The sequence below is a fragment of the Myxocyprinus asiaticus genome, chromosome 16 (genome assembly GCF_019703515.2).
Source record: "Myxocyprinus asiaticus isolate MX2 ecotype Aquarium Trade chromosome 16, UBuf_Myxa_2, whole genome shotgun sequence".
Taxonomy (NCBI): domain Eukaryota; kingdom Metazoa; phylum Chordata; class Actinopteri; order Cypriniformes; family Catostomidae; genus Myxocyprinus; species Myxocyprinus asiaticus.
Window position 1 is genome coordinate 43,864,672 of NC_059359.1, and position 72,089 is coordinate 43,936,760.

Genomic DNA, 72,089 nt, shown 5'->3' on the forward strand with positions numbered 1-72,089 from the left:
GAGCTACCCAGGCCCCCAGGAAGGTCTCTTTTTCAATATAAACAGCACTCGTAGAAAACTCTTATCTGAAGTCCAATCTGAGACACAAATAACATCCAGGAAAACATAAGACGAAGAGTCCTTCCATGAGTGCATAGAGAGTAAGTATTACAACATTCAAGCCCAGACAAAAACTGATTGTCACTGCAGTGTATTTAAAGCACACCAAACGCTCCACTAACGAGCATCTGGTGTGGCTCTTTAATGCTCTGGGAAGCGCGAGCAGGCAAACGAGGTAGATGGCAGAGCAAAGTCCTGAGTGCACATGTGACACAGGTAATGTCGGTGGAAGAATAAATGTTAATGCATAACTTTTCCACCTAGAACAGACCAAAGTGGTCTGTCTGGTTTTGTCTGTGCTTGCCTTCCTGTCTTGGTTGCAGTTGACAGCCGATGGCTGTCTTTCAGCCAAGAGAGCACAAACAATTTTGGGTCAAACTGCTCTACTGGAGGGCCATTGACGTCTAGAAACAGGACAGATGAAAGGCTTTTGGCCCTCAGGCAATTTCTCCTCTTGTTAGCAGTATCACTCATGGCTGAAAAGCCACGTTCACATTCAGCTGAGGTGGCCAGGTAGGTTTTGCTAGCAGTAATCAGCCTCTTGATTGTCTTCCCAGGACAATCACCTTCAAGTTTCCACAACCTATACTCCTCAACAGCAGCTCTGGTGGGTACTCCCAGATGCTTAGCAAGGTCATGAATTTCCTTTTCACTGTACAGGGCAAGGGAATTATGGTCTTTGGGCCAACAAGAAGGTTCGAGTGATGTCAGAAGCTCAGTAATCTCTGAGTCAGGGAGACGTACAGAGAGATTATCAATGACAGCCTGAAGGAACTGCCCCTTGTTGATATTCTCCTTGGTGGCTTCTAGTGTGATGCCTTTGAACATGCATGATGTTATCATCACTTCTGCCTTTGCTAGTGACTTTCCTGGTGTTGTTTTCATGGCCTCCAGGACCTCCATAGTCAAAAGAGTCCACCGACTTGCATCTGTGAGAGATGTGTTTCGATTTTGCAGTTTCAGGGAGAGGCTTTGTAACTCCGCAGCACATCTTTCATCAGTGCAAGGTCTTTAACAAAACCTGTGCTGCTGAGTTTCCTCAATATTCCACTGCATTTTCACCGATCCAAATCAGTGCGGGAAACATCCACAGAAGCATTCTGCATTTGTGTGGCAAGTGCTGGAAAGTCCTGCCAAACAGCTCTGACAGTGCTGAAACTGCTGGCAACCCAGCGAATGTAGAAAATCTGCCCAATCTTCAGCAGTGAGATGTTAACATGAGTGGCAGCATCATAGAGCAGTCTGGCATTTTTTGGAGATTGGTGGTAATACGTATACAACTTTGAAATAAAGATTTCAAAGTGGTTAGATCCAGTTACAGACTTGCATGCATCATGCACTGCCAACTCTAGCTTGTGTGCAAGACAATGAATGCTCTTCAATGAAGGGAAGTCTTTTCTCAAATTTGCAATCAGTTCACTCTCTCTTCCTGTCATGACTGATGCTCCATCTGTGGCAATGCTGATCAGGTGTGATTTTAAATATTCATTGTCCAAACCTGCTGTCAAAAGGGTCTTCTTAAGAGCTTGATACAATGCCTCTGCTGTTGTTCCCTTATCTTGCTCTACAAGATCAAGGAAAATGTTTTCAATATCCTCTCTGCCTGTCACATCAGCTCTCAAGTAAATTATTAAATAGCTTTCATCAGCTGTCAAACTCACAAAAGAATCATTGGACTTTGATGCAGATATCATTGACTTTTCATTTTAGTGGCAATGTGTTCAATCATGGCGATACAAGTATGATCTGATCAGTCTGCTCATTTTAATGAATGCTAATCTCTCTTTTGCCACAAAGTAGGCTGTTCTTAGACTGTTGGCTGTTTCTCTGACAAGAGCATCGTTAACCTTCTCTGTTAGTATGGGGAGGATCTCTTTTACTTTCTGGGCTTCAATTTCTAGAATTCTCTGATAAGCCAGACTGTCCCGGTGTTTGTATATTTTTTTTTCCTCATGGCAGGTACATTCATTGATTGGACCCTCCCTAAAGCCCACTCCTCTGCCACTTGAACACCTTTTTTGTTTATACACATTTGTTTTACATTTCTACATGCAATACATCCAATTTGGTTTTCATTGATATACAGCCATGGGGAGTATTGTTTCCTCCATACTTCTAACTGATTTCTCCAGGTATCAACTTCCTTGGAGAAGCTGCTGACTTGCTCTGTGCTTTTGTTGGTGCTAACACATTCAGAGCTGTTGGTGGGGCTGATCTTTGCTGAGCTGCTGTTGGTACAGACCCATACAAAGCTGTTATCACTGGATTTGCCCTCTTCTGAGATCTTTTCACTGCTGACCTGTGCTGAGATCTCGCCACTGCCCTCTGCTAAACTGGAATGGACTGTGCTTGCCTTAGTGCAAGTCCTCTTTATCTGCTGCACTCTAGACAATGCAACATTTTGGTTTCAATATTTTTTAAAATAAATATACATAATAAAATGAAATATACACAACCGTTCAAAAGTTTAGATCGGTAAGATTTTTTAATGTTTTTAAAAAAAGTCTCTTCTGCTCACCAAAGCTGCATTGATTTGATCCAAAATACAGTAAAAACAGCAATATTGTGAAATATTATTAGAATTTAAAATAGCTGTTTTCTATGTGAATATATAGTCAAATGTAATCAATGTGATCAAAGCTGAATTTTCAGCATCATTACTGCAGTCTTCAGTGTCACATGATCCTTCAGAAATCATTCTAATATGCTGATTTGCTGCTCAAGAAACATTTCTGATTATTATCAATGTTGAAAACAGTTGTGTTAATTTTTTTTTTCAGGATTCTTTGATGAATAGAAAGTTCAAAAGAACAACACTTATCTGAAATAGAATCTTTTGTAACATTATAAATGTATTTTCTGTCACTTTTGATCAATTTAATGCATCCTTGCTGAATAAAAGTATTAATTTCTTTAATTTTTTTCCCCCAAAATAAATAAATTCTTACTAACCCCAAACTTTTGAACAGTAGTGTATAATGTTACAAAAGATTTCTATTTCAGATAAGTGTTGTTCTTTTGAACTTTCTATTCATCAAAGAATCCTGAAAATTTTTTTTACACAACTGTTTTCAATATTGATAATAATCAGAAATGTTTCTTGAGCAGCAAATCAGCATATTAGAATGATATCTGAAGGATCATGTGACACTGAAGACTGGAGTAATGATGCTGAAAATTCAGCTTTGATCACAGGAATAAATTACATTTTACTATTGTATTATTATTATTATTTTAAATTGTAATAATATTTCACAATATTACTGTTTTTACTGTATTTTTGATCAAATCAATGCAGGCTTGGTGAGCAGAAGAGATTTTTGAACTTTTGAACAGTAGTGTACGTTCAACAGAATAATTCTAGCATTATTTACCAATGTAGTATTTACTACCCTAAAAACAACTGGATGATTGATGTGACACTTTGTGATAATAATGTTTGTTCCAAAAGACTTGTTTAAATGCATGAAACTAGTTTAATATATTAAAAATATATATTGTGACAAGACATGCTGTCAGTCTGTGTGTTAGTGTTGGTGGGGATTTTTCAATGATTTCAGTGCAGTTACATGTTACGTCAGTAGGTGGCGGCAAGGGACTGTTATGAGTGAGTCAGTCAGCAGACTATTCAACCATTTCAGTCAAAAAGGCTGCTTTATTCAGGAACAAACAATGCTATGGTTATCAATATGTCAGTCATTGCTATTTCAAGAGTGAATCCCGCATTTATATGCGGATGTAATTCCCGAAACTTTGCAGCGTGTACGTGGCCGTTGGTCCTCCTATTAGCAGCATGATAAACAAGTTTTATACAAATTCTGAATGGATTATATATAGCATAGAAAGCGCACAACGAGCACTCCCTTTATAATCACTAAACAGCTGTCACTAATCGCTAAATTTCTGTGTAAGAAGCTACTTTTTGCCTTAAGATTTGTTGTGAATACAGGCCCAGATCGTATAGATTAGCATCAAAGCTAGATGGACTAAAAGCCACAAAACAGAACTTTGTGATTTCATAGGGTCTTTAAAAATATGAATTATCATCCACTCAGCCCTAGAGTAACTCTTTTGAAATACAGTAAGTTAGATGCATTGCTCTTTCTAGTTTTATCAGTCACCCCCTCTGTTCTTCTGCATCTCTCACCATCTCGCTCTCTCTTGCTGTAGGACAGTATGAGGAGGTGTATGAGCACCACCTATCTTTGGCCAGGTTCTTCACTGAGCCACAGGACATCTGGTTGGAGCATAATTTCTTTCAGCTGGCCCTACATTCAGCTTGCAAATTCAGAATGAACTCTGGCAAACTCTGAACTCTGGGCCAGGTTTATTTAGAGAAGGGTAACACACATACACCTATAATATCCTTTAATATCACATATTATCACGTATAACACTGTACAGATGTTTAATGTAGAATGAGGTTTATTTATATTTTTTACTATATTCTAATAGTTTGTCATAGAGTGTCATCCTCCAGTTTCTTTACTGTTTTTATCTGTAATGAAGGAATTTGCTCAGAAACCCACCAGAACTGAAATATCCAAAGAGCGAAGCATTTGATTTAAAGGTGCACTCAGTAATTTTTCCTCATTAAAAAAGTTTAACTCCTAAAGACATGAATTGTAATTTTGCAATATACGTAGGAAATCATGTTACATTACAATGAAGACTCCAGTCATATCAGTTACCTTATAAAAGCTGTTTCATTCTACATGGAGAGGGTCCGCACATGGGGGCTGCCATGTTAGAATCACATGACCAGCCGAATACTACTCGCTTAATCTCCGTAACCGTCCTGTTATTTGACACTTTCACTCATTGATTAAAGTAATCATGTCTGACTGTGAATACTACATTTCTAAAATGGCATCTGAAACTGAAAAATATTGATTTTAAATTATGCTGCATCCAAGCCACTAGGTGTCAGTGTAAGTCCAAGATGACACAGAGACAAAAGTTACTGAGTGCCGCTTTAACCCAGTGTAATTGCTAAAACCTGTCATGAACATATCTGGGGCATGCTTCACCCTAAACTCAAAAGAAAGAAATAAGACAATACATTTTGCTTTAAAAATATATTTATTTGCATTACGAATTTTTTCCTGACAATTAATCACACTTCCCCTCAGTTCTCATTACTGATATGTGGGGGAAAAATCATTTTCATTATTGCAATGCATATATACACTCACTGAGCACTTACTAGGAACATTTGTACATCTACTTATTCATGCGATTATCTAATCAGCCAATCGTGTGGCAGCAGTTCAATGCATAATACAGATACAGGTCAGGAGCTTCAGTTAATGTTCACATCAACCATCAGAATAGGGAAAAATGTGGGTAACAATTTCTATTAAGCCAATATTTATAATGCATTAGTAATTCTAATAATACACCTTATAATATGTTATAACTTCTCATAAATAATTGTAACCACAATTATAATACATTATAATACTTACCTATTCATAGTTAATGCATTATAACACAAGAAACATCACATTTTATCTGCAGAAGTTATGTATCATGTATATGTAATATATTTCATAGGTCTGCTTTAAGTAAAGTGACAAAAGCAATGTCTTATAAACATCCATAAAATATTTTAAGTGGTTATAAGACATTACAAGTCATGCTGGAAGTTACTGTATATACATTACACATCCACAAAATACAAAATAAAGCATATTCAATGTAAATTTTGAGATATTATGAAAAACACTTGTAAAGCTACATGGTTAAAATATATCAGAAGCTCTCTCTGTTGATCACACATGTAAACACACCCAAGAATAAAAATAACAAAAATAACAAAAGATCTGATTCTATACTGGACTTTATTCAATAAACTTTAAAGTTTGTGCATCTTATATGGAGACTTATTTTATAAATAACTCCCACTATATAAGTTTTATTTGTAATGTATTGTATGTTACAAGTTTATGTTATGGCTGTTTATAAGAAGATATTGCTTTTGTAACTTAAAGCAGACAAAGACCACTTATAAAGATCACGTCATAAATCCTTTTGACTGTTTACACTATACAGCACTTATACAATTAACTTTATTAACATCTGCTGTGTTAAAATTGGATGTGGTTTATGTTATAATGCATTATATACTAAATTATAACTTTGAATTGGGGAAGTCTTATAATGTATTATAATTGTAGTTATATTATTAATGAGAATTTATAACTTATTATAAGGTGTATTATGAGACATTATGAATTCAGTACAATGCATTTATAATGCCTTTACAAAGCATTATAAATATGGGATTCATAGAAAGTGTTACAAAAATGTGATCTCAGTGATTTCAACCATGGCATGATTGTTGGTGCCAGACGGGCTGGTTTGAGTATTTCTGTAACTGCTGATCTCCTGGGATTTTCACGCAAAACAGTCTCTAGAATTTACTCTGAATGGTGCCAAAAAAAAATAAAAACATCCAGCGAGCAGCAGTTCTGCAGATGGAAACGCCATGTTGATGAGAGAGGTCAATGGAGAAAGTCCTGGAAAGTGATTTGGTGCCTCTTTTTGTTGGTACAACAAGGTGTCACTCATTAGCCGACCACAAGCTTCTGGTGGGTACGTAGCACTGCAGAAATGATTTTAGGTAAGCTGGAGCAGACCAAGTGACTGTTCTGTATGCCAGCATCAGAGCCTTGAATTTGATACGTACATCAACCGGCAGCCAGTGAAGAGAGGCAAGGAGTGGTGTAACATGCGCTGTCTTTGGTTCATTAAAGACCAGACGTGCTGCTGCAATCTGGATCATTTGAAGGGGCCTAATTGCGTATGCATGGAGGCCTGCAATGAGAGCGTTACAGTAGTCCAGTCTATTTAGGACAAGTGACTGAACAAGAAGTTGTGTGGCATGTTCAGAGACGAAGGGTCTTATTTTCCTGATACTATAGAGTGTAAATCTACATGATCGTGCTGTCTTTGAGATGTGGTCTGTAAAATTGAGTTGGTTATCGATGGTTACCCCTAGATTTCTGAGCGTTTTGCAAGGCGTTATTGTAGTTGAACCCAAATGAACGGTGATGTTGTGTTCAACAGCAGAGCTGGCTGGAAAGACAAGGAGCTCAGTCTTTGCTGGGTTAAGTTGCAGGTGGTGTTCCTTCATCCAGGCCGAGATATCTGCCAAACAAGCCAAGATTCGAGCAGTCACTATGGTGTCGTTGGGCTGGAAAGACAAGTAGAGTTGTGTGTTATCGGAATAGCAGTGTTAAGAGAACCCATGTACTTGAATGATGGGTTCCAGTGATGGTATAGAGAAGAGAAGTGGCCCAAGCACTGAGCCTTGAGGTACCCCAGTAAGAAGCTGATGTGACTTGGACACCTCACCTCTCCAGGCTACCTTGAAGGACCTACCTGAGAGATAGGACTTAAACCAGCCAAGCACAGTTCCTGTGACACCCAGAATAGAGGGAGTGGACAGTAGGATCTGATGGTTGACTGTGTCAGAGGCTGCCGAATGGTCCAGTAGAATCAGGACAGATGATCTGGATCCTGCTCTCGCCTGTCTCAGTGACAGACAGCAAGACAGTCTTGGTGGAACACCCACATTTGAGGCCCGACTGATTGTCATCCAGCAGCTTGTTCTGCGAGAGATAGGCAGAGAGCTGATTGAAAACAACCCTTTCAAGTGTTTTCGCCATGAAAGGGATGAGAGAGACTGGTCTGTATTGTTCTATTTGTGTGGGGTTAAGTGCAGGTTTTTGAAGCAGCAGGGTTACTCCAGCCTGCTTAAATGTGGTGATTTATATGTAATATCTAATTTGTGCTGATTTTTGTAATGTGATATTATTGTTCTCATTCTTCTCATTACAATAATACACTCATATTTTCATTTGAATTTACTTTGTAATTCTTGTTATTTTAAGTTGTGCTTTCTATGACTGTAATAAACGTTTTTACTGAAGAGTGATAAGAAATACTATTATGCAATGTTAAAAATGTTAATGTTTAAATCAGCATTAAAGGTGATATCATGATGTATATAAGTACTTTAAAATTAAAATAATAGATATCACAATGCAAGACTATATAATGGTTCTAAAATAGGCTTAATTTTCTTTATGAAAAATACAACCCTTCTTTTGATTTTGGGGTGAAATATGACCTCAACCTGAAAGCTTTAGAAAGGAGATGCACCATTGCTGGTTCAGGTAGTTGAAAGTGAAGTGTGTAATTTTATTTTTATTTTATTTTTATTTTTTTGGGATGTTAAAATACTTTCTCTTATCTCAGCTTAATATGCAGGGTCAATGATAATGAAGCAATTTGTAGGCTGATTCCCCCAAAAAAAGTGTAAACATTGTGGCTCTCTGGCACTTTCAAAACATTGCTCTGTTTGTTTGAGCAAGTCAAGTCATTTTTATTTGTATAGCGCTTTTCAAAACACACATAATTTCAATAAAAGCTTTACAGAAAATCATGCTTTCACAGAAAATGAAACTGTAATATCTATAAAGTCTTAATCACTGCACCCTTAACAGCCAGACACAAAAACATTAGCTTAACCAATGGTGTGAGTTTGGGGCAAGACTATCTGTTTGTCCACAAAGGTCGGGGAGTAAGACCTGAAGTAGCTGTAACAGTAATTTTCTGTTTTGTGACGCTAGTGGTGCAGAAATTACACACTTCACCACTAAAAGGGACTGACAATTATTGATTGTGTGAATGTTTGAATACACAAACTATGAGTGTGTTTGTGTGTGTGTGTGTGTGTGTGTGTGTGTGTGTGTTGCAGGTCAGCTCGAGCAAGCACACAAGCATTTTGAGGTGTTTTATCACATGACTATAGGCTGTGTATGGCAGGACACCAGCGGCCACACGCATCACTCATGCTCATGTTAGGAGCTTTGGAGGGTATACACACTGCTGCAGACAGACTGCTTCAGGACCAAGACTATACGCAAGCTATTAAGATGTTCACCAAGGCCTACAAAAGGGCAAAAGAATGTACGTATGCCCACCCACACACACTGACAGCTACTGACAGCAATATACTGTAGTGACCAAAGTCATTTATTTTCAATGAAAGTTGCTGATCTTAGGTGACATGAGCAACTTTTCTGATGTAAACGTGTCCAGCGATGCAACAAAGTTTAGTAAAGTTTAACTTTATGCAAATGAGCAGCAAGTCTTGTCAACAAAATGACTAATGAAAATGTTCACTGATGAAGGGTTTTTTGATTTTGTCAACAATAATGAAGATGAGATGAAAAAGACGCGTCACGACGATAATCAAACGGTTTTAACGGGATAATCTAAAACATACTGTTGAGGAAAATATGATGAGGAAAAAGATATGAACCATTTGTGATCACATTTTCAAAAGCTATGGCCATTTTAGCAGCCTACCAATAATGTTGGGGCATTCAGCAGTTGGAACGCCCTCTATGACCAGCAATAAAGCCACTCTGTGACCTTCAGTTATAAAATTACTGTTCATGTGAACAAGGCATTACAAGTCCCTTCAGTCATGGTTTACTCACTCTCACCTTCTCTTTTGCTTCCTGTAATTGGTTGAATCTGTCCATCTGTCTTAAAGCTGGAGATCGAGGGCCAGAAGGAGAGGTGGCTTATAGATTGGGCCTGGCTTAGCAGAGAATCAGAGACCAAACCACTGCTTAACAGGTCCGTTTTAAACACAAAATTGATTTTTACATTCTACAATTACCTACTTTTAGTAGTTCACACAGGGACGGTTTGTGTTGGTTTGTGTGACAGTTTCCCAATGTGTATATGGAGATCTCCACAGCACTTGAAGATACAAACAGCCTGAGGAGAGCGTATGAAGCCATTGCCAAATCCCTGGAAAGGTAAATGCACACACATTAGAGGTCTGCTAACCATAGGGTTTTGGGATGGGTTAGGGTCAGTTTTTCCAAGTATAACTTTAGATTCAGGTCAGGTTCTGGTTAGTAAATATTTAAAAAAGACCCACAAACAGATGAGATAGTGGCTGGTCACACCGAACGTGTTTTTGCGTGAGTGTGTGCTGTTTTTCATTGTTTTTCTGTGTAAACACACTGGATGGATGTCTTTGACCGCTGAACCACAGATTGTCCTTCCCCCAGCAAATTTCAGTGCTTGATAAACAGCCAATATTTTTTTCCTTCTGCTTTGGTGTGCTAAGGGGCCGCCATGCCTTGTTAAAACTGTGTATGTTTACTAATACTATATTGTTAAGAATATTGCCTACGATGCTGCAACAAAATACAGAATAGTACAACAAATTTACTTGCATGTAGAAGAAATTAGAGAGTGAGTATAGAGAGTGAGCGATTTCAGGATGGGTTGGGCTCAGCCTTAAAATGTGACCGTACCAGGTGTGCGTTTCCCAAAAGCATTGTTAGCCAACTATGGTCGCAAGTTCCAACATTACCAACATAGTTCAACAATTTGGTGTTTCCCAAAACAACAGCTCTTCATCTGTGGTTAGAAGTATAGTTTCTTCTTCTGCTGTGTGGACGTAGTTTCACTTGCTGAGGCTTCTATATCATCATTCCATATATATCTTTCATTCTGTAAAGATTTTACCCAATTAAGGGGCAGTGGTGGCTCAGCAGTTAAGGCTCTGGGTTACTGATCAGAAGGTTGGGGGTTCAAGGCCCAGCACTGCCAAGATGCCACTGTTGGGCCCTTGAGCAAGGCTCTTGACCCTATCTGCTCCAGGGGCACCATATCATGGCTGACCCTGCACTCTGACCCCAGGATATGTGAGAAAAAGAATTTTTCATGGTATATGTGCAAAATGTATAATGTGTGATAAATAAAATTAATTATAAAAAATCACATGGACTTAAGAAAACACCAGAAAGCAGATTTCTGCAACTTAATGTAAACACGAATTAAGCCGTTTAAGGGATTAAAGGCTGTTAAGAGAAAGCAACACACACTCTATCAGGGAACACGGCATGTGTCTAGGTTAACCTATAAGTGTAGTTCTTATATGTTTTTGAAGAGTGTGCATGTGCATATGTGCTCAAGTGCGTCAGCGAATCCCGAAGTCTGATGTAAAGGGAAACCCACTATTGCAGCGCAATGTACAGTATCTGTCGCATTTACTTGGTGCACGCAGTTTTCGTGTCTTCAGCAGTTTTCTTATAGTAAACAGCTTTCTGGTGGTACATGTAAATGAGCTATAATAATTTTATATCCACAGATGTCATTACTCCACCCCGTGCATAATGTCATTACGACAGCTCTATATTGTTGAACCAACGTGGTTTAAATGATGAATATGCGACTGGAAGTTACTATTGTATCGAGAAACAGTCATCACTAGCTAGTTAATTTCTCCAACGGTGCATCATACTATGGTGGTTAAGTAGTATGTTACGTTATTGAACGGGAAATGCACCCTGGACGGATAATGCGGTACAAGCTGGGTTCAGGCTTTAATTTGAGGCCCATGCAGACTTCTAGATGGTCAACTGCTTCTCAGGGAATAAAACATGCATGCATTCGACTGTTGGTGGCACTAAAGAGCAAAAAAAAATATATAAATAAATAAATAAAATTGTATTTTACATCATATAACATTTTTTGGAGAAACCAACAATTGCAACTATTTCTTAAATTTTCATCTGATTGGAATGCAACCAGTGAAGGAAGATTCCCTGGAGTCACATTTCAATAATAATACTTAAAATGTATATAACACATGAGAAAAATGGCAGATTTTCACCAAACTTATGTAAGGCTCTGTATACAAATGTAAGGCATGAACTTTAGTAGGTATGCACAGTTTGATGCCATTTAGCCAAAAGGTGGCGCCATAACAGTGACAAACATAAAATGCTTGTAAATATATTTTAATTTTATTAGCTTGTAAGCAAAAAACATTAAAAGTCCAACAGTTATTGTTTTATTATGATGCTTGGACCCCAATAATTGCTGCAAATATTTTGTTGTTTGAAGTCATGTTTATATCTACTCATGGAGTTAATTAACAGAGTTTTGGGAGGAGCATGTTAATTTTAATCTGACAAATCACAGCCCACGAGCAGGAGTATGTAAGCTGCTGCTTACTTGCTTCCTGTGACAACTCTCCTGACATGAGAGTCTTTCCGGCATTCAGCCCCGCCCATTTCCCCACAAACAGACCCAGGCAGACGGATCATCGGATGCAATTTCCCTGCAAAGCATTTGGCTCCACCAGAACAGCTCTTCCATCCAAACAGTCTCATTATTTAACAGAAGCTGCCACAGCAGCTCTTTGTTTTTTAACAGTATTGATGGCTACCACGTTGTGTATGTGTGTGTGTGTGTGTATATATATATATATATATATATATATATATATATATATATAATTTGTTTTTTTTTGTTTTTTTTACCCTGTCTTTCGATGCTCCATTTGATGAAGCAGTTTATAGCGTGAATTTGCTGCCACAAACTGGCTGCTCCTGCACTTTAATAAATGTGAAACAGCTTTCTACGACTGTTCATCTCTTATCTAAACTTTCCACTCGGAAAGCAGTGCCAGCTGCCTCTGCGAATGGGCGCCGTTCCGGCTTCATGCCATTAGAATTAAATTTAATTTGAAAGCGAAAGAAACAAAGATTAACTATTCAATCCAACCTCCATTTCAACCCCCAGCATTTTTAATCAGGTTCTGCCGCACAGGTGATGCCTGTCAGCCTCATTACCACGCCACAGCTTTTTTAGGGGCCGTGCTTTATTCAGCAATTGTTCCTCATCTTCTAACATGAATATCACGATTGTTTCTCCCTCCAAAGTGCCCTTTGGAGCGTGAATTATTTCATTCTGAACACAGGGGCATCATGCAACACAGAACTCCCTTCAATCGACTGATAATCTAATGACAAATTATTTTCAAACCAACGCAGACATTTTAACGCAAGCTCGCAGCACTGGCTCTGACCATTCCACAGCACACTGCAGATATACACGGACTCTATCCGAACAGACACGAGCCGAATTCGGCTCCGCAAGAGGTGGATCATGCGGCGTGTTCCAACTCATTCATAATCGTTCTGCAACGTGTCTCGCTGCCTCTCAGCATTATTGACATATATTGACATATATTGTACAGCAGGGGACAGTCATACTCCTAAGGAGTAAATGACCACAATTGTATCCTTCAGTAATGATTGCAAGTCCATTTCTCCTGCATATCTGCATGCAGTACAGAGCCAAAGCTCTTATTTCTTAGATCATTTTATGCTGTTTTTTCACATGATTATTAAGATGTACTGTATTTCCCAGCACATATCTCATGCATTTCTGTATGCAGTGCAGAGCTGCAACTCAGTGCATTCCTAGATAATTCACACCTATTGCTATGCGATGCATTTCCTATGCAAGAAGTATATTGTACTACAGGTGACAGTTATTCTCCTAAAGAGCGAATGGCCTAAAGTGAATCCTACAATGATGATTGCAAGTCCATGCATATCTGTATGCAGTACAGAGCCAAAGCTCTTATTTCTTAGATCATTTTTTCACATTGTTTATGAAGATGTATTGTATTCCCTAGCACATTTTTTGTCTCTTCTACAGCAACGCCTGAAATTGTGCCTTCCGCAGGGTCTCACCAATATTACTTCCAGCAGGTCTCTGCCAGTGCCCATTTAAATTCCTGTCACTGGATTGTACGCAGGTTTACCACTCACTTTCTCTATCTAGGTGTCTTTCCAAGACTTCACCATTACCTACTGAGGAGCCAAAGATGGCAACCATTTTAGTAAAAGCACAACTGCAGTGCTTCTGCCTTCGGCTCAAAACATCCCTAAGCAGCACGAATGTGCTGTCCACGTGCCACCACTGCAGTGTCTTTTGGGTCATGCAACCCCCACAACACCACAAAGCAGCGCAAACATGCTGTACAGGTGTTCCTTCGGACCATGCGACAAACTCCCACCACACCGCAAAGCAGCACAAACATGCTGTACAGGTGCCGCAACTGCAGTGTCCTTCACACCATGCGACAAACTTCCACCACACCGAAAAGCAGTGCAAATGTGTTTTTTCCAGGTGCCGCAACTGCGGAACCTTTCAGGCCCTGCCACTAAATCTCCCACAACACCGCAATCATGTTTCCTCTTAAGACTCGAGGGGCACAGCTCATAAATGTATACCCATCAAACCGCTATTCAGCAAGGCTCTTTACTGTACGCCACCCACCATTCGAATGCAGTGTGGGCCTTCCCGTTCGAACGCTTTGCAGGCTTTCCACTCGACCTGCAGTGTGGGCTCTCCCGTTCGAATGCAGTGTGAACCTCAGCGCATTGGTCGCAGGCTCTCCCGTTCGAATCGCAGTGTGGGCCCTCCCGTTCGACTGCAATGCAGGCTCTCCTGTTCAAATCACAGGGTGGGCTCTCCCATTCTAATGCAGTGTGAGATTTCACGTCATTCATTCCGTGGGCTCTCCCATCCGAAACGCAGTATGAGCTCTCCTGTTCGAGTGTAGTGGTGGTGCAGTATTCTTAAGAGCCTTTTAGCTTTTCCCATTAACCGTGGTTTTGGCATTTCCTTTGTTCATGGTCTAAATGAGCCCGACACACAATAAGGTGTGCCTAAATGTGATAAACTATGTGTGCCCTATTTGATACTGCAGCCACAGTGCCCCACCAGATAATGTGCTGCAGCGCCTGCCCACGCTAGATACTGCCGCAGCATTGCCCGCATACTCTCAATTATGCCACAGCATCACCCCTTTCGCATTTTGATACTGCCGCAGCAGTGCCCTGCCATGACAAATGTAATAAAGTTGTATTCTTAACTAAATTTTTGCTTTCCTCAAAGCTGCATATGAACGTAATTGACACGTTTTCCATAACTAACATTTTGCTTCCTTACAGACATATATAAAGGTAATAAATTTACATATTCATAACTAACCATTTGCTCCACTACAGGCAAGTACAAACTAACCTTTGCTTCCATTACAGGTGTTAATAAATCTAATGAAGTCTTTTGTGCCCTACTCGATACCACAGCAACAGTGCCCCACCCATACCAATTGTGTGTACACAGTTGTTAATATTTTCTCCGCAGGCGCTTTCAATGTCTAAGCTCCATACTTTCATAGAAGTGCATCTACAGCAATGGAAACATAGCAGCACTCCCACAGGAGCTCCTTCACTATGCCCCCAAATACTCAATCCACTGCCGCCGCAGTGCTGTAAACTCCGCTCCCACAGAAGGCCCACTTTACTCTACTGCCACATCAGCTTTTTTACCATGCTTCCACCGAAGCCTTTTTTTCGTCGCTTCTCAGCAGCTGCAGGTAGCATTACAGGAGATAATGCTACCTGCATTATCTCCTGTAATGCGGTCACCACCTCCTCTTCTCATAGCACCATATTTCCCTATCTATGGGTAGTCTATTGAGTGAGGCTACCCCGCAAACAAGCCCTGTTCCTCTCGTTCTCATTTTCCCCATTCGATTGCTTGCTGGGCTTACCCGTTCGAATGCCATGAGCGCTCTCTCTCTCTATGGAGCAGTCTCCCATTCGAATTGCAGTATGAGCCCTCCCTTTTGAACACAACATGAGCCAACTCTCATTCTTCCCGTTCGACTGCTTGCCGGGCTTACCCGTTCGAATGCCGTGAGCGCTCTCTCTCTATGGAGCAGTCTCCCATTCGAATCGCAGTGTGAGCCCTCCCTTTTGAACACAGCGCAAGCCTTCTCCCCGTTTGATTGCTTGCTGGGCTTACCCGTTCGAATGCCGTGAGCGCTCTCTCTCTATGGAGCAGTCTCCCGTTTGAATCACAGTGTGAGCCCTCCCTTTCGAACGCAGCACAAACCAACTCTCGTTCTCATTCTCCCCATTTGACTGCTTGCTGGGCTTACCCGTTCGAATGCCGTGAGCGCTCTCTCTCTATGGAGCAGTGTCCTGTTCGAATCGTAGTGTGAGCCCTCCCTTTCGAATGCAACACGACCAACTAATGCTCACTTTCCCTGTTCGACTGCTTGCTGAGCTTACCCGTTCGAATGCCGTGAGCGCTCTCTTTCTCTATAGAGCAGTCTCCCATTCGAATTGCAGTGTGAGCCCTCCCTTTCGAACACAGCGTGAGCCTTCTCCCCATTCGAATGCCGTGAGCGCTCTCTCTCTATGGAGCTGTCTCCCGTTCGAATCGCAGTGTGAGCCCTCCCTTTCGAATGCGGTGCGAGCCAACTCTCATTCTCAGCTTCCCCGTTCGACTGCTTGCTGGGTTTACCTGTTCAAATGCCATGAGCTAAACCTCTCTCTCTTAGAACAGTCTCCCATTTGAATCACAGTGTGAGCCCTCCCTTTCGAACGCAGCACGAGCCAACTCTGATTTTCACCTTCCCCGTTTGCATACCATGAACCCACCCACTTCTACAATGAGTGGTGATCTCTCGTTAGAATCGAAGCTTAGCCCTCTCGACCAGCAATTGTACAAGAACGCACCTTCAAACAAATGCTTAAAGCACTCCCTCTGTTCAAATTCTTTTGGGGAAAACAATTTAGAAGCATCCGCCAAGCCAATTTGCCAAATAGAATTGTTGCTGGCTTGCTGGCCTAAATACTTCCTGCCATAGTCATGGTACTGTTCTTTCATCTTAACGCCTTTTTGGGGGTAATCAGGAGTCGAGTCTCGAGCTCCGAGCCCTCCAGTATATGGACAGCAAGCCAAATACGTTTACTGCTTCAACACAAGATTACATTAACATACGAACTACTGAAATGGAGTTAATTAACAGAGGTTCGGGAGGAGCATGTTAATTTTAATCTGACAAATCACAGCCCACGAGCAGGAGTATATAAGCCGCTGCTTACCTGCTTCCTGAAAAGCTGTTCCAAAAGGCAGACAGCAACATTATGCTACCTTCTAAGATACCTCATTGTGGCAGCATCTATTTTAACCAATATTTGTGTGTGCTATATATTTTATTCATTGTTAGCTTAGCAACATAATAACGGCAAACTCCATTGGTATCAGTTGTGAGTCGAGTCTCCTGTGCCCTTCACTTCATTAGCTGCCTACTGTATGTAGAGCATTCCAAATCGGTCACTTATAAGGTTCCATTTCATTTATGATGCTGTATTAGATGTAGGGAGCAGAGAGCTAGGAAACTCACTAGATTTTGGAACCACATTGTCATTTGTTTCTACTGTACATTGTAGATGTACAAGATCTTTGTGCACATTCTGAAAGTTTGACTAAACATTTGTATAGAGGCAGTGTGATGAGGCTTGTGTATATTTTGAGTGAGCATATGAGGTTCATGTTATCTGGCATCGGTGCACAGGCTGCAGAAGGCTCAGGTGTGTATGGGCAGTACTCGAGCACTCCGCATGCTGCAGGCGTATCACAAACACATAGATAACATCCAGAGAATCATCAGCTGGAAGGAGAAAAGAGAGGACACCTTCACTGAAACACCATGTAAGTGGGTGGGCAAACTGAAGAATTCAGCTCATTCTCAATAGACTTTTTGGTAACAAAAACAGTAAATAATAACAGTAACGGTGATCATCCTTTTTCTTTTTCTTTTTTTTTTCTTTTTTTTTTTTTTTTGTAGGTTCCGTATGTATTTTTCATATTCATTTTCTCCTTAGGGATTTTCAATAATTCTTTAATAAAGAGTTTTAAGACATGAACCAAAACCAGCCAGATCACAACAATATAAACTTTGATTCAAATCCAAATAGTATTTGAAAATGTGGTGAAAAGACAAAGATACAATACTCTCTGTTTGGTGGATCTGTCTTGAGGATTATGGGTAGTGTAGTTCTTATTTATTTATTTATTTTTATTATTTTTTTTCTCCCCAATGCACTCTAAGTCCTCGTGACTTACCTCAATCCGGGTGGTGGAGGACGAATCTCAGTTGCCTCCACATCTGAGACCGTCAATCTGAGCATCTTATCATGAGGCTTGTTGAGCGCGTTACTGCGGAGAAGTAGCGCATGTGAAGGCTTCACGCTATTCTCCGCGGCATCCACGCACAACTCATCACACGCCCCACCGAGAGCGAGAACCACATATTAGCAACCACAAGGAGGTTACCCCATGTGATTCTACCCTCCCTAGCAACCGGGCTTATTTGGTTGCTTAGGAGACCTGGCTGGAGTCACTCAGCACGCCCTGATTCGAACTCGTGACTCCAGGGGTGGTAGTCAATACTTGCTGAGCTACCCAGGCCCCCCATTTTTTATTTTTTTAATTGTTGAAATCACACTGACTTGGGGCCTTTTACAGAAGCATAATCATCACTTTACAACCTTTGAGCTTATGGTAGGTCTATGTTGTAGTGTTAAAAATACATTTCTTAATGGAGAAAATAAATGGGATTTTTACTTCTGGAACCCAAATTTTGCACTCTGTTGCTTTCATATTTCAGATAATGCTCAAACTCACACTCTCCTTTTCTTAACAGAGAGCAAGAAATGAAGAGATGAACGATAGACAAAGGAGAAGCAGTGAGGGAAAAGGTTTATTTTAAGGCTGAATTAAAGTCTTATTCTCAAAACCTAATCCTCTTGTATTAAATCTCTTTTAAATCTCTCTTTTAAAGGTTTAGTTCCCCGCTAAAATGTACTGTACGTATATCGCAACCTAGTCTCATAGAATGAAAGTTACTTTAACAAAGATTTAGGAAAATTACTTTTACGTGCCATGCTCTGTTTTGTTGTGAAATGAACACTAGAGGGGCTACAACAACTGTCACATTTAATTTGCATTTAATTCACTTTCACATAAATCACGAATACAACATCAAACACTTATTTTTCTGTTGTGATAGCAAAACACTTTAACTTCTGGAAATAACTTCTGTTGTAGCTCACCTAAACGAGGCCAGCCAAACATGCAAGCCGACACGTCAGACGCAAGTGTCGTAGAAGCGACATGAAATTATGTGGTTGCTTTAGAAAATGTGCTTTTCATGTCGCACTTGCTTTTGCAACACTATTAGTTAGGTTTAGGTTAAAGTTTTTGTTTAGGGAGGTAGGTTTTACTCATTAAAACCTCCATCTAACTTTCACCTTAAAAACCTCATTTGAATACGACACCATTTCACTCGCTTTTGGCACCCTGTACTGGACATTTCACTGGGATGTTGCAGCCAAACTTGTAATGAAGCACATAATTTTGTTTTACAAATATGTTGCCACTGTCACGTAATGTTCATGAGATCATGCTGGAATGTTCTGTCATCATTTACTCATTTACTGTTGGTCCAAACCCAGACCAAGAACAACATGTGTTGACCTAAATAAATACTTTTCTTGGTGTAATCTAATATGATGATCACTTCGCGAGGGATCCTTTTTCTAAAATATAGTAAAACAACCGTATATTTTCATGTAAAAAGACCCCTTTATTCTAAGTGAGAAAAAAGTGTGACATTATTAACAAAACATGTTGTAAGACAAATTAATAACTGTCTTTTATATTGTCATTGTGCTAATTTCTTTTGGATTTTTTATAATATAATAATATACATTTTTTGCACTCCATTGTAGCCCGCTGGGGGTCCCTGAACTTCCATTTGAAAACCACTGACCTAATAAATTCAGGTTGATTCAGTTGATATGAAGTTCTGTTTTTGAATCAGATAAAACCAGTTAATTTGGATGTTTCCACATGAAGCTAATTTCTAGGTTACCTGATCAAATATATTTTATAGTTTAGGGTGAAATGTAAACTTCCACGAATAAAGATTTAATATATATAAAATCTATAATATATAGCACTAAAAAAGACAACAGTAGTTGTTAAATTAAGCAATCCTTTAGCAAAGGGAGCTTTTATGCAGTGGCAAGTGAACTCTAGTGACATAGCAGCACAAATATTATACCTGACAACATGGGGAAAAAAAAGAGGGCGTAACAGTTACATGATAAGGGGGTTGCGGTTACAATCTTGAACATAACTGAACTTACAATTAATTACCTCTTGTTATCTAGTTTGAGCAGATATAAAACCTAGTTTGCAGTAGTATAATATAAAGTGATAAAGATCAGCACCTCCTCTAATGAAACTACTTTGAACTCAGGGCCATGTGATGCCAACTGCCCATTTGTATGGTTGATTATTTTAACGTGTTAGATTTTTACTGTTTTCTATTTTGTGAGTTTCTATAAGAATTCGAAAATAAAGCTGGGAGTTTGGAGACAAGAAACACTTAAAAGATGCAAAGATACTTCTATACCCAAGCTTCACTTCTCCATTGTTATATTATCATAAGAGACATGCAGGAGATTACTCTGAACAGTTTGGTTCACACAGAACACAGTTTCCCCCCATCATTAATAAAGATATGGCCTAAGAAATGCAAAACATAATCAATGTTTCCACAAGGTCATTTATATTTCAGGACACGTGAGAGAAGTGTTAGCAAACATAATGTAACAACACACATATAATACAGTGGCTAGAAAAGGCATGCAAACCCTTTGGAATTACCTGCATTTATGTATACATTTGTCTTAAAATCTGGTTTGATCTTCATTTAAGTTACAATAATGAACAAACACAATCTACTTTAACTAATAACAGACAAATGATTGTATAGTTCTTGTACATACTGAATACATAATTCAAACATTCACAGTGTAGGTTGGAAAAAGAATGTGAACCCTAAGCAAATTACGTCAGTAAAAGCTAATTATAGTCAGGAGTTGGCAAACCTGGCATCCAATTAATGAAATGAGATTGGAGGTGTGGGTTAGAGCTACTTTGTCTTATAAAAAGCACTCAAACATTTTGAGTTTGCTATTCACAAGAAGCATCTGCTGATGTGGACCATGCCTCACAAAAAAACAGATTTTAGAAGACCTACGATAAAGAATCGTTGCTTTGCATTAAGCTGAAAAGGGTTACAAAGTTATCTACAAGAGCTTAGATATTCATCTGTCCACAGTTAGACAAATTTTCCATAAATGGAGACAATTTAGTACTGTGGCTAGTCTCCCTAGAAGTGACCATCCAGCCAAGATGACTCAAAGGGCACACCACAGAATGCTCAATGAGGTAAAAAAGAATCCTAGAGTGACCACTACAGACTTGAAGGAATCATTGGAACTGGTTAAAATCTCTGTTCATGAGTCTACTATACGAAAAACATTAAACAGGCATGGTGTCCATGGCAGGACACTACGAATGAAGCCTCTGCTTTCCAACAAAAACATTGCTGCACACCTGAAGTTTTCCAAAGACCAACTTGACACTCCACAGTGCTACTGGGAAAATGTTTTGTGGACTGATGAAAGTTTGATTTGTTTAGGAAGAACACGCAGCACTACAGATGGCGTAAAAAGGGCACCGCATACCAACTTGAAAACCTCGTCCCAATGGTGAAGTACAGTTGAGGGAGCAGCATTATTTGGGGCTGCCTTGCTGCTTCGGGGCCTGGACCACTTGCCATCATCAAGGGAAAAAATTATTCCCAAGTTTATCAAGATATCCTACAGGATAATGTCAGGGTGGCTGTGCGCCAGCTGACGCTCAGTAGAAGTTGGGTGATGCAGCAGTACAATGACCCTAAACATCGAAGTAAATCAACTACAGAATGGCTTCAAAACAAGACAATTCACCTTGTGTAGAGGCCCAGTCAGAGCCCAGACCTTAACCCAATAGAGATGCTGTGGAATGACATCAACAGAGCCATTCACACCAGACATCCTAAGAATATGGCTGAGCTGAAGCAGTTCTGTAAGGACGAATGGTCCAGAATTCCTTCTGAACGTTGTGCAGGTCTAATCTGCAGCTACCGGAAATGCTTGGTTGAAGTTATTGCTGCCAAAGGAGGATCGACCGGTTAAATCCATACTTTTTCCACAGCAGTGTGAATGTTTAATGGGATGTGTTCAATATAAACATGAAAGATTATTATTCTTTTTGTGTTGTTAGCTTAGGCACATTGTGTTTGTCTGTACTTGTGACTTTGATGAAGATGAGATCACATTTTATGACCAATTAATGCAGAAAACCAGCTAATTCCAAAGGGTTCACATAATTTTTCTTGCCACTGTACTTTAATGGATTATATATGTGGATGTTATAATGGATGTTGTTGTGGTATTTTATGGGAACTGGAACCAATATTTAATTGTGAGTAAAGAAATGATTATTCATCTTTCTCCAAAGCCCATGAATCTGTGGTTCTACTCAGTTGAAAGTGGAAAATATGTGGCCTAATCCAACATTTTGAGTCACTTTACCCAGAAATACATTTTGAGTTTAAAGCATTTAAATGATTATTTATATCAGCCAACATTTAAATGATTACATCTCAACGATTTGGAGCTGAAACATAATTTAGAAAGCTTTACAAATTTATTTTTAATTTTGGTGCATAAAACTCAAATTGTGGATGATCAAGATTATGGAGCAAGTCACATATACACCTATAAAAAATATAGACTATAACCACTGTACATTATACATTTATGTTTTATTTAAATCAGCATAAAATAAAAGCAGTACAACAAAAACAATGATGTATAAATACTTTACAATTTAAAAAGTATAATTTTTTGGAGTGTGTTTTCAGTATTTTTCACATATGCTGCATTATAATACTGAGAAGAGAGTGGAATAGATTTTTTTATTGTATTTAATCATTTATTTATTTGCATTATGTGAGCTGTATGTACTTATAATTTTCATGAAAACAATGCCACAAATATAAGCAAACTTTTCTATAATCTGTATACTGAGTTTTTAATTTTTTTTATTTTGGGAAGAAATCAAGAGCGTAGAATTGGCTTGAACATTATTTTGATTATTGAGGGGTTACCTCCCAACCCCATCCCCCCTGGAATCTACGCCCTGGGTGAAATGACCCAATCATTCTTGACAGGTTTTGGGAGATTCGCCCATTATAGCCTATAATGTTTGTTGATGACGTTAATAATTAATGAAACTGTGTAACCTTTGTTTTTGTTTGTCCTTAGACTCAAGTTTAAGTGCACTATCAATGTGTTTCTAATTCTACACTATGTGGGATTTAGAACAAGAAACATAAAAAGAGCATAAAGTAAAAAAAATTATATATATATATATATATATATATATATATATATATATATATTTTTTTTTTTCTTTCTTTTTTTCTTTTCTTTTTTTTTTTTTTTTTTTTTTTTTTTTTTAATTATGCCCAGCACTCAGCAGAAAGTTCGCCCCTCTCTCTCACTCGAGCACTTCCTATTTGCTCCAACACGAACCGAAGCGGCTAGCTGTTGACATGGATCTCTACGAATCTCTCCGACGCATAACGCCGTTTTATTCGGAAACATTGTGCGTGTGCCATATGTTCGCACTCGCATTTGTCCTGTATGTTTTGTTAGCAGTTGTTAAATTAATGATAAAGAGGAGGAGAGGGATGCGAAAACTGCAGCCGTTTCCAGGACCACCTGCACACTGGCTCTTGGGACATGTTAAAGAGGTACAATGATGAAACCATTTGTAGAAGGTAGTGTCTGGGGCTTTAGCTCCAGTCCACGGTTTTGTTTTGTTTTGTTTTATCGAATAATGCACTAAATAATCGTCAGGAGTGGTTTATCGCTATTTTTCAAGTTATTTGTTTCATATATTGCCATTAAATGTAGTACTTTCAGTGGAGCAAAAAGTGTGACAACTTGCCCAGGAGCGGACTTAGCACTAGGCAAAAGTGGGCAACTGCTGAGGGCCCCCTAAAATTACAAATTATTATTATTAATGTAAAATAACATATGCTGAAATTTAAACTGCTGCTGTTAAAACACCGATATGATTAATATTGTTGTTATTTTCAGCAACGTCAATGCAAGATCAGTCCTTAATGGAATATTCCAAGGTTTGACACAACTACGCAAGTTCGTGGAGGTAACAGGCAGGGAAATCTCGAGGACTCTTAACTTTAGCGCATGGCCATGGACGCGTTTTCAGGATTGAGTTAATGTCACACATCCGCGCTCTAGATCCGCGAAACACGACTTTATGTACTGCATGTAAAAAAGAGCGGCAGAAACTGAGAGGTGATCACTTAAAATGTGAGCCATTATTCATTTCTGAAAGTCTATGAATGTCAAGATGCTTTACTTCTAGAGGATGAGTTTAGTAGTGGTAGCTTGTGATTTGGAAACACTGGATTCAGCCAGAGAAACACCACCATACGAGTTCCTCTAATAGCCTATTCAGATAAGTGGTCTATTTATAAAGCACCACAATGAATATATTAATAAAAACATTATTTTTTTTTTTTTTTTTTTTTTTAATTATTATTATTATTACAAATCTGGGAGTAAGAAACCAATAAGAAATTGATTATTTATTATGCTCTCCCATAAAAGTTGACAGAAAATCCATTCTGATTGGCTGGCTGCTATTTGCAACTCTTGTGAGACAGACTCATCTGGTAGTTTGGTTCATCTGGTAACGGATAACAAAGTTTTGTTTAAAATATACCAGGCTGCTACAATGTGCACCTCTGAGAAAGAACTAGTCTAAAACTTTTTTATTAGATTTGCCAAAGCTTGCAAAGTTTATGGCATTAAAAGAAATTAAAGATCGTCGTTGAAGCAAATTGTGTGATTAAGTGATTATTTGAATGAGCTACCACTTATTTTCATGACTTTCCATGGTAAATAATTAAATAATAATAATCATTAAAAAAAATAATAACAATGAAGAGGGCCCATTCCTGTATTTTGCAAATCACTAAATTCACCCCTGAACTTGCCCTGGTTACACCATGACGTAGCCTACAGTACAGGGCAGGTTTTTGTTACTTAATGCATTGTGCAAAACCAAACATTGATTGCTCATGGGTATTCAGGGTTGGGGAGTAACGGAATACATGTGACGGGATTACGTATTTAAAATACAAAATATAAGTAACTGTATTCCACTACAGTTACAATTTAAATCACTGGTAATTAGAATACAGTTACATTCAAAAAGTATTTTGATTACTGAAGAGATTACTTTGCATTTTATTGTCATTTGTTTCATTTAATATTTAGTCCTTTCAGATGGAAAACATTTATACATATAAATGATGTGATCCAAAGTGCATTTGAACAGCAGTGAAACACTTTCTTATGATGTGTTACATTCATACGAGCAGACAGAGAAGTAAGTTTGAAGTAAGTTTGGAGCAGAAGAAATACAAATAAACCTTGTGTAAATTGTCAGCTTTACGCTAAGCTAAAATGCTATTTCTAGCCATTTTACATGCACGTTACCAGGCACGATCCTTTGATATTAGGGCAAAAATCATATTCTTGATAATTTTTATATTATTTTCCTGTAAAAATATCTAAAAATCCTTGAAACAAGATCAGTTTGATTGATCTTGTTTTAGAAACAACACTGCTTAAGGTATTTAGGTTTGTCAGAGAATGTATTTTTAACATGTGTATTTTGTCTTACTGTACTGGCAGAGTTTTTATAGTCAAAACAAGTGAAAAAATCTGCCAGTGCTGAAGAAGTAATCCAAAGTATTTAGAATACGTTACTGACCTTGAGTAATTTAACGGAATACGTTACAAATTACATTTTACAGCATGTATTCTGTAATCTGTAGTGGAATACATTTCAAAAGTAACCCTCCCAACCCTGTTGGTATGTATGTTCAATGCAGATTCCATCATTCTAAAAGAAGCTCAAATGCAAAGTTAAAAACATTTTGAAAGTCTAAAGTTTGACCTCATGTCAAGCTGAATGTGCATTACCTAATTAATGTAATATACCTACATAGGAAGTCAAAGTGAGTCGGTTCGTTCGGACGGTTCATGTAAATGAACCGGTGATAAACGATTCAACATTTGAATTAAATGTTGTAATGGAAAGTCCAAAACATTGCAGTAAATCTGTTTGTTCGGACAGTTGTAATGAATCAGTTCAAATAAACGATTCACCAATTCACTTCAGCCCATGCGTAGAAGTCACTGCATCTTCTTTTTTGAAGCGAAATAATGTTTAATTTAGTATAGGTTTTAGTGTGAATTTAGGCTATTTGGTTCATTTAATGTCGCCACCCATTTAATGTCACACGAATTGAGATCGTGTTTTTGTGCCAGATCATAAGTTGTGTAGAATTTATAGTAGGAATAGAATTAAATAATGCAATTTAAAAGTTAAATAATTTGTAGCTGTAATGTTGTCTTTAGGTCAGTACAGGCCATGTTAGTCAAATCACAAAATAAAATGTGACCTGTTTTAATAAAGTAGGCTATTTTAAAGACCTATAGCTAATAGTAAACATTGGTCAGTTATACAAATGTCATTTCATGATTATTTATTAATTTATTTAAAAAATAAATAAATTGTGAAGTGGAGGGTAGTTTATGTCTGATCTCGGTAAGGACACCACCACCACTGTTAGTACTATACAATGTATGAATGTATGTATCTCTTTAACCTCATGCCTGAGCTGTTGTCTATTCACTTCAACTATACAATTACATCATTATATTGTTAGACAAAAAAACAGAACAGCTTTGCATTAGGCTCACATTCTTCAGCAGAGATAATGGAACTGGAAGGAATCACGTGAAGTTAATTTAATCAGAGTGCAATTTGCAATTATTCATGTAGCCTTTTTCTTGAGATACGTTTTGTTGTCGATAACAGTTGCACATTTCATATTTATAGTTTCACCAGGATGGAACAGATTTGGCAAAGATTGTCAGGTGGGGTGAGCAGTATCCCATTGCCTTTCCACTGTGGTTTGGCCCGTCAGTCTGCTTTCTGAATATCCATCACCCATCTTATGTGAAGACCCTTCTGGCATCAACAGGTGCTGATCTGAATTGAATTACAAATGATTTATATTCTATTTCTATCTCAAACCATAATGAACAAAAGAAACATTTCTAAAATGACTTTATTTTGCCTTATTGTATGGCAGAACCAAAAGATGACGTCTCATATACCTTTCTCGTCCCTTGGATAGGTAAGATCACAAAAAAATTAAAATAAATATTGTGGTATTGCATGGGATTTTCTTTTTATCTGAACACAGTTTTAAAGTTTAAGTGTGTCATTTCTGTGGAACTATAGTGTTACCAAAGAGAAGTGCAAATTAAATGTGCACTCAGTAAAGACATGAATTGTAATTTTGCAATATATGTAGGAAATCATGAGCACTCACATTAAAATGAAGATTCCAGTCATATCAGTTACCTTATAAAAGCTGTTTCATTCTACATGGAGAGGGTCCACACATGGGGGCTGCCATGTTAGAATCACATGACCGGCTGAACACTACTTTCTTAATCTCAGAAACCGTACTGTTATTTGACACTTTCACTCATTGATTAAAGTAATCATGTCTGACTGTGAATACTACATTTCTAAAATGGCATCTAAAACTGAAAACTATAGATTTTAAATGATGCTGCATCCAAGCCACTAGGTGTCAGTGTAAGTCCAAGATGACATAAAGACAAAACTTACTGAGTGCACCTTAATGACTGGTTTCGACAGGTTTCCTGAATGCTCCCCCCGCCATTGGTAGGATTGGTTTTCTATGTTGCTGTGGTGGGATGTTGGGAAGCTTAAACAAACCCTTTAGTTAGGGCCACAGAGTTATACTTTTCAGGGGAATTAAACAAATGGTTTATAATATATTATATTATAGTATTATAAACTTATAGTAGAGTCAGCTGGGATAAGAGAAAGTTTTTAACAAAATTGCACACATTACCTTTAAGGATGGTTGATTATTTTACAATTTGAGTGGTTGTCACTGCAGATAACTGTTGTCTCCTCAGGGGAGGGCTTACTTGTGTCCGTTGGACAGAAATGGTTTCGTCATAGAAGACTCCTCACTCCTGGTTTCCATTATGATGTTTTGAAGCCTTATGTGAATCTTATTGCTGATTCAACCAAAATTATGCTTGTAAGTACTAAACAATAGTCATTATTTACTTACTGTCAAGTTATTCCAAACAAGCCTATGAAGATTAATTAATGACAAAAAAATTTGCAAGCACAGAGTTTTTTTAACCATTTAAACGAGAAAGTGTAAATCAAATTGCTAGTGTTAAAAAAATTGCATGTGCAGAGTAAGTTTTGTAAAGGTTCCTTTTTTAAATCTAAAACTTAAATATTAAATTACACCATTTATTACATCACATTAATTACATTTGTCCAAAACATTTAAATTAGTGCTGTCAATCAATTACATTTTTTTATTGAATTAATAACATGGTATGCCGATTAATTAATCAGATTAATCGCATACATAAATATTTGCTTAGAAAGCCCCTCAAATAACAATAATTCAATATATAATGATTTAACTAATTCTAAATAGTTATATTTAAATTATATATATATTAGTGCCGTCGAAGTTAACACATTAACGCAAAATTTTACGCCACAAATTTTTTTAACGCCATTAACGCGTAATATGACCCTTTGAATAAACCGTAGTTCATGAGAAGCGAGTCAGTTTGCGCAAACGCCGCTGTCACATGCATTGGCCATCAGGAAAACAGATGGTGGGAGACATTATGCTGAGACCTGTGCAATGCATTTTATCAATGTAGCACAGCAGTAGATCATGCCCGTAAAGCACAGATAGAGCTCCTAATATTGTAACATGATTGTAGCGGCAAGACAGCTGCCATTTGAACACCAGCCTTGCACTGCGAGGCACGTTACGAAAGTTGCGAGGCGAAACTTGTGAGGCAAAAGTTGCGAGGCACAGTGCGAGCGCGAAGTGAAAATAAAAGTGCGAGGCTATCATCTGTGTTCCGCTACTGCTACCCTTGAATAACATATAAGGGCAACCGGTGGAGTTTCTGGTGCCCCCCTAGTGAGTTGGTGCCCTATGCAGACTGCGTAATATGCATACAAGGAGCAGCGGTACTGATTACCGGCTAACGGAAACCCTGCTGCTGTCTCCAAGGTTCTGTCACAGTGTTTCTGTTTGATAGTGCACTAGCCAATGCAGAAGCTGGAGATATCGCTGGAACCCTGCAGGTAATCTACACAGTCATTAACCCATTTAATCCCACCGGTTACAATTGTGACCAGGGCCTAAAAGGAGTTTTCATTTGTAAATGACAGTGCAGACTTTTTTGCATGTCTGTCAAAATTCCATAAAAAGAAGCAAATATATAATAATATATTAATAAACTTAATAATAAACTTACAACTACATATTTTGAATTGAGTTGTGCTGTTCATTTTCTGTTGTTCAACTCTGTTGGTGGGGTAGGTTTTGTGTGGATGACTGCAAAATACATCTGGATGAAGCATATTTTGTCCACTCACGTTTATAAAGATATTGCGATTAATCACGATTAACTACAAAAAAAAAAATGTATGTGATTAATCGCATTTGACAGTCTTATATATACATATATATATATATATATATATATATATATATATATATAATACAAAATAATAATACAGAAAATTTAAATGAATTACAATGTTTTGGACCACAAGTGAAGCATTAAAAAAGACAATACAAAAAGTGGCTTTACAATGCAATATATTGTATATTTCCATATTACTGAACATAAGTCAATCTCTGGCCTAAAGTTCACAGCAATCTATTTTGCAACTGAGTTTGTCAATCAGTCCGAAATTTATCATAAGGGCTTGTTTAAGGACGAGTTAATGTACACCTGCATCAGACGGATGCTTTTGGACCGTCACGGTTGCGTTGCATCATAAACATACCATTTTTAAGTTGCTGTGTCAAGTTAAACGAAGTTTGAAACTTAGAAAAACATGTCTTGAGATCCCTGCCTTCGGATTTGTGCTCCGTCAAGCTGTGTTTGAACACGAGAACATATTCTCATCTTGTCTTGTGTTGTCTGTTGCCGGTAAGTGTGGTTTGTTCTTATGAGCTGCGCGTTGCCTATTCAGCGAGTTTTGCTTACTGCCCCCTGGAGAAAACAGGTGTCACTTGGGAATTTCTCAGATATAAGGAATATTCCTAATTACAGTCCAGGGACATGATTAATTGCATTAATTTTTTTAATGCATTATTTTTTGTATAATTAATTGCAATGAATTAACGCATTAAATCGACAACCCTAATTAAAATGCTGCAAATATTTTTTTCTTAAGCTTGCAACTTGATTTGCACCTTTACAGATCTTACTCTGCACTTGCAAATCTTTTTATCATTAAGTTTTCTTCATAATAAGCACCATAAAAGTAGTATATATACTTGTGCCATATTCATATGAAGTCAAAGAATGGCCAAACACCATTGCTACAAAACCTATTTGATACTGTATCAAATGTATAATTACTTAAAACACTTATCTTTTAATAAATAATCTTTTTTTTTTGTCATTTATTTTTCTGTCTCTTTCAGGATAAGTGGGAAGTTCATGCTAAATCAAAGGAGTCATTTGAATTGTTTCATTATGTAAGTCTCATGACTCTGGACAGCATCATGAAATGTGCATTCAGCTGTAACAGTAACTGCCAGATGGAGAGGTCAGTTAGTACTCTTTTACAACATGATTTTTTATTTTTATTTTTATTTTTTTTACATCTTTCCATCACATAATCTGTGGTTCCCACTGTCATGGAAAACCTGGAAAAAAAAAATTACATTGCGATTCCTAGAAAAAGTCATGGAAATCTCTATAGAGATTTTTTTTTTTTTATTCAATAATTACAAATAGTGGTGAAAATCACGGAATATCCATGGAAATTCATTGGTTAAAAAATGTGGGAACCCTGATAATCGAACTGATCTCATTGCAGTGGAAGCAACCCATACATTAAGGCAGTGTATGAGCTGTGTCACCTGGTGAACCTCAGGTTCCGCGTCTTTCCGTATCACAGCAAGACCATATTTCATCTCAGTCCACATGGATACAGATTCAGGAAGGCATCCAAAATAGCACACAGTCATACAGGTATCCATTGATACAGTAACTTTAACACAGTCATGCATTTCATGGGCAGGCCCACGTGAAATCTTTTTTTTTTAATAATAATTATTTTTTTAATTAAAACAACAAATTATACAAACAAGAGTGCATATAACAATATAAAGACCGTTAGCTCAATAGAAACAACACAGGGGTATACATCCAATATAGTCTCATGACAACTGTAGAAAGGTTCTAAGTTCGTGGGCAATGGAGGAGTCAGGAGACAACGAAGCAGGTTCAAGGTCAGTCTTTTTTTTTCTTTTTTTTTTCTCCCAATTTGGAATGCCCAATTCCCAATGTGCTTTTAAGTCCTCGTGGTGGCGTAGTGATTCGCCTCAGTCCAGGTGGCGGAGGACAAATCCCAGTTGCCTCTGCATCTGAGATCGTCAACCCATGCATCTTATCACGTGGCTTGTTGAGCGCGTTGCCACGGAGACATAGCGCATGTGGAGGCAACCACGCTCAACTCACCACGCACCCCACCGGGAACGAACCACATTATAGCGATCACGAGGAGGTTACCCCATGTGACTCTACCCTCCCTAGCAACCGGGCCAATTTGGTTGCTTAGGAGACCTGGCTGGAGTCACTCAGCACGCCCTGGGATTCGAACATAGTTGTAGGGTTTGGGCTTAGTATAGCCTCACACCATATCACATTACATGGTAGCACATCCTGATATATATTATCTGCCTGACAAGATGGCTACCTAGGTTTATAACACTTTTCAAGCTTTTGTAGTACATACCGACAGGTCCTCCCATGACTCCTGACTAGTGCTACCCATGTTTTAACTTTACATATCACTGTTTTTAATGCTGGTAGTACATCCTGAGCAGGTAGCACAGATTGTCAGAACACCGCCATTAGTAAACAAGTTTAATCTATAACATGAAGACACAGACTGCGTCCAAAAACTGGAAAATGCTGCCTACGGGGCTGTATAAGGAGGTAGAATGAAATAAGGTGCTTTTTAAACTGTTCAGAAATCAGCATCCTTTAAAGTTCCGTTCATCCAAAAATGCTGTCGTTTAAACCATTAACTGATTAGGCAGCTGCCTACATTTTCGGATGCAGCCAAAGCTCATGTAAAACAGCCGTAACAAAAGTGTAACTCTGATCCCGGTGTCCTCCGTCGGTGTTGTTGATTTCGGTGTTGTTTATATTGAATCGTGCGTTCCAACCCTGTTAGAAGAAAAATGGTAGATACTTGATGATGTCACTACGGTAGTAATGGACTGTAGTACAGGACTGTAGGTGGGAAAGGGCGTCATTTATTTCAAATTTAATACAACATTTGCTTCTTTTGGATATACATTTTCAAATGACGCCAATGCTTGTGTTTTAGGACAAGCCCAAAATAAATATTTAATATTCTCAGGGTGTGGTGGACTGAGTCATCATTCACAAATTCCATATATCCCCCATACTGTGTGGGTTCATTTATTAAATATTTTATCTTATGTTTTATGTTTTCAGTTTATTCCTATATTAACTATAGTGTAGTTCTTTCAGCTCCATTTGGCACATTTTACTTGTTTAAATCCATTCCAAGTGATTGTTCCTCGAAATCAGATCAGAACATGTTAAAAAAGTACACAAGTTCTCAGTCTGGGCCTGCCACAAGTTATTACATTGTAACTGCTTTATCTCTTGGGTAAACTAGAATATGGGTCTGTAACAAGAGAAACTATCCTGTCATTCTAATATCTTAATATGTTTTAGAGGAAGTTATCAGAAAGAGGAAGGAAGTCTTGAAGATTGAGAGAGAACAGAGCATCGTTAAAAACAAACGATATTTGGACTTTTTGGATATTCTTCTGTCTGCCAGAGTATGACATTCCTATGCACTTACACATTTTCAAGTTTATGCTCAGTGAAGAATAATTAAAATCCTGCATACATTTGCTCACTGGGTATTTGGACACTTAAGCCTCACTTAAAGGGATTGTTCACCTAAAAATGAAAATTCTCTTATCATTTACTCATGCCATCCCAGATGTGTATGATTTTCTGTCTTCTGCAGAACACAAACAAAGATTTTAAGAAGAATATTTCAGCTCTGTAGGTCCATACAATGCAAGTGGATGGTGATTGGCACTTTAAAGCTCCACAAAGCGCAGACAGTTGTTGTAAAAGTAATCCATACGACTCCAGTGGTTAAATTTATGTCTTCTAAAGCAAGTGATTGCTCATTTCTGGTCGCTCTCCGATGCCTGTCCATAATGGAAATCAGTTCCCTCAGCCTCTCGCGTGACGTAAGCATGTTGGCGTTCATGTGAGAGCCTGAGGGAACTGACTTCCATTATGGACAGGCAATTTGAAACAATTCAAATGACTCCTCTGATTTAGCATGAACTTCCCACTTATCCTGAAAGAGACAGAAAAATAAATGTTAAATGAATTTTCTTTATTAAAAGTTAAGTGTTTTAAGTAATTATAATTATAGTGAAAAGGACTTAAAGGATTAGTTCACCCACAAATGAAAATTAAATCATTGTTTACTCACCCCTGTGTTGTTATAACCCTATATGACTTTCTTTTTCTTAACACAAAGGGAGAAATTGTGAAATAATTTGTGCTCAGTGATGTCATTCAATTGCAGTTTATGGTGACTACCACTTCAAGCTTCAAAAGAACACAAAAGTATCATTCAAAAGTCTAATAAATTATTCCATGAGACTCATGATTGTTATGAAATCATACGATAAGGTTTGGTGAGAAACAAACCCAAAATCTAATGTATTATTTAGTGAAAATGTTCACTGACCATTGATCTCTTGTGCAAGTTAATGATAGGGCATGAGAGCAACAGTTCACGCAGCCTCCTCGTGACATTGGGGCATTCAAGCGAAAACTTGATTGTTTATCTAAAAACAAGTCCGCCACAGCGATAGCTGAACACAACAGAACACAACACAGCTGTACACAAAACAGAACGAATGTTGGTGTACAGATGTAACAAAGCTGAAGAAGATGTGCTGTCCTAATTTAGAGGCGCTCTTCATAAACTGTAAGCCTTTCTACTCGCCACAGGAGTTTTCCTTGCATATTCTTGTTTGTGTTTATATTCCTACTCATGCGTGTGTGAGCACAGTGCTGCAACAGCTGGCTGATCAGATCAGAGACACAGAACAACAATACCCAGACTCACTTATTATTATTATTGGGGATTTTAACAAGGCAAATCTCACATGTGAACTGCCCAAATACAGACAGCATATTACATGCTCCACCAGAGACAGAAATATACTGTATCATTGCTACACAACAATAAAGGATGCATATCGCTCCGTCCCTCAAACAGCTTTGGAACTCTCTGATCACTGTCTGGTTCATCTTCTTCCGAGCTACAGGCAGAATCTAAAATCAGCTAAACCTGTAGTAAGTACTGTAAAGAGATGGACCAATGAAGCAGAGCTGGAACTATAAACCTGCTTTGAATGCACTGATTGGAGTGTTTTTGAGGCTGCAGCCACAGACCTGGACAAGTTCACAAATACTGTGACATCATGTGATCATGTGTGTATACTGTGAAGGGGCAGTGGTAACTCAGCAGTTTAAGGCTCTGGGTTACTGACCAGAAGGTCAGGGGTTCAAGCCCCAACACCGCCAAGATGCCACTGTTGGGCCCTTGAGCAAGGCCCTTGACCCTATCTGCTCCAGGGGCTCCATATCATGGCTGACCCTGCACCCTGACCCCAGCTTAGCTGGGATATGCGAAAACAAAGAAATTTCACTGTATATATGAAAAATGTATAATGTGTGACAATAATAAAGGCTTTCATTTTTCATTCATTCATCATATATCAGTTTCTGTGAGGATATGTGCATTCCTACTAGTACTTATTTAACATACAACAACGACAAACCATGGTTTACAGGAAAACTCAGGCAGTTTTGTCAGGCCAAAGAGGATGCTTACAGAAGTGGGGATAAAATCTTATATAATCAGGACAAAAACAGATTGACAAATGAGATCAAAGTGGCTAAAAGAAGCTATTCTGAAAAGATGAAAAACCAGTTTTCAGCTAATGACCCTGCATCAGTGTGGAGAGGGCTGAAAGACTTTACCAACTACAAGACACCATCCCCCAACATTGTAGGGAATCAACAATTGGCTGACGACCTCAATGTGTTTTACTGTAGATTTGAAAAGCCCAGTCTCACACCCCATACCCACTCTGACCTTCACAGCACACAAACATTTACACCTCCTGCATCCCCCCTGCTCACCTCTCCTGCTACTCTACCTGCACTTAAGATCTGTGAAGAGGATGTGTGCTGGGTCTTCCAGAAACAGAAGACAAGAAAAGCACAGGGCCCAGACGGTGTTTCACACACTTGTCTAAAATCCTTTGCTGACCAGCTGGCCCCCATCTTCACACAGATCTTCAACAGATCACTGGAGCAGTATGAAGTTCTCTGCTGCTTTAAATGCTCCTCTATCATCCCGGTCCCAAATAAACCTAAGATCAAAGACTTAATGACTACAAACCCATCGCCCTGACGTCTGTGGTCATGAAGTAATTTGAGAGACTGGTGTTGGCCCACCTAAAGGACATAACTGAACCCTTTTTGGATCCCCTGCTGTTTGTCTATCGAGCAAACAGGTCTGTGGATGATGCAGTCAATATGGGACTGCATTACATACTTCAACATCTAGACAGACCAGGGACTTGTGCAAGGATACTATTTGTTGACTTCAGTTTGGCTTGTAACCATCAACCCCACTCTCCTATGGACTAAATTAACCCAGCTCTCTGTTCCTGCCTCTATCTGTCTGTGGATCACCAGCTTTCTGACAGACAGGCAGCAGCTAGTGAAAATGGGGAAACTCACTTCCAGCACATGTACAATCAGCACTGGTGCCCCCCAGAGATATGTACACTTCCCACTAGTCTTCTCCCTGTACACAAATGACTGCACTGCCAAGGACCCCTCTGTTAAGCTCCTGAAGTTTGCAGATGACACTACTGTCATCGGCCTCATCCAGAGTGACGAAAATGGCTGGTAAAATCACTCTTGACCTCATTCACCCAGCACACTTCCTTTTCGAACTGTTGCCCTCTGGCCAGCGCTACAGAGCACTGAGCACCAGAACAGCCAGGCACAGGAACAGTTTTTTACCTTGGGTCATCCACCTCATGAACAGTTAAAACTGCCCCCAAATACTTTCCTTTTGTCAATACAACCATATGTAATATTCAATCCATCCGTTACTACTTTTATCCATATTTCATTTATATACTTTAACATATCCTACCTCTTCTTCAATACATCACCTGCACATAACTGTATATCTGTATATAAAATATTCGAACAACAGTATTTCACTATTGTATATTTCTCTTTTTATCATCTGTTATATCTTATTTTTTTATGTCACTATGTAATGTTGGCTGGCAACAAGGTAGATGCAGAGATGATGACAATGAAGTGCAGTTTATTTACAAAAGTGATATCCAAGAACCCTAACTTTAAACTTTAAACGTGAACAAAACATAAACATGACTTAACTAAACTTGACATGACTTGACTATGAAACAAAACATAAACATGACTTGACTATAGAACCAACAATACTCGACAATGGACAATGGCAAACATGAGGGTTAAATACTTGGACTAGGGAGAACACATGACAATGAAAACCAATGAACACTTAAACTTTATGTTTAGTGCGATGGTCCCAAGTGCAGTTTATTTTCAAAAGTGATATCCAAGAACACTAACTTTAAACATGAACAAAACATAAACATGAATTTGACTTAACTAAACTTGACTTGACATGACTTGGCTTGGCTTGGCTTGGCTTGGCTTGGCTATGAAACAAAACGTAAACATGACTTGACTATAGAACCAACAATACTCGACAATGGACAGTGGCAAACATGAGGTTTAAATACTTGGACTTGGGAGAACACATGACAATGAAAGCCAGTGAACACTTAGGACTCTAAACAAGATAACAAGACTGCTAACAACCCAATGAAACAATGAACCAATGGGGTCAAGACACAGGAACATGGGAAACACATGACAAGATCACATGACAAGGAAACAGGAACAAACATGGCATGGAAAAAATTTATCAAAGTAAAAGACATGAACAACACATACAACCCTGACACACTATATGTATATAAGTTTAAATGTATATGTTTGTATGTATGTATATATGGTTACATTTGCACAGGAAGCTCCTGTCACCACGACAAATTCCTTGTGTGTAAGCATACTTGGCAATAAAGCTCATTCTGTTTCTGATTCTGAAATCAAACAGAAACATAGAGGAGGTTACAGGCAGTTACAGTCACACCGTGTCCTAACCTGAAAGCAAACGACACGTGATAAAAGGTATCTTTTCTATGTTAATCAGAGTTTTTGTCCGAACCAGCAGTGATGAGCGATGGTACATTCTATCAATTGCTTGTTTTATATTTTTGGCATCGCGCGGGTAACTCCGTCCACTGTGAACTGGCACTGGTCCAAAAACTTGCATAAATGCATAAATTCTTCGACTACAAACACTTCAGACATGTTTAGGAAGTTCTGTTCTCTGTTTTGTGTGCAGCTGTGTTGTGATCTGTAGTCATTATTGCTGTGAAGGACCTGTTTTTAGATAAACAAGCGAGTTTTCGCTTGAACACCCCAGTGTCACGAGGAGGCTGCGTGAACTGTTGCTCTCGTGCTCTATCATGAACGCGCACAGGAGATCAACTGTCAGTGAATATTTTCACTAAATAATACATTAGGTTTCATTTTGTTTCTCACCAAACCTTATTGTATGCTTTCATAACAATCAGGGGTCTCATGGAATAATTTATTAAGACTTCTAAATTATACTTTTGTGTTCTTTTGAAGCTTGAAGAGGTGGTCACCATAAACTGTCTTTGTATGAAATCACTGAGCACAATTTTTTTTCACAACTTCTCCCTTTGTGTTATGAAAAAGAAAGAAAGTCATATAGGGTTATAACATCAGGGGTGAGTAAACAATGACTGAATTTTCATTTTTGGGTGAACTAATCCTTTAAATATTGATCTGTTTCTCACCCAAAGCGATCGTATCACTTTAGAAGACATTAATTTAATCACTGGAGTCATATGGATTGCTTTTACTACGATTGTCTGTGTTTTATGGAGCTTTAAAGTGCCAATCACCATCTACTTGCATTGTATGGATCTACAGAGCTGAAATATTCTTCTAAAAATCTTCGTTTATGTTTAGCAGAAGAAAGAAAGTCATACACATCTGAGATGGCATGGGGGTGAGTAAATTATGAGAGAACTGCCATTTTTGTGTGAACTAACCCTTTAAAAAAGGGTGAATGTCATTAGATTAGAAACAAAATATCAAACCAAGTGCTGTTTATTCATTATATGTATATATATATATATATATATATATATATATATATATATATATATATATATATATATATATATGTTATTATATGTAATGTTTATATGATAGAGTATAAACATACTGTATATAAACTGTATATATAGTATATAGCTCAAAATGAAGACAAACATTTGGACAACTTTCTGGTTGGTACAAGTTGGTTAAAAATGACTAGGAAAAGTTAGTTCTGAGAAAAGTTCTAGCGACACTTGTTTGCAGAGGCCACTTGCTTTGATATTTTGTTATCTAATGCAATGACAGAATACATTTTGAAGTGTGGCTCAAGTGTCCAATACTTTTGGGGCCACTGTATCTCACATTTTGTTATGTACTACAAATTATCATTGTATATTACTGATGTGATAGATTGTGATCTTGTCTTATATCTACTTGCTCACAGGATGAGCAGAAGCAGGGTTTGTCTGATGAGGACATCAGGGCTGAGGTGGACACATTCATGTTTGAAGGTCATGACACTACAGCTAGTGGCATATCGTGGATCTTTTACAGTATGGCTTGTAACCCCGATCACCAGCAGAGATGCCGAGAGGAGATCCTGCAAGCTCTGGAGGGCAAAGACAGCATAGAGTGGTACTGTCATTAATTAGGCTACATGATAAGGTGCTGGACAGTTGAGTGTGCCATGTGGGCGATATGACCAAAATCTTAAATCTGGTCTCATAGAATCACGTTACTATACCTAGATATTTGCAAGATGATTTTTATGTGGCTCATTGTACATATCGCAGCAGTTCCCTGAAATGAACACCAGAGGTGCAACAACAACAATTACTTTTATTCACAAGCGGAAGATTATCAGCTCATAAACACGTACTTTTCACCCTGTTCCTCACACAGTGCTATCTTATGACATCTAAACACTTTTACTGAAGCGCATGACTTGTAAGGCGATATATTTTAATGTTTGCATCACATAACCAACTACATTTACAGGCTTGTTCAAGTGCAATCACATTGTGCGGCAGTTTAATTGATAGAGTGTTGCACTTGTTATGCAAAGGAACGGGGTACAAGTCCTGAAGAGCATGCAAATCCACATGTGAACTTAACGTTTCATAGAATACCCCTAAATGACTTACTTTTGATTAATACTTTTGGATTATCCAGTGATGTAAAAACTTTATCTTTCTAATCTCATTTGATTGTTATTTTTTTATTATTTGAAACTTGATAGATGTAGACCAAAAGATAAGATTATTTATAAATGATTGATTTATCTGGCATCAGTGCAAAAACAGCTTCATAATATGTAACCTTTAAGCTGATTTGTGCCATTTCTATGCCTCTACAAGCGTTGGGGAAGCTACATTGATACTGTCGTTTGACAAGCCACAAGCTACTCATAATTTAAAGTAGTAAAGCTACAGTCAAGCTAACCTTTTGAAAAAGTAGTTAGCTACACTATAAGTTACTATCAAAAAGTAGCTAGCTACATTGATGCTATTTAATGAGGCTTTTTTTTTTCAATGTTACTATCAAACCAATTATATTTCAAATAAAAATTAATCATCATCATTATAATTAAAACAGAAACAGACATTTGATATAGTGTACTGTATAACAGGCTAGTTAAAGCTTGAAGCAGCATTTCTATATTTTCTTGTGTAGCTTGAATGTAAATATGGGACCAGAGGTGGGTAGTAACGCGCTACATTTACTCTGTTACATTTACTTGAGTAAGTTTTTGGAAAATGTTTTACTTTTATTAATGTAATTCACTCAAGTACATTTCTAATGAAATTTTTGTACTTTTACTTCGTTAAAATGGGAGGCGTTCCTGTCGTTACATTACTGGGTTTAATTTGAATTAATACATAATTTATTGAGAGATTATTGAATGGGACTTTTACGACAGTGGAAGTTCACACAGCTGCGCGCGCTGACACAGACTGTCACTCAAGCCGAGTCCATCATTGCTGCAGCATCATGCTCTAACTAAGTGAAACACTTTATTCGCTCCGCACAGAAAGAAAATAATAGTTTTGTCATACAATGTCATACAAATTGCAGCTCCAACTTAAGGCAGCACGTTGAGGTAAGTTTTGGCTCTAATGGTAACGTGGGCTTTTCTGTGACATGGTGATGGTCATTTTCAGGGTGATTCTGTAACTGGGCTCTTATGACATCAGTTTTTAAGTGTACATTTTTAAATCTGCAGCAATATATCAGTGCGCTTTGTCCTGCATCCTGAATGTCATAAGGAGTATTTACACATTTACCCCGTGCCCTTGCGGGGATACTGGAAACTATTGCAGCTACTTCGGGCTGATTAACTGCATAAATCCATGTAAAAATCCACATTAAGTGTAAATGCCTTTTGCTCTGCCGATCACGTTATTGACAACTGGAGCGCGAACAGGCAGCATTTCACAGGCTGCATTTAGGGAACGGCGGTACTGCTGTACAGAATTAATGATCTAAATTATTTCGACACTGAAAACTGTAACTACACTGAACTAACAACTATAAGCTATGAAATAGCGAAATAGGCATTAATAAAACGTGATCTTGCTTTGGTTTATATTTCAGCATTATATATAATGTCCCTGTGGGATATTGTTCACGTTTTCACTGTAATAATTACTAGAAAGGTTTCCAAACCTCTCTTCTTATTGATCTCTCATCCAGATCTGACAAGAGCCATTAAAGGGATAGATTAGCCAAAAAATTTAAATTCTCTTATCATTTACTCACCCTCATGCCATCACAGATACACTATATTGCCAAAAGTATTCGCTCACCCATCCAAATAATTGAATTCAGGTGTTCCAATCACTTCCATGGCCACAGGTGTATAAAATGAAGCACCTAGGCATGCAGACTGCTTCTACAAACATTTGTGAAAGAATGGGCCGCTCTCAGGAGCTCAGTGAATTCCAGCGTGGTACTGTGATAGGATGCCACTTGTGCAACAAGTCCAGTCGTGAAATTTCCTCGCTACTAAATATTCCACAGTCAACTGTCAGTGGTATTATAACAAAGTGGAAGCGATTGGAAATGACAGCAACTCAGCCACGAAGTGGTAGGCCACATAAAATGACAGAGCGGGGTCAGCGGATGCTGAGGCGCATAGTGTGCAGAGGTTGCCAACTTTCTGCAGAGTCAATCGCTACAGACCTCCAAAGTTCATGTGGCCTTCAGATTAGCTCAAGAACAGTGCGTAGAGAGCTTCATGGAATGGGTTTCCATGGCAGAGCAGCTGCATCCAAGCCATACATCACCAAGTGCAATGCAAAGCGTCGGATGCAGTGATGTAAGCACGCCGCCACTGGACTCTAGAGCAGTGGAGACGCGTTCTCTGGAGTGACGAATCATGCTTCTCCATCTGGCAATCTGATGGACGAGTCTGGGTTTGGCGGTTGCCAGGAGAATGGTACTTGTCTGACTGCATTGTGCCAACTGTGAAGTTTGGTGGAGGGGGGATTATGGTGTGGGGTTGTTTTTCAGGAGCTGGGCTTGGCCCCTTAGTTCCAGTGAAAGGAACTCTGAATGCTTCAGCATACCAAGAGATTTTGGACAATTCCATGCTCCCAACTTTGTGGGAACAGTTTGGGGATGGCCCCTTCCTGTTCCAACATGACTGCGCACCAGTGCACAAAGCAAGGTCCATAAAGACATGGATGAGCGAGTTTGGTGTGGAAGAACTTGACTGGCCTGCACAGAGTCTTGACCTCAACCCGATAGAGCACCTTTGGGATGAATTAGAGCGAAGACTGCGAGCCAGGCCTTCTCGTCCAACATCAGTGTCTGACCTCACAAATGCGCTTCTGGAAGAATGGTCAAAAATTCCCATAAACACACTCCTAAACCTTGTGGAAAGCCTTCCCAGAAGAGTTGAAGCTGTTATAGCTGCAAAGGGTGGGCCAACGTCATATTAAACCCTATGGATTAAGAATGGGATGTCACTTAAATTCATATGCGTCTAAAGGCAGATGAGCGAATACTTTTGGCAATATAGTGTATGTATGACTTCCTTTCTTCTGCAGAAAACAAATTAAGATTTTTAGAAGAATATCTCAGCTCTTTTGGTCCATAAAATGCAAGTGAATGGGTGGCAACATTTTAAAGCTAAAAAAAAATCACATAAGTCAGCATAAAAGTAATTCATAAGACTCCAGTGGTTAAATCCATATCTTCAGAAGTGATATGATAGGTGTGGATGAGAAACAGATTGCTTTCACATTCTTCTTCTTGTGTTTTTGGTGATTCACATTCTTCTCTGCATATCGCCCCCTGCTGGGCTGTAGAGAAGAACTTCTAGCAAATAATTACAAATATTGATCTGTTTCTCAGCCACACCTATCATATCACTTCTGAAGATATGGATTTAACCACTGGAGTCATATGGATTACTTTTATGGTGCCTGCATTTGCTTTTTGGAGCATAAAATTTTGGCATCCATTCACTTGCATTGTACTGACCCACAGAGCTGAAATATTCTTCTAAAAATCTTAATTTGTGTTCTGTAGAAGAAAGGAAGTTATACATATCTGGGATGGCATAAGGGTGAGTAAATAATGAGATAATATTCATTTTGGGTGAACTACCCCTTAAAATGTGATAGCTCAGTCATAATTTAATATTTCATCATCATTTCCCTACCCTCATGTTGTTCCAAATCTGTGTGACCTTCTGTATTCTGTGGAACCCAAAAGATGTTAGACAGAATGTTAGAGACTGACAATCTCAGTCACCATTCACTTTCAAAATGTAGAGAGAAAAAAAAAAAAAACACATTCACTGAAAGTAAATGGTGACCAAGTCTAACATTCTGTGTAAAATCTCCTTATTATGTTGCATGGAAGAAAGAAAGTCATACTGGTTTGGAACAATATGATGGTGAATGATGACAGAATTTCCATAAATAATTATAATAATAATAATAATAATAATCCTGTAATACATGTTAAATGTGTATTATGTAATGGAATGTAGGGAGTTTACGTCCATTATGTCATTTGTGAAAGTAACGAGTTACACACTACTTGAGTACCCTTTTAATTGAATACTTTCTTACTGTTATTCAAGTAATTAGTTATGTTAGCACTTTTACTTCTACTTGAGTAATTACTTTTTTAAAGTAATTGTACTTTTACTTGAGTACAGTTTTTGGCTACTCTACCCACCTCTGGTTATGAGAGACTAGAATAATTTTCTGACTGTACCCATGAGTAGACTACTTTACTTGGGACTGTTCTAGTAAAAGAAAAAGAAAAAAAAGATGTTTTCCTTTCATTAGATTAGAATCTTAATGATTTAGGTAATCTAAAGGAATATTTGAATTCAAACAAGGCCATTTTATTTATTAGACATCATTCATAAAGAACATTACACAGGAGGAAAACTTTGTCCATAATTTTTCCATACATCTTTGAGGTCAAGACTAGATCAATGTAGCTAGTCTTTAGTCTTTACCTCGTCAGTGCAGTTTAGCCATTTGAGATGTTTTATCTCCTCTATAGAGTTTTAAATTAGACAATTCGAAGTAGAATTCAAATAGGTCACAAGAGTTTTGTGGTAAGCACCGAGATATCGAGGGAAGACCAAATAACGTGCGGCTTCAGAGATACAGTAGGATAGAGCAGAGTGCATCACTTGAGTGGTTTTTGATGACTCGCACGAAAACTTGAAGGCTTGAATCGCATGTGTTTCAGATGAGGAAGGATATTTAGTGTGTATAAAGTTCCGAACGCCAGATGAATATAATAAAATTTGCAGGAAAACTGCTGCAATAACCAACATTTAGTTAACTCCCTCTTCAGTTCCACTCAAACACCTGTAATTCCGAACAAAAACATTCGGTGTTGGACCAAAATCATTCGGGGCTCGACCTAGGGACGCCCCTGGATGGCTGTAGTGCACTATTTTAGTTTGTGATCTGCCGTTACAAAAGAAGAAGAAAAATGCTGCCTGATTCTGAGCAGCAGCCAGAATACGTTGCAAGTTCGTCTGACGTTTTGCCAGTAGAAGTTTGGCTTCCACGCAATATAAAAGGCTATTAGTTATAATCTGACCAAAGCATGTCGCACTACACCGCTAGCTTGAAAAAGTACTTAGTTACTGGAAAAGCTACACTGTTTTAAAAGCAGCTGAGCTACTGTCAAGCTACTGAAAATGTAGTTAAGTTAGTAGCATTGCTACTTGTAGTTAGCTATTCCCCAACACTGGCCTCTACCGTCACCAAGTGGAATTGCAAAAAAAAAAGCAAGCAGGTTTTCAAGCAGGTTACTCAAACACTCCCCCGTCTTTTGGTTGGATTTTATGAAAATCATGATACACACTCAAATCCAATAAAAAAAAGTGTCATTTTAAACACTGTTAATGCCATATCCACTTGTTTTTTTGACACTGTAATTTTCTACATACATTTCAGGGAGGACCTCAATAAAATCCCATACACAACAATGTGTATTAAAGAATCCCTGCGTCTTTATCCTCCTGTGCCAGGAATGTCACGAAAGTTGACTAAACCTATGACTTTCTTTGATGGACGGACTTTACCTGAAGGTAAGTCTTTCCTCGCATGTCTCCTCAAAATGTACCGCTAAGAAATTGCGAAACAGAACTACAGTGTGTAATGAACCTGTAAATTTTAATAGAGCAATAATGTTTTATGTGCTTATGGATATGAACAACATAATGGAAACATCAAATGAAAAGGTGTTCAACTTTGAAGAAACGAATTCTCAATAACAAAGGCAGCTGCAAGTCACATTAGTCTGCTAGACAATTATCAATTAACAAAGTATGTTAGCCGTTAATTATAGGAATACCTCACCTCAAAATTATAATATATTTCTCACCCTCATATCGTTCCAAGCCTGTAATATTTTCTTTCTTTCATGGAACACAAAAGCAGAATTTCCAAAGTGTTCTTGCATGTCTTGAGAACAATTATGACGCCTGCATATGAGATTTGAGAGCTACAGTGGAGGTGAGGATTCTCAGCGAGTAACTACTTAAATTTTGGTCTGTTCCTCATTACAACCGTACAGCTTCAGAAGACTTGGAATATAGAGCAAAATATTTTGTGATACTTTTTTGTCCTTTTTGTTGCTGCTTTTTTGGTGAACTTCAATGAAAATTCTGTCATTATCTACTCACCTTCATGTCAATCAAGACACAAAATGTTATTTAGCAGAATTTCCAGGCTACTGTTTTCACTACAATTGGGTAATGACCAGTGTATGTCAAGTTCCGAAAATGACAAAAAAGTACTGTATAATAGTATACACTCACTGAGAACTTTATTAGGAACACTATGGTCCTAATAAAGTGCACGATGTAGTCTTCTGCTGTTGTAGCCCATCCCCCTCAAGGTTCGACGTGTTGTGCATTCTGAGATGCTATTCTTCTCACCACAATTGTACAGAGTGGTTATTTGAGTTACCGTAGCCTTTATGTCGGTTCGAACCAGTCTGGCCATTCTTCGTTGACCTCTCTCATCAACAAGCCATTTCTGTCCGCAGAACTGCCGCTCACTGAATGTTTTTTGTTTTGGCACCATTCTGAGTAAATTCTAGAGACTGTTGTGTGTGAAAATCCCAGGAGATCAGCAGTTACAGAAATACTCAAACCAGCCTATCTGGCACCAACAATCATGCCACGGTCCAAATAGCTGAGATCACATTTGTTCCCCATTCTGATGGTTGATGTGCAGTGCAGTCTGCAACAAAATGAAAACTCATTTCTCTATATTAGGTTCCTGCCGGAAGTTATTTTTCCCTGTTTTATTCAAACCGAACAAACTGCCTGCACTTGTTTAAATGAAAAGGCTCGGTGCTGTGCAGTGACTCTTTTAAAATTTCCTTCTGAATATATGCTTCTGACACTTAAATTAGCCCATAATAAATTTGAGAAAAATATAAAAGCCATCGAGGTTAAAACTGATTTTCCATGGGTGGTCATGTAACCCTTTTTTGCCCACCCGTGCCCTAGCTCTCCTGGCGCATTTATGATATGCAATATCTTATCCTTTGCATAAAGCAGAGTGCTCAGATGTCTGTAAGCAATCTTCATTTTTTTTTTTAACCAGCATTTGAGAAAAGCTAGGCCTGATGGCAATATTTTCAGTGAAAAATGACTTAAATTTCACTCTGTTGCAAAGGATGTCCAGTTTCCTAATTTGGTCATTGAAATTAATATATTGTTAATGGCCCCACTTTTGTGGCTTTTTTAGTTCATGACAAGTCTATTAGTTTTGGGGCTAATCTATATGCCAGTGTGTGTGAGTAACAAAACTGACATATAGCAGATAAGTTTTACAGTCTTTCTCTTTTTTTGACCAAAAATATTGATGTCATCTTGCACTCAGGGACAAAATTTTGACCAATAAAATCTTAAGAATGGTAATGTCCCTCCCCCTAATACCACCTGCCATTGACTAGCAATAGCAAGTAGCAAATCATGGTTCATGGCTGTGACAGAACAATAAAGGCAATTAGCTGCCCCAACGTCATGTTTTAATAAATAATATGTCAACACATGAAAGAAAACTGCTCAAGCCATTTTGTGGGCTTTTGAAATGTTGTCAATATTTTGTCCACCTGTTGTAGGTCTGAATTTTGACAGAATACAGAATGCTTCACTTCTACCCTGTTATATAATGATCAGTACTCATAAACAGATGTAATAGTGACCTCTGTCTTACAGAACATCTGTTCAAACATTAACCCAACTGTTCGTTTTTCAGTTACTTGGCATGGGCTGCATGACCTTTCAAAAACACTTGCTATGTCAATAACATTGAATGTAATCAGGTTATCACAAGACATACATGGTGAACACACACTGGCTGAATACACAAATGCATGCTGTAAAATACTACTTTACTCTTCCATAGGTTCTCTGGTTGGAGTCAGCGTTTATGGAATCCACATGAATGCCACAGTTTGGGAGAATCCATATGTATGAGTGCATTCTTTACAAAGCTTGTCTGTTTACTTTGTTATTAATGCTATCTGAAAAATGGAATGTATCACTCAATACTGCATAACATATGTCTGCAAAATAAGTCACAACAGCATATTCAGGGTTCCTTCAGTCACGAAAAACCTGGAAATATTAGAGAATTTTAAAATGGTTATTTCCAGCCCTGAAAATTTTAATCTTAAAAAGTCATGGATATTTTTGATGAAATGTAAAATATGTAATAGGCTTAAAATTGTTCTTTGCGAGTGCAGTAACACTATTTTAGGGGTCCACAATAATGCACTATTTAAGCATGAATAAGACTGAATGTAGAGTAAGGCTGTGTTAGCCATAATTTACAATGTATTAAATTATTATTATTATTTTGTGTGTGTGTGTGTGTGTGTGTGTGTGTGTGTGTGTGTGTAGAAAGTAATGTAATTAATGTTCAACTTTAGAGATCCATCATGTATCAAGTTTACTAAACAATAATAAATCAGTAATTAAGGCTAATTAGTAATGGCTTTACGAAGCAGTTACTAATAAACTGCTAAAATCTTCTATTAAAGACAACTGGACCGCCCTTTCTAAAGTAACATTTTTACCTTTTCAAGTTATTGGTTTGTTTTGAATTATTAGGTGGTATTCAAGTTTATTTAAATATATTAAGACAGTAATTATGACTAATTAGTATTGGCTTTACTAAGTTGTTACTAATAAATTGCTAAAATCTTGTATTAAAGACAACTTGACCCCCTGTTCTAAAGTGAAAGTTTAACCTATTGAAGATAGAATATTTGAATAATTTATTAGTAACAGCTTTGTAAAGCCAGTACTAATTACTGGCTTGATATTATTTAGTAAACTTGATATAAGAACTTTGAAAATGAGCATTAATTACATTACTTTCTAAACACACAAAAAACATTTTTAATACATTGTAAATAATGAAAGCATTTAAAGATAGCCTTACTCTATGTTCATTTTATTATTAATTACTGTCTTATTCATGCTTAACTAGTACATTATTGTGGATTCTTATAATAAAGTGTTACCACGAGTGCCAACTCTAATGGAAAAGTCATGGAAATTAATTGTTCAAAAGTGGGAAATTGTATTGTATGCATAACTAAATCAAATAGAAATATAATAAATACTATCATATACAATTATACAATTATACTGTATAATCTGATTATCTACACAGAGGACAAAACTTGTGAACGCATCAGTTGTTATTCAGAAATAATCAAAATCAACAAATACATTAACTAATGAAAAAGTTACTTTTTACTTAAATACTTCATCAGAAGAACAAAACATGTTTGAGTTTAAAATGCAAAAGAGAGAGTCCATGCTTTATAAAGTGTGATACATTTAAGATGTGATTTGTTGTGATTTTCATAGGTATTTGACCCATTGCGATTTCTGCCTGAGAACTCTGCTGAGAGGTCACCGCATGCCTTTGTGCCCTTCTCTGCTGGACCCAGGTTTGTATGCCAGTGAGAATTAAAGAGACATGACCTGTTTAAGAAGTAGGTCATTCACTCACATTTTAGCCACACAGAAAAGAGGCATTCCTGACTGCTTAGAGTTTGGAGTGACTGTGCCTCTGACCTCATTTCAACCCTGATGAAAGTAAACAGCACAATGTAGGTCCTCTTGAACGTATTGCAAATGTTTACTCTTAAAGGAATGGCTCACCCAAAATTGAAAATTCTATCATAATTTACTCTGTAACACTTTACAATAAGGCTCTATTCATTAACATTAGTTATTACAAGGCTTTCTGGAATACCCATTTCTGATTGGTCATCAGCGGTCTAATATTTCTGAATAATAAACATCTGGGGGTGAAGTGATATTTCAGCAGTCAACTGGGTATTGAGTCATTTTTCCTAATTCTCAATATTTTTTGTCCATTTATTTATTTATTTGGTAAGTAGTCTTATAAAAAGTGGGATAATGAGCGGTCTGATGGTCTTTTTCGCAATATAAACATCAACAGAACTCCTAAGTAAACCGGAGGTTGAATATAGCTGTTTCTGGAGACTTTGCGGTCTTTTCTTCTTACATTGTAATGTAATGATCAACATAATCTATGATCATCCAGTCAAGTTTATTTTGCAATAACGATCGGCTGATTGTGCATTAGCTCTTATTTAATGCATTAGGTATAATGAAAAAAAATGTTTTAAATAATTTTTACAACTTTTATTAATCTTGGTTAATGTAAATGTTTCAAATCCTATTGTTCATAGCTCATGTTAGTTAATAATGCATTAACTAATTTTAACATATAAAAAAAAACTAGTAACCTCTTCAAAAGGGGGCGCTATAGCACAAAAAAAAGTTTATGCTTAAAACATTCAAGTCTCCGAATACATAAGTCAGGCATATGGAGTATTGTTTAAAAGCTTAAAATATGAACTTTTCATAGGTAACCATTATGCTTGAGATCAATGTCTATTACACACATCGATTATCGGAAGATTTTCCAGATGATTATCAATATACAGTATATATCAGGATTTTTTCAGATATAAATAGGGCTGCACGTTGCTCAATAGTCTGTCTTTTTAAACATATTTCTCAACACAACTTTGGTAAAGCAAAACGGCATGCTAAATTAAAGGGGGTCGCACACTGGACGTGTCTGACGGACGACATGGCGCATTCTAAAATTTCAAACAAATACTGTATTTTCTATAAAGATGCCAATTGTACGCACACAGTGCGGTCTCTCGAGGCTGCTCAAAAATCTGCAGCGCCACGGAGTGTAGCTCGAATGGTTTTCCATTAAATTCAACCCAAGTTCTTATCTAAGGACAAGGATTATTTACTCTAGCCATCACTGGTTGACATATTGTGTATAAGTATCTTTCATAGAGCCTACACAATGTATTTTCAGTAACAAGTGTCTTTTTGTGGTTTGACAGCTTGAATGAAACCTCTTCAAAGATACAGTTGAAGTCAGAAGTTTACATACACTTAGGTTGAAGTCATTAAAACGTCCTGGTTACTTGCGTAACCTGCATTCCTAGATGGAGGGAACGAGACATTGTGTCGATGTAGTGACACTAGGGGTCACTCTTGAGAGCCCGAGACACCTCTGGTCTTTGATAAAAGGCCAATGAAAATTGGCGAGTGGTATTTGCATGCCACTCCCCGGACATACGGGTATAAAAGGAGCTGGTATGCAACCACTCATTCAGGTTTTATGCTGAGGAGCCGAGACAAGGTCCGGCCATTTCAGCGGGTAGTTCAGCATTGTGGCAGGAGGGACACAACGTCTCATTCCCTCCATCAGGGAACGGAGGTTACGCAAGTAACCAGGATGTTCCCTATCTGTCACTCACTCGACGTTGTGTCAATGTAGTGACACTAGGGTTCCCTATACAAAATGCCGCAACTGGCTGAACTGTGTTACGTGAACTGGCGGTGTATGAGGGGCAGACAACTGTGTGCCTCGTAGCCAGCGTACCAGGCCGACACATAACCTCCCCCAACAAAGTTATGAGTGTCGAACGGCCCTTTGGGGACAAGTCGACTAAAAGATAGAGACAGGCTAGCCCAGTCGTGGCCTCTTTTTCCCTTCTTTTTTTCCACTCCCTAAAAAACAAGGGGGATTATCTGACTGGGCCACCAGGTCTAGTCGGGGGGTGTCCCTCCCAAGGGGAGGACACTGCGGAGACCACACCTCGCCCGGGGGGGGGGGGGTATTTAAGTGGAAAAATACGTCACATGGTCTTGCCGACCATGTGGAGAAGTCTCATGGTAGATCCTACCCAACGGGGGAGGAGTTACTACAAACATGGAGACTGGGGCAGAGGGGGGTCTGCCCAAGGAAGATGCAGTTTGCCAACAGGGAAACGAATTAGCGGAAGATATACATTACATGGGGTTACTGTACAGGGAACCGCCACATGCGGAGCACATACCCCAGAACAGGGCTCTTAGTTAGCATGTGTACTGGGCAGGCAGTGAGTCTCTCCGAAAACTCGACTGCCACAGGGCTTGGAGGAAGTCAACCAGGGAACATAGTTTGTGAACACTACTGGGAATTAATGGCGCACGTCTTCAGCTTAGAGGAGGTGAAAGGTGCTATGTGCAAGCGATACACCCAGCCAGTTATCCCGGGCTTATCTGCTTGTATTGCATGCCACTACCTGGGATGAAACCGGTTCCAGCCGAAGGTTGTAGAACCTCACAAAGGTGTTGGGTGTTGCCCAGCCCGCTGCTCTGCAAATGTCTGTTAGAGAGGTACCCCTGGCCAGGGCCCAGGAGGCCGCTACACCCCTGGTAGAATGGGGTCGTAGCCCTACCGGGGGCGGCATGTCCTGGGCGTGATATGCCATAGCTATGGTGTCAATGAGCCAGTGGGCGATCCTCTGCTTGGAGACAGCGCTTCCTTTCCGCTGTGCACCAAAGCAGACAAAAAGCTGCTCAGAGATCCTAAAGCTCTGCGTGCGATCCAAATAGATGTGTAAAGCATGCACCAGACACAGCAACGACAGCGCTGGGTCTGCCTCCTCCTGGGGCAGCACTCGCAGGTTCACCACCTGGTCCCTAAAAGGGGTCTTGGGAACCTTCGGCACATAGCCCGGTTGGGGTCTCAAGATCACGTGAGAGTAGCCCAGACCAAACTCCAGGCATGTTTCGCTGATAGAGAACTCTTGCAGGTCTCCTACCCTCTTGATGGAAGTGAGCGCAGTCAGGAGGGCAGTCTTCAAGGAGAGTGCCTTAAGCTTGGCTGACTGCAAAGGCTCAAATGGGGCTCTCTGTAGACCCTGAAGAACTACAGAGAGATCCCATGAGGGAACGAGGCGTGGTCTGGAGGGGTTCAGCCTCCTGGCACCTCTCAGGAACATGATGATCAGGTCGTGCTTCCCAAAGGACTTACCGTCCACTGTGTCGTGGTGTGCTGCTATAGCAGCAACGTACACCTTCAAGGTGGAAGGGGACAACCGCCCTTCCAATCTCTCCTGCAGGAAGGAAAGCACCGATCCGACTGTGTATCTCTGGGGGTCTTCCCGTCAGGAAGAACACCACTTAGTGAACAGATGCCTCGTAGAGGGGGCCCTAGCTTGAGTGATCGTGTCTACCACCGCGTCCCGTCCAGGGTCCAGACATGGAGATTCCAGAGGTCTGGTCGTGGGTGCCAGATGGTGCCCTGTCCCTGAGAAATTAAGTCCTTCATCAGGGGAATTCGCCAGGGGGGGCTGTCGCGAGGAGCGTGAGGTCCGAAAACCACGTCTGGGTGGACCAGTAGGGTGCTACCAGGACGACCTGCTCCTCGTCCTCCCTGACCTTGCACTGTGCAAGTAGGCTCACTGGGGGAAATGCATATTTGCGCAGGCCAGGGGGCCAGCTGTGTGCCAGCACATCTATGCCGAGAGGTGCCTCGGTCAGGGCGTACCAGAGCGGGCAGTGGGAGGATTCTTGGGAGGCGAACAGGTCTACCTGTGCCTATCCGAATCGACTCCAAATCAGCTGGACCATCTGAGGGTGGAGTCTCCACTCTCCCCTGAGGGTAACCTGCCGTGACAGCGCATCCACTGCAGTGTTGAGGTCGCCCGGGATGTGAGTGGCTCGCAGCGACTTGAAGTGCTACTGACTACAGAGGAGGAGACGGCGGGCAAGTTGTGACATACAACGAGAGCGCAGACCGCCTTGGTGGTTGATATATGCTACCGTTGCCGTGTTGTCTGTCCGAACTAACACGTGCTTGCCCTGGATCAACGGCCGGAACCTCCGCAGGGCAAGCAGAATTGCCAGCAACTCGAGGCAGTTGATGTGCCAATGCAGCCGCGGACCCGTCCATAAGCCAGCGGCTGCGTGCCCGTTGCAACCAGCACCCCAGCCCATTTTGGAGGCATCTGTCATGACCACGACGCGCCTGGAGACCTGCTCTAGGGGAACACCTGCCCATAGAAACGAGAGGTCGGTCCAAGGGCTAAAAAGACAGTGACAGACCGGCGTGATGGCCACGCGATGTGTCCCATAGCGCCATGCCCATCTCGGGACTTGAGTCTGAAGCCAGTGCTGAAGCGGTCTCAAATGCATCAACCCGAGCGGGGTGGCCACCACTGAGGATGTCATATGACCCAGGAGCCTCTGAAAGAGTTTCTGTGGAACCGCTGTTTTCTGTTTGAACGCCTTCAAACAGGTCAGCACTGACTGTGCGCGCTCGTTCGTGAGGCATGCTGTCAATGAGACTGAGTCCAACTCCAAACCGAGAAAAGAGATGCTCTGAACCGGGAGGAGCTTGCTCTTTTCCCAGTTGACCCGAAGCCCTAATTGGCTGAGGTGCGAGAGCACCAAGTCCCTGTGTGCACACAACATGTGAGCTAAGATTAGCCAATCATCGAGATAGTTGAGAATGCGAATGCCCACCTCCCTTAACGGGGCAAGAGCTGCCTCTGCGACCTTCGTGAAGACGCGAGGGGACAAGGACAGGCTGAAAGGGAGGACCTTGTACTTATACGCCTGACCCTCAAATGCAAACAAGAGGAAGGGTCTGTGTCGAGGTAGAATCGAGACGTGAAAGTACGCGTCCTTCAGGTCTACCGCCGTGAACCAATCTTGATGCCGGATGCTCACCAGAATGCGTTTTTGCGTCAGCATCTTGAAAGGGAGTCTGTGTAAAGCCTGGCATTTACTGTGACCGTGCACACTGGGTATGTGACCAAGGGAAGGAGGAAACCGCTCTTTTGCTGAACTGTTGGGTACTGCAGCCACTTGGGCATGCGGCGAAATCAAATGAAAAGGCAACAAAAGATTCTCCACCCGGCCCTCCACCGGGGGATGGAGTGGTCTTACAACCAGCTCCAGTGCAGTGGGTTCTGTCGACCCTGGGTCGCCCGTCTCAGGGGCGCTTTGACGACCTTCGTGGGTTCTTGGTGGCCGGCCGTGAGATGGGTGGCATCTGCTTCCTGCGGTGGGCTCCATGCCGGGGCCGGGCCGAAGGGACGGGCTGCGGCAGAGCCGGTGCAGTCACCGCAGGGGGACGCCCTTGCCGATGAGCAGACAGGGTGCGGGATCTTGAGCTGCACCGGGGCAGGATATGCCGGATAGCCTCTGTCTGCTGTTTCACCGTCGAGAACTGCTGGGCAAGTCCTCGACGGTGTCGCCGAATAGGCCAGCCTGGGAGATAGGGGCAGCAAGGAACCGTGTCTTATCGGCCTCACCCATCTCGACCAGGTTGAGCGAAAGGTGGTGCTCCTGGACCACTAATGTGACCTTCATCGCTCAGAGAGCGAGGTCGGTCGCCGAGCGCAGTTCCTGCATCAGATTCGTGCAGTTCTTTTAGCACCTTGGCTTGGTGGACCTGCAGGAGAGCCATGGCGTGCAGGGCAGAGGTGGCTTGTCCAGCAGCACTATAGGCTTTGGCTGTCAGGGACGACATGAACCTACAGGCTTGGATGGGAGATTTAGGCATCCGCGCCAGGTGCTGGCACTCTGCGGGCATAGGCACTCGCGGTGCACCTTATCCACCGGGGGAATCGCCGTATAGCCCCTGGCCACCCCGCCATCGAGGGTAGTGAGGGCAGGGGAACTGAGAAATCGGGACCGGGCAGTAAAAGGTGCCTCCCACGATTTTGTCAGCTCCTCGTGCACTTCCGGGAAGAAAGGCACTGGAGTGGGGCGTGGCTGCTTTGAGCGGCGCCGCGAGCCCAGGAACCAATCATTGAGCCGCGAGGGTTCAGGGGAGAGCAGAGGGTTCCACACTAGCCCGATGCTCGCGGCCGCCCGGGAAAGCATGTCCATCATCTCTGCATCAGCTTGTGACTGGGCAATTGTCCCCAAAAGGGGGAGCCCAGCTGAGGCTTCTGCGTCCGACTGGACAAGCCCGCTCTCCGATGCTGCGCTTGAGAGCTCATCAGCTTCGCGGGCTCTGAACAAGAGGTCGAACTCGCCGTGAGACGAACCGGCGGACTCATCCGTAAGCCCAATCGGGGCAGACGAGCGTGCTGGGGAATGGGAGGTCCGCAGGGGGATACCCGGTGGAGGCAGTCCCATTGGGGTCCCCAAATCGCCCCCAGTGCTAGCCGCGCTGGCCTCAAACCCGTAGGTAGATCCAGCAGGGGTGAATGAACAGTCAGCTCAGTAGACATCGACCGTTCGCTCCGAAGAGAAAATCTGAATGAGTGGTTGCATACCAGCTCCTTTTATACCTGTATGTCCGGGGGAGTGGCATGCAAATACCACTCGCCAATTTTCATTGGCCTTTTATCAAAGACCAGAGGTGTCTCGGGCTCCCAAGTGTGACCCCTAGTGTCACTACATCGACACAACGTCGAGTGAGTGACAGATAGGGAACTAATTTTTTAACCACTCCACAGATTTCATATTAACAATCTATAGTTTTGACAAGTCGTTTAGGACATCTACTTTGTGCATGACACGACTAACTTTTCCAACAACTGTTTACAGACAGATTGTTTCACTTTTAGTTGACTATATCACAATTCCAATAGGTCACAAGTTTACATACACTAAGTTAACTGTGCCTTTAAGCATCTTGGAAAATTCTGAAAATTATGTCAAGCCTTTAGGCAATTAGCCAATTAGCTTCTGATAGTCTAATTGGAGTCAATTGGAGGTGTACCTGTGGATGTATTTTAAGGCATACCTTAAAACTCAGTGCCTTTTTGCTTGACATCATGGGACAATAAAAAGAAGTCAGCCAAGACCTCAGAAAAAAAATTGTGGACCTCCACAAGTCTGGTTCATTCTTGGGAGTAATATCCAAATGCCTGAAGGTATCACATTCATCTGTATAAACAATAATACGCAAGTATAAACACCATGGGACCACGCAGCCATCATACCGCTCAGGAAGGAGACGCATTCTGTCTCCTAGAGATGAACGTAATTTGGTGCGAAAAGTGCAAATCAGTCCCAGAACAACAGCAAAGGACCTTGTGAAGATGTTGGAGGAAACAGGTAGACAAGTATCTATATCCACAGTAAAACAAGTCCTATATCGACATAACCTGAAAGGCTGCTCAGCAAGTAAGAAGCCACTGCTCCAAAACTGCCATAAAAAAGCCAGACTTCAGTTTGCAAGTGCACATGAGGACAAAGATCTTACTTTTTGGAGAAATGTCTTCTGGTCTAATGGAACAAAAATTGAACTGTTTGGCCATAATGACCATTGTTATGTTTGGAGGATAAAGGGTGAGGCTTGCAAGCCAAAGAACACCATCCCAACTGTGGAGCATGGGGGTGGCAGTATCATGATATGGGGTGCTTTGCTGCAGGAGGGACTGGTGCACTTCACAAAATAGATGGCATCATGAGGAAGGAAAAGTATGTGGATATATTGAAGCAACATCTCAAGACATCAGCCAGGAAGATAAAGCTTGTTGCAAATGGGTCTTCCAAATGGACAGTGACCCCAAGCGTACCTCCAAAGTTGTGGCAAAACAGCTTAAATACAACAAAGTCAAGGTATTGGAGTGGCCTCACAAAGCCCTGACCTCAATCTGATAGAAAATTTGTGGGCAGAACAAGAAAGCGTGTGCAAGCAAGGAGACCTACAAACCTGACTCAGATACACCAGTTCTGTCTGGAGGAATGGGCCAAAAATCCAGCAACTTATTTTGAGAAGCTTGTGGAAGGCTACCTAGAATGTTAGACCCAAGTTAAACTATTTAAAGTCAATGCAACTAAACACTAACAAAGTATATGTAACCTTCAATAAACCCACGGGGAATGTGATGAAAGAAATAAAATCTGAAATAAATAATTTTCTCTACTATTATTCTGACATTTCACATTCTTAAAATAAAGTAGTGATCCTAACTGACCTAAGACAGGGAATGTTTTCTACGATTAAATGTCAGGAATTGAGTTGAGCTGCGTTTAAATGTTAAAACTTTTGACTTCAACTCATATATATATATATATGTATATAACCGGTCAAAAGTTTTGAAACACTTACTCATTCTTTATTATAGGTTTTTTTTTTCTCACATTTTAGAATAATAGTAAAGTCATCAAAACTATAGAATAACATAAATGGAACTATGGGAATTATGTTGTGACTAAACAAAATCCAAAATAAATCAAAACTGTGTTATATTTTAGCATCTTCAAAGTAGCCACCCTTTGCCTATAATTTGCAGACATGTACTCTTGACATTTTCTCAACCAACTTCTTGAGGTATCACCCTGGGATGCTTTTTAAACAGTATTGAAGGAGTTCCCATCTATGTTGGGCACTTATTGGCTGCTTTTCTTTATTATTTGGTCCAAGTCATCAATTTCAAAAACTTTTTTTTTTTTATTACATTTTAGTTTTATAATGAAATAAATTAATATGGTGGCACAATTATATTTTTGTCTACAAAACTAATTTCAAACATTTAAGCATATGCCTTCAGATCAAAAGATTTTTAAGATCATGTGAAACATTTCAGTCAAGTGTTTCAAAACGTTTGAACAGTAGTGTGTGTGTGTGTGTGTATATATATATATATATATATCATACATATAACTCCTGAGAGAGGGGCTGAGTAGAGGCCAACCCAAAACTGTAGTGTGGCTGGGTTCGGGTGCCATATCTGGCCCTTCGCCTGAGAGAGAAGGTCTAGTCTCATTGGCAATGGCCTTGGGTGGCCCCATATCAGGCATAGGAGGGATGGGGACCAATGTCCCCATCATAACGTATTCTAAATACTTTGGATTACTTCTTCAGCACTGGTAGATTTTTTCACTTGTTTTGACTATACAAACTCTGCTAGTACAGTAAGACAAAATACACATGTTAAAAATACAAGGTTTTTTAGATAGTTTTACAGGAAAACAATACAAAAATTATCAAGAATAAAATTTTTGCCCTAATATCAAAGGTCTTACTAGAAAAAAATTAATTATGATCCAACGTGAATTTTCTTGATAAAAAAAATGTGATCGTGCCTGGTAACGTGCATGTAAAATGACTAGAAATAGCATTTTAGCTTAGCGTAAAGCTGGCACTTTACACAAGGTTTATTTCTATTTCTTCTGCTCCAAACTTACTTCAGACTTACTTCTCTGTCTGCTCGTATGAATGTAACACATCTTAAGAAAGTGTTTCACTGCTGTTCAAATGCACTTTGGATCACATCATTTATATGTATAAATGTTTTCCATCTGAAAGGACTAAATATTAAATGAAACAAATGACAATAAAATGCAAAGTAATCTCTTCAGTAATCAAAATACTTTTTGAATGTAACTGTATTCTAAATACCAGTGATTTAAATTGTAACTGTAGTGGAATACAGTTACTTATATTTGGTATTTTAAATACATATTCCCGTTACTTGTATTTCATTACTCCCCAACCCTGTATATAAATATATATAGATATGTCTTCATACAATACCTATATATATATATATATATATATATAAACACACACACACACACACACACACACACACACACGTTCATGTATATTTTCAAACCACCGTTACAATAGAATATAGTAAAAGATGGCACAATCCAGCTGCGCACAGAATAGGCATTTTCCTCCCTCTGTGCGCAGCTGGATTGTGCCATCTTTTACTATATTCTATTGTAACGGTGGTTTGAAAATATACATGAACGTGTGTGTGTGTGTGTGTGTGTGTGAACGTGCAGAACTAACCAGGCAAAACAAATCCCTCTGCTGCAAACAGCGGATCAATGGGGAGATAAACCACCTCCCTTTCAAGCTTGTGCAGATAATAATAAAGAGTACTTACCAAATTCATATGCTTCCTAGAGCATCGATAACAAATATTCCTGCAAAGCAACAATTAGTATAAACAATACACATAAACACAAAAAACAAAGAGGAATCAGATACTCACTTTTTGACTTACCACAGAAAGAAATGAGATCAGTATTAATTTCTAAAAAATTATGTGTTACTGATTTCAACCTGCTGGTGTTTATAACAGTTATACATAAATGGCTTATAATGTTTGTCATATTTTATTCCAGAAACTGCATTGGACAGAACTTTGCCATGAATGAGATGAAGGTAGCGGTTGCGCTGACACTGAAGAGATATCACCTCATTAAAGACCCAAATCACACCCCAAAGATGGTCCCTCAAATAGTGCTCAGATCCCTTAACGGAATTTACCTCAAGATCAAACCTGTAGAAACTGAGTCATGAAAAGCCAGCTGTTTTAACAGTATTTTACAACAGTAATTTTTATATTTGTTGTTTTTATATTAATGTTAAATTTCTTTACTGTGGAGGGAAAATTCACTAAGAATGAACTGTGTCCGCTGATAGTGTAGTTTATTTGAAAGCTGTGTTGTTTATATTGCCCACATTTAAATTTTCAACAGAAAATGTAACCCAAATATATTTACCACCAGCTTTCCATGGGCAGTAAAAACGTAACGTTAATTATACCAGGCAAATAGCACTGAGTTTTGTGAATAAGCCGCTATTAATTATAAGTTTAATATGCATGTAAAGGAGGCGTTTTTGATCTGAAACAAATGGAAATGGCTTAATTTAAGTACAGAGGGCTATTTCAGCACTTTTAGCGTCTGGTTAAAATAATTTGCGGTTGTGGGCATTAATAAATAAGATACAGTTTTTTATGGTGAAATACCACACGCTAAATTGGCGCAACTGTTAGTGAATTTGCCTGTGATTGTCTTGTATTTGTGAAATCATTAGAAATATTTTCAAACCAAAATTCATCTCTATTCAACTGGATGTATTAAATGGATATTTTATGTAAATTATGTAATTTTTTTTTTTACAAAAAATAAAACTAGAGCTCTAATATATGGAAAGAAAATCTGTGGATCTGTAACTAGTGCAAAAGACGATGAGGAAAGGTTTTAAATATTAATGAGCCAGTTTAAGTAAAGCAGTGACTATTTATACGGTGTTAAAAAATGTAGATGATATTTACTGGGTATAGTGATAGATAGTGCCAGTGCCGGTCCTACCCTATTTGGCACCCTAGGCGAGACCCTCCAGTCAAACCCCTCTCACTGGCAAACGATTGAATGCAGTTGCAGGTTTTGTTTCAATTAATTGTAAGTAAATATCCTCTTCATTCAACCTGCGTTGTTTTTGTTCACTGTCTTCTAAACCATTCCATTACTGTTTTACTACATGACAAAGTGCTTCAAACAATTCAGCCTGCACGTTAAACAAATTCATTGAAAAGAACTGACTCAAAAGAGTGATTATTTCTTCACATATTGGGCATCGCTCCAATTCACGAGCCCCACACTCGTGAATGTATGGCTATGATCACAGTGGCATACTATCCATACTACTCTCACAGTTTTTGCCAAACATATATACACCGATCAGCCACAACATTAAAACCACCAACCTAATGTTGGGACTCATGTATTCAGATAGAAGACAAAGGCAGGCCCCCACATACCAGGTCATAAATTATACTGATAAAAATCGCGCCAAAATCAAACAAAGGGAGTCCAAAACAGACTACAAATCCCATGAAGCCTTGCTCACTAAAGGATCGAACTCTCAACTCCTATTGGATGAGGCACACAACAGAACGTCCCTCAACCATGACATCATCAGGAGTAGAAATACCTCTGAAATGCTTCCGGGATTTGCTTCCAGCAACTTTGCCCGCCGTGTGTAGATGCAGCTCATCGCTGCTGTCAGGTACAGCCTCGTGGCACAAGGAAGTAATGTCCGACTTGAAACTGTGGCCATACAATCTCCATCTCTCTGGACGAGTTGAGATTACTCTGTGTTCCACCGAACACTCTAACGGATCCGAAGGAGACCGCCGAGCAATCCGCATCTTCATCCGTTTGCCTGCAGAAGTGAAGATATAAAAGATTTCTCTTCCCTCTTCAATCAAGTCAACGTCGCTGATTTCGCCGCCAGCCCGCCGAGAATCAGCAGCCATACCGCCCGCCAACAGAGCAAGGAAACGGCCTCCCGTCATCACCCCAGCCTCGAGGAACCGAGTCTGAGTTAAAGGACGGATGAACACACATTCTGCATCCTCATGCGTTTCAAGTAAGAGGTTTACGTCTGGGCAGAGATAGAATATTATAGTGTGTTATTCTTGTGTACCAAGGATATTGCTTGTACAGTTTACGGACCGTCATGTCCGCACATTATTAATACTCAGGGTATTAATTATCACAAATTTGATTTGCTGTATTGTGGTCCAACCACATTGGACTGTTGTGCATTTCCGCCATCGCAGGTGAGACCGGCAAACTTGAGTTTATCCATTAAAGAATCAAAGACCGGGACGGTTTACGAGCCATCCACCGCATCTCTGAGTGATAAACTAACAGCTGCTTCCTCTCCCACAATCGCAAAACTGGCTTTGGGGCCGTCACTTTATTCTCTCTCTCTCTCTCGTACTAACCACACACACACACACGTGCGTGATCCCTCACAAACATTCTCGGACACATTTTTGGCTAGTAGGTAGCTTCGTGATAAAGCTCAGCTTTGTCCCTAAGCTATTGTACAAGCGGATACACGCGGTAACTGGTAGACGCCATTGACTGGTTTCTCTCCGCCCACATTCGCGGCCATATTCTCTTGCCGGAAGTCTCGCGTGACACACTCTCCACGAGAGTCACGTCCGCCATTTTGTGCACATCCCTCCTTACACACACACACACACACACACACACTCACTCTCACACACACACACACCCTCATGTGTTATAGGATTATGGAAATCATTATTTTGATTTCCATATCTAATCATATCACTGTTTAGTTTGTAGCTGTAAGTCAGAAGTTTATTGACTGCATTGTATTAATTATTAATTGATATTACTGCATAAATCAACTTTGTTATATTACAAAGAGAAGAGTTTTGGTTTGTTTTGTATACACCTGTGTCATGCTGACGGGATGTCAGTGCTCATATTCTTCGGATGTCGATTTTCCTAAGAAAACAATCTAATATTGAGACTGTTATACTATCTGGTTATTAGTCCCTGATTTCAGGGTGGTGCCCCATCATTGTTAATCCTTATTAATATTATATTGATTTTTGATAATTGATAATTATCTTTGATGATTGTTGAATTTGAATGATCAATAAGCTAGTGTTAATTTTACAGTAGTTTAGAGTACAATATTTGTACTGTTATCACATCATATATTCAGGTCACAGGACAATGCCCACATTCCCGTATGAAGTATGTCTGTTAATGTATTCTTACTACTTACCTGCATACACATACTTCTTTTTTTTTTTACCGGCCAAGAAGAACATTCTTCATCAAATACAGTCAGTGGTGGAAATGGTCAAGATTCACTGGGGGGATGGGGATGACCTTAGTCTGTTCACATATAAATACCTCTATAAACAATAACAACATTACACTTATTCACATTTCATGTCTCCTCTAAATAATATGCTTTCTTGAGTGTCAAGACGGGCACAAGAAAGGTCTATGAACAACATTCATGAATATGTGTGACACAAAACAATCACCTTTCATTCAACAAAATCTCTGCTTGGTGATAACTTCCTTGGTAATTCTGCCCAAATTAAAGATAAATTGTGTAGGAATCTGCATATGGGGTGCAGAGTTCAGCAGGTCACAGAAATCTTTTAAATACATTTGTCCTCTGGTTAGATAAATCTGCAGGATGTTTTAAATGGCTAACCCTCAGTTGAGTTTTCTGAAAATCAAAAATCGTTAAACACATGTAAAGGTGAGTCCAGTTGTTGGTAAGGATGCAGTTGACAATGACTACGTTTACATGCACTTAAGAAAACGGTTTATTCCAGGATTTCTGCAGAAAGCATCATTATGAAATGTCAAGAAAGTCGGTCCCTCACGTTCACCTATATACCCTGGTACATTGGGGGAATCCCAGATTTTGAAGTAAAAGGGAAACGCCAATATTGAAGTGCAATGCCACTGCAGGCGTGATGCAAAGTTAAGGAAACAAAAACAGCAACAACTCTGGAATATCTGGAAAGAAAGCGGAGCATCGGAGAATAAAATAACGAAGTATTCCTCGGATGCCATGTTTTTTACACAAGCGTCAGGGAAATTATGTTGATGTGGTGAAAGCTGCTTACTGGCCACTGAGCCATATCTATAAGAGAGTAAAGAGTAAACCGGAACGCTGCTTTCTCACAATAAGCCGCTTTCTGGTGTCCATGTAAACATAGTGAATGACTGAACAGTAACAGCAGTAAAAACCCCTGTGTGTGTCAGAGCATTTGTGGTTTGTTGTGTGCATGTGTGGATCTTTTGCAAGGATTTCTGGCTCTCTTTCATCATCCTGTGTTCAAGATCCACTTATGGGAAGGGCATCCATACCTGACATCTGCAGAAGCATCCTATTGCACCAAGTCTGGCTAGACAGACAGAAGCGCATGCCCTATGGTAGGTAAGGTCCGCCCCTTAGCTTGGTGCACATAAGGACCTGCTCGCGCTGCTGTTCCTCAGTTGACATTCGCTTCTCGCGACCTCTGTTTTTCACTCTCGGCTCGATTGGATTATTGGACTTTCACTATTTGTCTACAGGAGGACACAACATTAAGATCAGCCTTCGCCAGACGTGACTGTCTTGCTTCAGCCAGGTTAGTTGTGTTTTATTTGCTGCAAACCACCCACACTCGCTTCCTACTACTCAGGCTGCCCGCCATTCTCCCTCACCTTTTTCCCCTGCTCCATGGCTGCCCGCCACAGATTTTATTGAGTTTTTATCCACTGTGGCACTTTCTAAACACACAGCATCCCCTGGGGACAACCAGTCGCGTGCCTGCCCGGCCACGTGCGGTGCCCTCATTGCCGCCAGAGATCCTCATCCTTTCTGAGTTGTTTGCAAGGGACTCAAACATGCTGAGGAGGCTCTAGAATTCCCCAAAAATTGTAGCCACTGCCTGGTGCTCCCCAAAAAACTCCAAGGTGGCCGCTACCTAGTGTGCCGACCTCGAACTTTCTGACCCTGATGGGGGAAACGGTGATGACGACGTGCTCCCGGGGCCTTCCAGGGTGTGGCCTCTCTCAGCTGGGCCGAACAAAGCGACCCTGCATTCCCGAGGTCATTTTCTCAGGCGATCCCTTGTTCGCCAACGAGCTGTCCGGTTCTGGTGAAGAGGATGATGCTGGCCTTCTTGAGGGTTCGGAGGATGAGGAGGCCATCCCGTCTTCCCTGACTCCCCAGGCTAGTGCCCCCACGGCCTTAACCCAGTCTGTCCTCATTGAATTTTGTGAGCGAACGGCCGCTCGCCTCAATATCGAATGGCCGGCCTTACAAAATGCCACTGACCAAGAGAGGGACGTGTATGATGGGAAACTCTTGGGACCCCCTCCTGGCCCAAGGAAACAACTCCTCCCTGTCCTCCCCACGTGTGCTAAGCACATGAGGCATTGTTGGGGAGACTTGCTCGACTTCAAACATGGTCTCGCGGGCCTCGAAGTTAAGGATATGGCGGCTCTCGGCATGGGTGACCTGGGTGACCACCCCCCTGCCACGCCATTGAGCCCTCGATCGCCAGACACCTTAACCCCTCCCAAGGCAGCCTGCTTGGCGTCATTTCCAACATTCAGGCAAGGCAAAAGCCCGCAGCAAACCACCTCCTCAGCAGAGTAACCTTCCCTTTGCCAAGCAACAAGTTCAAAAAAAGTAGGTTTTCTCTTGGTGGGGCCAGCCCCCGTCCCCCACCAGTGAGTGCCCACCCTGTGTTTTCAATGTCAAATTCCCCTATCCAGCTCATGTTGGGAAGCCTTCCCATGCTGGAGGGGGTTATAGTGAGAATAAGTACACGAGTAGTCACCACACCATCCCCATCACATTTCTCTCACTCATTCAATAAAGGCTTCGGCCCCAGTGTTTCCCAAAACACAAATAAATCCAAAAAAATCAGCGAATCAAATAAATTTGTTACCAAGAAAGAACATCTCCTGGCAACCCCACATCACCCCTAAGTTGTCCTCTAGATGGCACCATTGCATCACAAATGAGCAAACTAGGCACAAATGCAGATATAAGCGTTTCCTCTGTTCATGTGGGGACACTTGCGAGTTTCGAAATATAATGCATGGGTACAGACTCCAGTTTGCCAGGAAACCCCTGTTTTTTGGCAGCATTATCTCCTCTCACACAGAGGAAATCGCTGCTCACGTTCTGAAGGAAGAAATCTCCTCCCTCCTCGGGAAGGGGACAATTCAGGTGGTACCTCCGGAACTATGCCATCAGAGGTTTTTCTCCCATTATTTCCTAGTTCCAATGAAAGACGGCTCTCTCCATCCTATTTTGGATCTCAGAGTGTTGAACAAACATTTTAGGAAATACAATTTCAGAATGTTAACGCATGGCACCTTTCTTGCTCAATTCATCAGAGCGACTGTTTCACATTAGTCTATCTGAAAGATGCTTTTTCCATATAAGCATCTATTCCCTGCACAGGAAATTTCTTCGTTTCGTCTATCAGGGCATATGTTACGACTCTTGCTGAGTCTGAGGGTGTTCTGTCTATGTGCGGAGGCGGGCTTAGCCTTGCTGAGAATAATGGGTCTAAAGATCCTATGTTATATAGACGATTGGCTGATCAGAGCCAATTCCAAAGAGAAAGTGGTGCAAGACACTCATCTTGTGCTTGCACACATCACATCGCTCGGCTTCAGAGTGAATGTGAACAAGAGCAATCTTACACCCATTCATAGTGTTATATTCCTGGGTCTGGAGCTGAATTCAACCTCCACGCACGTGCGTCTATCACAAGAGCGTGTTCTCTCTCTAATGTAACTCCCAGTTTACTGGGAGAACTGTTCCTGAGTGGACCTCTCCATGGTGCTGAAGGCTCTATCTCAACAGCCTTTTGAGCCCCTGGGAAGCATTTCCTGAAACTGTTGTCTTTTAAGACAGCTTTGCTCCTGGCCTTGGCATCTGCTAAATGTGTCAGTGATTTGCATACACTCTCTGTTCATCTCTTGTGCATTAAATTATTTCTTAGTGGGACTAAGGTTTTTCTTAGGCCCAAATTTATGCCTAAATGCTTCCCAGCATTCACCTGTGAGATAATGGAGCTTTCCGCTTTTCACCCTCCTCCTTTCTCCTCTGCGGAGGATCAGAGGCTGAATGCTCTGTGTCCTGTGTGTGCCCTTCAGGTGTACATGGATAGGGCCAGTACTTTTCGGAAGAGCGATCAGCTTTTCATCTCTTGGGCCCCCCTCACAATCCCATTTCTAAGCAACGCCTCTCACATTGGCTTGTGGAAGCTATAATTTTGGCATATGAATCCAGGGGAGTGCAGCCTCCAGGAGGCCTCAGACCTCACTCCACGAGGGGCATGGCCACCTCTTGGGCTTTGTTTAGGGGAGTCTCATTGTAGGACATCTGTTCTGCTGCCAACTGGGCTTCTCCCCACACTTTTGTTCGTTACTACCGGCTAGATGTTACCAGGACCCCGGTAGCTCATTCTGTCCTGGGGTGGGCTCTTCATAGCCTCTTCCCCGTAAGCTCTTTTTCATTTTCTATAAAAAAAAATAAAAAAAATGGAAAGGAAAGGGAAAAGGGGTTTGGACGGTCCAGTCAGGCTCTGCACAGTCATGTCACCAAGCATGTAATTTATATTCCTGCCCAGGTGATTTACATGTTTGTGTCACTAACATGTTATTCACACTTCTGCCTGTGTACCATTCTCACTTTTGTGCTTCAGGGATATCAGGCATGTGATTGTGGGATGTGTTAAACACTGCCTCTCTGAGGTGACTGCCCCCTGGCTTACAGGGCCTTACTGTGAGTGTACTGGGCGTTCGGGGAGCTGTCCATACCTCCCATAGGTGGATCTCGAACACGAGATGATGAAAGAGAACAATAGGTTACTATTCGTAATGCCAGTTCTCTGAAACATCGAGTGGAGAGATCCACCAAGCTTGCCCCGCTTGCTGCACGAGAAGCAAATATACTTACTGAGGAACAGCAGCACTTTCAGGTCCTTATATGCACCCAGGTAAGGGGCGGACCTTACCTACCATAGGACACGCGCTTCTGTCTGTCTAGCCAGACTTGGTGCAAATGGATGCTTCTGCAGAGGTCAGGTACAGATGCCCTTCCCATCAGCGGATCTCTCCACTCAATGTTTCAGAGAACAGGTGTTACGAATAGTAACCTATTGATTGCTGTGTGCATTTGTGGATCTGTTGCGTGCATGTGTGGGAGGTTTTGAAACCGTTTTCACTCAATACATGTCTCATCAACTGTAAACACAAGCTCTTCCGGCTAGACATCATTATCATACAGCGTTTACATTAACTCTTTGGCACGTACGATCAAACTGGTATGATTACTCTAGGCTGGGCTCAGAGGCGTATGATCAAACTGGTGCGATCTGCATTCATACTGCTGTTTACCAGCAAAAGAGGGACTGAAGCGGTAGTCATAAAGAATCAGCTGCTCAAATCAAATCTTTATTTTTATTGACTTTAAGTGTAAAGTCATTACCATTTTAGCTGACTGTTTTGATGCAGCGATGCGGCCATGTTTTCTGATTCTAACCACTTCTGTTGCTGGGAATGTGGAAGGGCTAGGTTTTTAGAACCTTCTATGCTATGATGAAATCAGAATCCCATTTCGCATTGCAATGTAAACAATATGGTGGTGCACATAGCCAGCAACGCATTCAAAAATAACATCTTATCTATCATAATCAATCATTATAAACATATAAAAACCATATTATATGTTTGATAATATATAATCTGACCTTCAGTGTACCTGCTGTGATATAATCTGTCCTCCTGTGCATCTGCTGTGAAGTGTAAGGTAAGATTTTTATTTATTATTATTACAGCGCACATTAAAGAACTCATGCTGGGAGATCCCTCAGTACAGGAAAAACTCACCTGCGAAAAGGTTAAGGGCCCTATTTTCAGAGTGCTAAGCACAGCGCTGTTCCATAAATCAATGGGAATATATTCATGCAAGCATGCGCTAAGTCTAGGCGCAAGTAGGTATGGCAAAATCGTGTGCGCAATGCGCTATTTGGGTTTAGTGCAATTTAATTTTGAGGTTTTTCTCTGGCACCGTCTGCGTCCTATTACTGTAATAGTCCATTCCTTCAAGCACCAGTGATATAAACAAAGACTGCTCATTCATAAGAAGTTGGAAGCGTAAATGGACTGTATGTAATGAAGTAGAAGAATAGAAATATGGACTTACATTCTTTTGTAAATGCATCCCTGCTGAATGGGACATGCTCCTTTTATACACATGCAAAATATGGTTCAGAATATGGATGTAGGTTTTTAAAGTATAAATTATCAATTTTTAAATGATAGAAAATGTAAGTAATATTAATAATTTTCATCTACTGATCATGGCTAGTATTAACAGAGATTGTATCGGCACGCACTTCACTTCTAACGGTCGATTTGATTTCAGACTCCGTCGGCCTTCAATTTCAACTACACTAACACACTCTTTATGGTCAAACAGTTTAAAATATAATACTGCCACACTACGTTACGTTATCGTTATACTTTTAAACAGTTTATCCAGCCACTGTACGTCGGTCTTAACAATACTTAACAAGTTTAAACTTAAAGGAATATTCCAGGTTCAATACAAGTTAAGCTCAATCGACAGCATTTGTGACATCATATTGATTACCACAAAAAAATTGTTTTGACTCGTCCCTCCTTTTCTTAAAAAAAATAAATTAAAAATCTGGGTTACAGTGAAGCACTTACAATGGAAGTGAATGGGGCAAATTTATAAACATTAAAATACTCCGTTTCAGAAGTCGTATACAATATGCGTTACCACGATTTTAGTGTGACAAAATCGCTTCCTAACCTTTCCAATTTTACAACTTTGTTGCCATGATGATTTAATGTCAACAAACCTTAAAACGACCATAAAAATTATGATTTAAACAATTTTACAGCTCAAACAATACATGGCCATATGGATAAGGGCAAGTCTTTTTCCACTATTCCACTTCAATGAATGTAAGTACTTTTATAAAATTAGAAGCTTAATAAGAGCAAAACGCTTTGAGTTTCATGCACCCACAGTGAACGCAGTCAAAAAGTATAAAGTAAAGTGAGTATAAAACAGCACTTGTGCCCATCAAACAGAGGGATATTTTGCACACAAGGTGGAAAACCTTGTGACGTTGTTAAGCAAATGGTGCTTTAACATGCTTTACTGCAACAAAACACACAACAGTATCATAATGCAATAGCATTTCAAACACGGAAGTGATGAAGGATAGGTAGAAATAATCCACTCGCTGTTGAGGTGTGCAGTTTCAATGACAGAGTGAAGATTCTGGCGTGAAGAGCAAGAGAGAGATGTCATTGCAATCCTGAAGAGAACAATTCTGATTAAATGGGGCTCTGCTCTGATTTATATGCCTGCAAAGATGCGTGCATTGGGGCGAAGTGTCAAGCGCCATTTGCCAATTGATTGGCGTGATTCTAAAGTGTTCAGAGATCATCACTCCTGGGAGGAGTTTCCCGCAGTATCGAAGTAACCAATTTGAAGGGGAACAAGTCTTGCGCTATATAGGGAACACTATTCTGAGTTTTTCTTTAAGTTGTTTTACATCTTTAAGTCAAACGGTCGAAGAGTTTAATAGATTTCTATGAATAAAAAGTCTGTATAGCAAATATCAAGTTTGAACTCCCCAAAATAAGTCTTGTGCTATGTAGGGAATAATATTCTGTGTTTTTTAAGTTGATAAAACCTATCAAATGTATATACCCCAAACAGAGGCTTAAAAGGGATATTTTTCTGAGTAGGCTATTTTAAAATTGGTGTGATGTCATGACTTCAAATAGTTAAATTGTTTAATAGATTTATTGAGCTAATAAAATTGGTATGAATTGCTTCTTATTGTGAACACAGCAGAGAGTTACATGGGTTTTATTCTGAATATACGACGCAAATCTTATTACGGGGGCATGCAAAACTATAAAAAAATATAATAAAAAAAAAAGATTCCCAGCCTGTCCTCTAAGGGGCTCCGTAGTAATATCACACGAATGTAAAACATAAAATCAAACTTTACCGCACTTTCATACCAAAAGGATTGTTTAGTGTAAAACATGTTGAAGATTTGCGGACAGGCAGTCAGTTTATGAAATGATGAGCTGTTTCCTCACAAAAGCAGTTTATTCAGCGTACTGAAGGTTTTCCTCCATAGACAAGCAGTCTCCTCGCCAATGTACCGCTGACAGAAGGTCTAATGGACTGCCGCGTTATGCATTGTGTTGCTAACCTTGTAGGTTGCCCTTGATAGATGGGCTCTGGCTTAGCTTAAATGGCTTTGTCTACAAGGTAACCCCCCGGCAGCCTAAGTCTCGCGGGAGTCTCATTCACTGTTACTAAGGTTAGGTTTAGTGTTAGATTTAGTGGTGGGGTTAAGGTTATGTTTAGGGGTAGGTGTAGGGTTTCTGTAGGACTCTAAATAAACACCAAAAATACAGTGTGTGAACAGTCAATGCGGCTCTTGCGAGACTTTAGGTAACTGGGGGGTTACCTTCTAGACATGACCCAAAATCATGGTCATTACTTTTACTACTTTAAACATCTTGACAGCATGAGGGCCCCTTGGTGGATCTGGGACTGGAAAACGAAAGATGTCACCATGACTTGGGCTCTGGACAGAAAGTCACAAAGCAGTTTCCAAATGCCATCACATCTGATGGTTAGTGTAGTATTATATTGCAACGTGTGAAATTTGTAGGCTATTATAATTAAAATAATTAAAATAAGAGCATTTGCACCTTTTCAGTAATCTGAGATCAAGGATTGCTGTCCTGTCTTGAGCTTGCGTAGCAAGATGGGTCTGCGTTCATGTACTTACGTAGAGTATGTTTGAGCCTTTATTGAGACTGACATCATGGAGAAATGGTTGTTTAAAACAACAGCAGCAAAACAGCGACCACAACTGACAACTGTTTTTAACAACATTGCTTAAAAATTGCAGTAAGCCTCAATAATTCGCTGCAACTACAATACTATGAGAACCAGCAAATTGATTGACAGGTGAAAAGCGTGAATGTCCATAATTTGTTCATGGAGTGTTTTCTATCTTGGGAAAACAGTAACAGGGAATTTTATAACACAGAGCGTAAACACAACAAGCGGGAAAAGTTAGTTTTAGGCAGGATGTTCATCTATGGTCTCATGATTCATCTAGTGTGTAAGGGATCATCTTAAAGTCCACAAACTGCACTAAAATGTTGGTGGCATCCAAGCGTTCATTCAACTTGCATGTTCTAACTTAAAAAACACTGGTGGTTTAAAAAAAAAAAAAAAAAAATATATAAAAAAATAAAACACCACTAAAATTTATCAAGATATAATTTTTACATTACAAAAGGTTGTAGCAGGCTGCCAGTGGTGTGAATAACTAACTTAGATTTTTGTTATTATAATTACTATTATTATTATTATTATTATTATTGAAAAAAAAATAATTGAATAATGCATATGTATAATTCCACATCCTGGGAAAATCTCACCTCGAATAAATCAGCATATCTAATAGCAACCTTCTACAACCTTTACAATATGAATATAATATCTTGGTAAAATTTCAGCAATTAAAGGAGCTGGATCGCAACCACTCATTCAGATTTTTTCTTCGGAGCCGAGCGGTTGTGTTCAGTGAGCTGAATACCTCTGCCGTTCCATTCATCTCTGAGAAAGCTGTTGGATTTGTGGCGTATTGCAGCAGTTTCTCCCCCTCGTGCACTGTTGAGTGCAGAGAACGCCCCTGGGCACCTCAACAGCCTAAAAGAGTATATATTCTTGCAAATAAAAGAGTATA

The 72,089-nt window shown here is 39.8% G+C and overlaps 1 protein-coding gene across 1 annotated transcript; it reads left to right on the forward strand.

Moving 5' to 3' along the window:
• The first annotated feature begins 23,235 nt into the window (after positions 1-23,235).
• LOC127453883 (cytochrome P450 4B1-like) lies at positions 23,236-60,382 on the forward strand. The gene is made up of 12 exons (XM_051720631.1): positions 23,236-23,515; positions 26,707-26,851; positions 26,963-27,007; positions 27,828-27,955; positions 30,401-30,525; positions 30,799-30,953; positions 32,697-32,803; positions 38,782-38,972; positions 44,777-44,910; positions 47,246-47,310; positions 48,721-48,803; positions 59,293-60,382. The coding sequence occupies exons 1-12, from the start codon at positions 23,315-23,317 to the stop codon at positions 59,468-59,470; spliced, it is 1,557 nt and encodes a 518-aa protein (XP_051576591.1). The 5' UTR covers positions 23,236-23,314; the 3' UTR covers positions 59,471-60,382.
• Positions 60,383-72,089: the final 11,707 nt, after the last annotated feature.

Coding starts and splice junctions, on each gene's coding strand:
- LOC127453883 (XM_051720631.1), top strand. CDS start 23,315: ATGGATCTCTACGAATCTCTCCGACGCATAACGCCGTTTTATTCGGAA. Junction 27,956..30,400: donor ATTCAACCAAAATTATGCTT/GTAAGTACTAAA, acceptor TGTCTCTTTCAG/GATAAGTGGGAAGTTCATGC. Junction 47,311..48,720: donor CAGTTTGGGAGAATCCATAT/GTATGAGTGCAT, acceptor TGATTTTCATAG/GTATTTGACCCATTGCGATT.